The sequence below is a fragment of the Tenrec ecaudatus genome, chromosome 8 (assembly GCF_050624435.1).
Source record: "Tenrec ecaudatus isolate mTenEca1 chromosome 8, mTenEca1.hap1, whole genome shotgun sequence".
In the NCBI taxonomy this organism is placed as follows: domain Eukaryota; kingdom Metazoa; phylum Chordata; class Mammalia; order Afrosoricida; family Tenrecidae; genus Tenrec; species Tenrec ecaudatus.
In genome coordinates this window covers 159815681-159887769 of record NC_134537.1, presented here as the reverse complement: position 1 = coordinate 159887769, position 72089 = coordinate 159815681, and positions in this window count along the sequence as shown.

Here is a 72089-nt window from a genome sequence, read left to right as displayed (position 1 = left end):
GATGTACAATGCACAGGGCGTTCTTTGCAGGGATATGAGCATCTAGTCGGTGTTTGACAGATGCCAGTTACCTTCTCCTGCATATTGGGACCTCTGTTCCTGGGCAGGTCTGTCTTTAACAGTGTAGTTCATTTGTCATCTCGCTCCCCGGATGGAACTCCGGTGGCATAGTGGTTTACAGATTGCACCATTAACTATAGGTCCTCAGGCTGGAATAATTAATCACTCCAAGGGAGAAAGACAAGGCTATCTTATGCAAGGATCTTACATCTCTGAAACACACAGGGGCAATTCTTCTCTGTCCTATGGGGTCACTAAGAGTCAGAATGGACTCATTGGCAGTGGTGGGGGTAAATCTCAAAGAAAAATGCTGTGTTTTTTGCAATTTTGTGTCACGTATATATCAAGTGTTAGAAATGTTGGGTGATTTGATTTTAGAAAAGATTATGTACATTTTAATTGTTTTAAAAATCCCTTCAACAAGAATATTCATGCGTGGTGCATGTCCACCATTGTTAGAGTGATAATGCAATGTTACTCTCCCTCCATCATGACATGTGCCCATAGTGGCTCACCTGTGCCTGTGCACCAGCAGGGCATGATGAACAAACTTGTTGTTGTTGACTCTATTTTGACTCATAGCAACTCTATACAACAGAGTAGAACTTATTGATTAGGTTTCCCGAGTTGTGATCTTTGTGGGAACAGACAGCAGCAGTTTTCCCAGAAAGCAGCAGGTAGACTTGAACCTCGGATCTTTTGTGTAGCAGCTGTGGCTTACCTGATGGTCAGTTTTGGGGTGAATCAAGAATCCAAGAAGCTGGGTGCTGTTAACCAGAACACAACATCTAGATTGGAGGAAGTTTAATGAACAGCCTGTGCTATACAAGTGCAACTGCATTACTTATCTACAATGAAGGGGCATTCAAAACACGTTAATGGATGAAGTTCAAAGATTACAACCTTCAGTATGGATTATACCTCAGTATAAATAAAAATAATAATAAACTGGACTAATAGGCAGCAACGTAGGAGAGGAGAAAATGACTGTATGTGGAATCACCAAAAAATGCTCATGGGAGCACCACTTGAGAAATCAACGCAGATGCCATCGGGCCATTCCTGGACAAAAGTCTGCTTCACCTTGAGTAGTGAAAAAAGAAACAAAAAGAGAGGAACAAAAGGAGCTGTAAACAGCCATATCATTTTCAGAAAATAAAAGGCATCCACAGTGAATAAGGCATATTGTTCCATGAACAATAATAGATACCAAATATAAATATATACAGATATAAATACTAACCAGATTATAACTGGAGCAAGAAAAATGGGAGTGAGGAATAGTAAGACAGGAAAATAAATAATAGACAAGTGTAAGTCAGTGAAAATAGAGAAAGGTTTAAACATATCCAAGTCTATAATAAGTCAGAATCTGAGAAATAATATTAACTCTTGCTCTACTTTGCTACCCTCAATCCAAAAGAAATAGCCTAGACCTAACTAAACAAACAAACATCTCTCAGGAAGCCTGCTTGGACATCCTTGCGTCCCCCCACTCATTCCTAGAGTTGCCTTGTGGCTCTGCACTGAATTATATCCCCCCAAATATGTGTTGTAAAGGATCCCTTGTGGCACTGTGGCTTTGGGGTTAAGTGAAGTTAGCTACTTAAACCTACCAGCCACTTGGAAGGAGAAAGATGAGACTCTCTGTTCCCATAAAGATTCATAATCTAGGAAACCCTATGGAGGTCCCTGTGAGTCAGAATCAACTAGATGGCAGTGGGTTTGGTTTTTGTTTAGTTATATTTACTCATACAATTGTACTTGGGAATGAGAATTCTCTGTTACATTAGTGAAACCAGTAGGGTATATCTTAAGTCAATCACTGGAAATATAAATCAGGTTAGGTAAGAAATGAGCAAGCAAACATGGAGGAGGAGGAGAGCTGCTGGACCACATAAAGATTACCGAAGACTAGATGTTCAAAAGAGACCAGAATGAATTTTCCTCCCAAGCTGATCAATAGGGACAGCTTGCCCCTTGAGCCAGTGTGCCGAATCTGGATTTTTAGGCTCTGACACTATGATGCAATATATTTTTGTTTGGGAAAGCCACCTACTGGTGTTATCGCTGTTATAGAAGCAGCAGTTAACCAAGATGCCTGATTATGACTTTTTCATAGATCTGGTCTTGAAAAATTCTAATCTTTTTTACTTGTTTGTGCATCAAGCATGTTTTGCTTTATTTGGCAGAAAATACCTGGCTTTGTATACTCTATATATCTAGAAAATTTCCCAACATATGGACAGCCAGAAGAACAAACAAATCTGTCTTGGGAGAAGTCCAGCCAGAATGCTCCCTGAGTGGGAGGATGGTGAGACGACTTCGTCTCTATCTTTTGACATGTTATCAGGAGACATGGGTCCCCGAAGAAGGTTGTCATGCTTGGTGAAGTTCAAGGGCAAGAAGCAAAGGAATACTTTCAATGAGATGCGTTGACACAGTGCAACGATGGGCTCAAACTGAATAGCAATTGTGAGGACAGGACAGGGCTGGATAATGCTTCCTTCTGCTGTGCCTAGAATTTCTGTGAATCACAATTGGCTGATGATAACTAGCAGCAACATATGTTTGCTAACTGATAAGTATTTGTTTAGTATATTAATAACTCATTTTTAAATCAGGTATATTGGTTATAAAATGATAGAATTCATGATTCTTTGTCAACCTTGACCATTCGGTTTTCTCCTGAGTATTGATAGCTATCTCTTTTATTTCTAGGAGCCCTGGTGGTGTCGTGATAACAACTTGGGTCCAAAACAGTAAGGTCAGCAGTTTGAAACCACCAGCTGTTGTTTGGGAGAAATACCATGCTTTCTACTCCTTCCATTTTGGAAATCCAGAAGAGCGGTTCTACTCTGGGCTGTAGAGTCTCCATGGATCAGAATCCACTCAATGGCCGTGAGTCGGGTTTGTTTCTCTCTTTTCAATCCACCCACAATCTCCCAAATTTAATTATGAAATTCATGTTGCTGTGACTGACTCAAATTTTTTAAAATCCCAAATGTATGATCCTTTATTCAGTATAGCTTCAATTAAACTTAATTTTAGGCATCAAAGTCTAAGAAAGAAGAGGACCAGAGGTCTCACATTCATAACACCGTTAGGTCCTTTATTTTAATCTCTCACTTAACTGTGTACCAATCAGGACTCCGAAAAGCTATTTCTATCCCAAGGCTCTTCTCAAGGCAGTTTCACAAGTTTAGTTTTTTATTCAGATTATAGAAGATAAGTTATCAAATACTTTAAACACACTGGGTCCCCTAATATGTGCTTTTGATTGTAGTAAGTGTATTTGCCTTCGCTGTTTAATCTGGAAATACTGATCAGTGAAACAGTAACCATAGAGTCGGGGTAATGAAAACACAGTTAGTGTTTGCTGAATGACAATGGACTTGCAAAGGGGTGTGTGTGGGGGGGGGGGAGTATGTCCCATCTTAACTACACGCCTGTGCGTGTCTGTTAAAAAACACCATTTTATCTCCCCAAATGCAAAGAAACCAAACTCACTGCCATCAAGTTGATGCCAACCAATAGCCCAGAAATCTCTTAATCATGTGTCTTAAATCTTCATGACCTTAGATAAGTCAATTTTCCTATTCTTCCTACCTTACTCACCAAAGCTGGAGCTATTGCAAAAAAACATTCACTGGAAACTTCGCTACATGTGAACCTGGTATTTATTTCAAATATGCAGTTCTACTGTCCTTCTGTATTTAAGGAAGGCTGTCTAGCAATTATAAAAACTTGACTCAAGAACGAAGTATTTAGGACAGCAAAACCGTGTCTATTTCAGGCTTTGCAGCTGACGGGCATTCATAGGACACGCAAGACAAACACAGTATTTCATTTCAAGTTCCTAAAAAGGGAAATGACCATGAGCAAAAATGAAAAGGCTTTGTTTCTATGACATGCACACATTTCCAGCTAGCTGGAGTTTGGGCAGCTGAACGAGACCATTAATAAAAGTCTGACATAGCCTGTGACTGAGGACCTGCAAAAGGTTAGCGTATTTCAGGCTTTTACCGAGGCATAAAGAAGTATGCATCTACAGAGTTATTAATGCGCCAGTCAAGCCTGCAATTATTATCCTAATGGCTCTTATCAAAAACAGCAAGGTGTGGATAATTAGAAGATAAGCACAGGGAGATGACTTTTTCCCCTCTTTCTTTCTTTCTTTCTTTCTTTCTTTCTTTCTTTCTTTCTTTCTTTCTTTCTTTCTTTCTTTCCAAAAAGCTTTCCATCAGCATAATGAACAAAGTAGCTGGGCCCCATTCCACAGTGCATTAACCAGAGGATGTGATTGCTAGGCTACTTATTTAATTAGCGTTATTCACCAGAGATGAGTACAAACAAGAATCCTATGTCTCTGCTGTACCTACCCTCTGGTAGAACTTCAGCGGCCACCTTAGTGATCAACTTCAATATGTCATTACTTGGTGACAATTTATATATTATCTCAAAAGAAAATCTAGCTTTCTACCCATCCAAGCATCTATCTATCTGGTGATGGATTCAATGTCCTACACCATTCCAAAGTGAATTTTAGGTGGCTGACAGATTGAAAAAGAATCTAGTAGAGGAAAAGCAAATCAAACAAAAAAATTAAAAACAGAGGTTGGTGGTGGTGGTAAGATGTTGGAACAGTGTGCACAATGCATGCCACACGAATGACTAGAGATGGTCTTCAACTTTGGCTTTTTTCCTCCTTGGTAGGCAAAACAAACCCAAGAACACATGTGTGATTAAGTATATTCTCAACACAAATGCAAACTAGTTGCTAAGGATCGCAAGTTGTTTGGTTTGTTCAGACTTGAGACAGCTTTCTGTTTTCATGAATTCCCTGCGCGATGCCAGAGATGTCACCGTCTTTACCGCCCCACTCCTGAAATCGTAGCAAGTTACGTATGGCCAATAGAGAGGTCAGTGCCATCCACTAATATGAAACTTGGGAAAGGAAAATTGAGGAAAGACCCAAATAATAGCAGTCCCTTAGCACACACTTGATGCTTTCGGTTTTACCAATTACTTCAGAATTTTCTAGCTAATTGCTCAGTTACAGATCTGTGTAAAAATGTCAATTCCTTGGAAAAGAAAACAGAATTTATTTACATGCACATCTGCAGAGACCACACAGTTAGTGTTTCTTGAGTGAGTTAATTTAACATTGAAAATATGGATATTTGTTGTTGGTTTTCTCAGAAAATATCCTCCCTCAGATTAACTAACTCTGTTAAACTGGGTTGACCAGAAAAACAAATTCATTGACACTCATATGTGTGTCAGAGAGAGCTTTGCATCAGAGTAATTGTATATTAAGAAAATATCCCATTCCCATCCAGATCAAGTTCATTAGTCAGATATTAGCTCATATGTCCAATACTAGTCCATAAATTCTTCTTTTTGCTCACGCAGCAAATGCAATGATGCTGAAATGCAGGAAGATCACAGGCCAGTGGGTGAAAAGTCTTGTGGATCAGGTGGTGGTAGAAATATCTCAGTGCTGGCATGAGTCTCCATGTGGCTCCTCCAGCTCTCTGAGTGTCTCTACAGCAGGAAAGGAAAGGCAGCGAGAGAGTGTGTGACCTACCTCCAGGGAGGAAGAGAAGGAGTTCTCAGAATCCTCATGATTAGGCCACACCCACAAGGAGAGAGCTTCAGGCTGTGGCCTGATTGACAGGCAAAACTCCACCCCTTCATTCTTTCATTAAGACCTGAAATTATATAACTGCCATACTAACCATAGAGAGTTGAGAACTTGACCTAAAATAATTGTCACGAAAGCATCGGAGGAGTGTCCATGTTCTTTTTGAGTGTGTTTACAGCACATTTGTTATGTAAGAAATGTCACCTTGTTGGTCACAAGTAAGATGGTTACACTTCTAAGTACACCCTAGTGTCTTCTCTTGTCAGACATCATCACAAGATTCATTTCAGTCTTCATAAATGTATTCTACTGACCTAATGGCCTGTACCCACCTGCAGAACCCCATTGAGAAGTGTAGCTGATACACTGTCAGTGAGAACATATCAGTGAAGAACAAAGCCATTGGAAGCCAGAGTAATGCAGATATTGACAATAATTTACCCGTCTTCATACTCTTCTACACACACTCTGAAGGGGAGCATGGAAGCAGTTAAATCAAGCCTGATGACAAAGACCAGGCAGCCAGCAAAAAGATGGTGCATGCATGATCGTCAAAGAAAAATAGGCTGAGCCACATGAGTGGGTGAAATGAGTGGGTGATCCCAAAGACTCCCTCATCAACTGACTGACGTAATAGCCAACAAAGACAAGCACAGACTGAGATCACAGAACTCCAGATGACGAGCTGGAGAGTTGGCGTGAGTCCAGAGTGGAAGAGAGAATGCACAAGGAAACCACAGAGGCTGTGGGACCTACCAACTCACTTCGTACGTGCTTACTCATCACCGCCATTTGGGGATGTTTTTGTTAGGTGCCATGGCTTGGTTCCGACCCATAGTGACTCTGCATAAGACAGAACACAGCAGTGTCCACCCCTGCACCATCACGTGTGTTCCTGTGTCTGAGTCCAGGTTGAGGCCATTGTGTCAATCCATTTCCTTGAGGTCCAACTTCTCTTTCAATGCTCCTCTACTTGACCAAGCAGGATGTCTTCTCCAGACCAGTCTCTCCTGACAACCTGCCCAAAGTGTGTAAAACAAACCCTTGCCATCCTTGTCCCTAAGGAGCACCTTGGCCACACTTTTTCCAAGAGAGATTCATTTGTCTTTTTAGCAGTCATGGTAGCTTCAATAGTTTTCTCCAGCACCACCGTTCCTGTGAGGCAATTGAAAATGCCATGGCTTTGGTCATGTGCAACTTAGTCCTTTTTAATACTCTAAAGAAATTTTGTGCAGCAGCTTTACCTAATACAACATATCATTTGCTCTCTTGACTGCTGTTTGTCTGCACATTGGTTATGAACGCAAGCAAAGCAAACTCCTTGACAACTTCAACCTTTTCTCCATTTCTCATGATGTTGTCTAGTGGTCCAGTTGTGAGGATTTTGGTCTTCTTGGCATTAAGTCCATACTGAAGGATGCACATATTTTGGTTTAGGGATGGGTAACACCTCAAACAGAGAATAAAGAAAATGATCTGATCTGACAAATCCTTAACCCAATTTCTCAATGTGAAGCCCATAAATCATGAAATTTTGTTGGCCACACACTTGAGAGGGATTAACGGAGACCATGACACTGAGACAGTACTATTGGATCTAGCTTACGACTAAGAAGGCAGGCACTAGAACCAGGAATGACTGCAAGGCTAGCCAGGCAGGGAAAGTATTTAGGATAAATAACAACAGAAAGGGAATCAATTAACTCCTGGCTCATGGTGTGAGAGGAAGACAGAGAGAATCCTCCACCAGCAGCTCAGGAAAGGCAAGCTCCATCATTCACATGAGAGTCTATAACCAGCTTCAATTGGCAGAAAAACTTCCCATAAAAGCCAGAATGCAAAATTACAAGTTAAAGGCAAAAAGTAAAACCCAACGCAAACCAGCTTCTGTACATTGAATGAATGTGTATTGAATTTCACACATCAAGCATCTAGACAAAACACACAACAAAGAAACCCCAAGGATGTGTCCCTTCTAGTGATAATTAGCAGAAGATATAAAGCTAGTGTCTTTGAGTTGGCTCGTGGTGGTGGTCTGCTGTGAAGTTGGGTTGGACCATGAGCTTCCCAGGGCTGAGTCTTTGTGGAAGGGTACTGCTGCATTTTCTCCTGCAGAGTGTCTGGTAGGTGAAGGCCCAAGCTTTCCATTGGCCCTTGGGCGCTAGGCTGATGCATCACCAGAAGGACCCATGAGAAAAGTTTCCCCACACCAACCAGAATACGAAGTTCATTGTCAAAGGGACATTTCAAAATCAGTCTTGAAGGACAGTGCAGTCTGAGATAGGATTATATCTATGCTCCTTCAAGCAAATCCCATCAATACAACTATTATTCAGATTTGTGCAATAATCACAAAAGCTTGTAGTGAAGAAATTGATGAATTTAACCAGGAACTTCAGTTGGAGATTGATCATACATGGAATCAAGATGCATTGATACTATTGCTGATTGGAATGCATGAGTTGGAAACAAAGCAGAAGGAAGAATAGTTGGAAAATAGGACACGGTGACAGAAATGAAGCTGGGGATCACAGGATAGAATTTTGGAAGACCAATGACTTGTTCATAGTTCAAATACTTTTCTATGATAGATAGATATAGATCAGGGTCCAAGCCAAATTCCATACAGCGGACCCTTTTAATGCTTACTGAGGTTTTATAATTCTTTATGACAGCAGTGACCTTAGCAGTTAGCAGTTCAATGCTTACCTAACAGCTTTACTCCGGGTGGGGGTGGGGCAGAGAAATGGTAGGGAAGGGAGAGATAAATAAAATAGAATATTAATAGAATCACCAATACAAATACTTGGTACTCTGAAAAGAATTAACAAAATAGACAAATGACTGGCTTGATTGATTAAAATAACAGAAAACAGAAGAGCCACATAAACAAATAAATGATATTGTTGGCATTAAAACAAAAAACAACCAATGAAGAAGAACTGAAAGAATCTCAGAGCATCCAACCAAGAGTGGAACTGGAAAAAATGGTGAACACCAAAACATCACGTGGCTTCCTTCCCAGCATGCCAGGCACTTGTTGTGAACTTGAAACAGACATCCTGAAATATGTGCTTGAGTTTACGAGGCATAAACTCCTTGTGGATCAGATTAAATTGAGTGACCACAGTAAAATGAAAACTGGAGATGGAAAAAAAGCCTATATCTATAAGTAAAGTTTGAATTTTTTCTAGTCTCAGATTTGTAAATGTTGCAAATGCAAATGTTCTACAGTAAATGGTGATGTTTCTATTGATATTTAGATTATACATTTAAGTTTTACTTTTAAAATGAGAGTAAAAGCAATGTGCTTTGGATTAATGGTAAATGAGAATGAAAAGTTGAAGGTATTGTGTTTCTTAAGTGTGATGCAGATGAAACCAGTGGTTTTACAGCCATAAAAAACCAAAATGTAGATGTTAAAGTTATGGCTTTCTTTTTTTTTTGCCGAAAAAGAATACTGTTTATTAAAGTTGGTACAGGACACTTGATGGCTTTCTTAAAAAAAAAAAAAAAACAGAACAAAAGCCATGGCTGTAGAATCCATCATGATTCATAGCAGTTCTAGAGGACAGAGTAGAGCCACCCCATAGGGTTTCCAAAGGCACCCAGCTTTTGTGGAAGTTGTGGGTGACATCTTTCTCCTGTGGAGCGGACTCGTAGGACTAAGCCACCACCTTTTGATTTTCTTTAAACAAAAAACGCTGTGATTGGGTGTATTTACAGAACAGCCCATCCCTTTTAAATCCAACATTTATAGCTATTTACTTTCAGCTCATTTATTGCCATGCTGATGATGTAACAAGATTTACCTCATTTTCTCCTTGTGTCTAACCCTGCTGACCTTTGCCCTTGGGTAGATGCTGCCCCTTGGACCTCAATTGGTTTATTGTTCTAAATTGTTCCCCCTTGCAGACCTGTCTATTGTTTTGTTGGAAATTGGATCATGGGGATGAATTCAGTTCCAGACCGTAAGGGTCACTGAAGGCCATAGTCTCAGAGGTTCATACATTTATATAACTGATCAGCAGGCCTAATGCTTTCTAGGATTTTGAGTTTTGTCATACACTTTATTCCCACTCTATCCATGACTTTCTAAAATAATCTCTTTTGTAGAAATAGTATGTTTGGAGGGTCAAAAGAGACCTCAAATCTCAAGTACAACTTAAGAAGAGCATGTATGTAGTAGGTACCTAACCTGGTGTCAATTTGGGACATGAGAGGACTACGAGTGAAGGGGTGGAGTCTAGCCTGTCCATGAAGATATAACCAATGAGGCCTCTGTGTGGGCATGGCCTCCTCCTGAGAATTCTGGGAACTCCTGTTTTTTCTCCTTGGAGGTGGGGAGACACTTCTATCTCTCTGCTCACTCCCTGTGAGACATCCCTGAGGAGAAGCCACATGGACCTCCCCTTATGCAGCTAGAACCCTGGACCTGGAGAAGCCTCGTAGAGACCCTTGCCAGCACTGAGATGTTTATAATGCCACCGGATCTTTAAGACTTCCTACTCACTTGTCTGAGATCTTCCTATATTTGGCATCATTGGACGTGTTTTGTGAGTCTGAAGAGGATTTTGTAGATTGGTATCAGACATATGGACTATCGAACTTATGGACTTGACCTGGACTGGGCTGGGATGTTTTCTTAATGTACAATTACCCTTTATGTAAAACTGTCTCCTCTCTCTTATACACATATGAGTTTCCATGGCTTTGTTTCTCTAGTCTACCCAGACCACCACATTATTAAATTTATATTGAGATGAAGACAAGACAAAGGCAAAGACACATCATCCAGATGAGGGAGACCATTAACACCAGTTCATAAAGGAATTTTAGGTTTTACAGTCAGGCAGCTAATCAAATAGGGCACAGAACAAACAAAAGTGTCATGAATTGATGAATGGTAGCAATTACGGGTGGGTCTATAGATGTAGGAATGGAACTATGATTTGGGCATGTACATTATATAGACAAAAGATTTTCCAAGCTTTTCCATGGGTCTGTGTCACTGATGTGACTCACAGGGCATGATTTATGACTACGCAGCCCCCAAGAAGGTGATCTCCATCCGGGATACACTCAGTAAAACTCCTAAAAGAGACAGCCCATGCCTTCCCTGGAGGCAGTGGAAGTAATCCCTTTCCAATGCACTCTACTGGGGCATAGCTGCTCATATCCATGGTCAATGGTCAGAGGAATTCAGTGGAGCCTTAATCCACTTGGAGACTCTTAGAATAGATTGTATGCTTTCACTGTCATTCATAGTCTTCTTCAATCTAGGTGCTCAGAATGTAAGCAGGTCACTGGGCCTCATTTAATACTTTGGGTCTCAGTGTGGTAACAACAGGTGTTCACATGGCCCATTAACCCATTACATTAATTGTTTCTATCTCTTTGATTTTCATCAGTTTTATTTCCTCTGGATAAGGTGAGACCAAACACCTTAGATGACTGCTCATGAGATCACAGCTTAAGACCACAGTTGCTACTCACCAAAGTAGGATGTAGAACATTGGTTTTGTGAGCTAAGTTAGACCAATTGGCCTTGGTGTCCCTAGAGACAATGGCCCTGGGTCCACAGGCCCAGAGACGCATGCCTTCAATTTGTTTGCTTACGTCAAATTTGTTTTGCCCCTATTAAGTTCTATCACATTCACATTTTTGCAGCAAAAGTAAATAACTATTACAAACATCCTGTCAAATCTACATATTTGTGGACCTATTTCCAATTTCCCACCCACACCTTTTCAGCCTGTGTGTCTAACTCATGAGTCTACTTGTAGAATGCAAAGACAATAGACTATGTGGATCATAAAAAGTTATGGATAGCCTTGAGAGAATGAGAATTCCAGAACCCTTCGTTGTGCTCATGTGGACGCTATATATGCATCAAGAGGTAGTTGTACAAACAGAACAAGGGAAGGCTGAATAGTTTTAAATCCAGAAAGCTGTGCTTTAGTGTTATAACCACTCACCGTACTTACTCTATCTGCATACTGAACAAATAATCAGAGAACTTGGATTATATGAAGAAAGATGGAGCATCAGGGTTGGAAGAAGCCTTAACAACAGCCTGCAATATGCAGATGACACAACTTTGCTTTGGCTGAAAGTGAGGAGGAATTGAAGCATTGGTGATGAAAATCAAAGATTGGTGGCCTTCAACATGGATTAAAACTTAATGTAGAGCAACCAAAAATACTAACAACTGAACCAAAGGCAACATCATGAAAAATGCATTAAAAATTGAAGTTGTCGAAGACTAAGTCTGACTTTGATTCACAATCAATGCTAATGGAATCAGTAATCAAGAGATCAAATGGTACACTGCATTGGGCAAATATTCTACACAATACCTCTTTAAAGTCCTGAAAAGCAAGGATTTTACTTTGAGGGCTAAGGTGCACCTGACCCAAGTCACGTGTTTTCAATCAACTCATATGAATGTGAAAGTTGGACATTGTATGAGGAAGACACATTGACACATATGAATGATAGTGCTGGAAAAGAATATTGAAAGTACCATGGACTGACATGAACTACCAAAAAAGCAAAACATCTGTACTGGAAGAAACATAGCCAGAATGCTCCTTAGAGGCAAGGATGGCAAGGCTTTATCTTACATTATTTGCCTCTTATCTTTAACTCCAGCTCGATTCTTAGGGTCTTTCCCAGTCTGTTTTTTTTTTTTGCTTTTTGCCAGTCCCCCTTAATGTATATTGTCTTCTCCTTCCGGCATATTAGAGGTATTTGACTTCCTTTGGATGGTCTGTAGCTAAACCATTCCCTTTCTTACGTGGTTATCAGTGTCTTTGTTGCAAAGTGTTGTCTCTGAACCACCAACTTTTTCTTGGTGAGTGAACACATTAATGTGTTCACTGTACCAGCAGGGGCTCCACATGAGGCTCTTACTTAAAAAGCCCACTAAGCCCATCACTTTTGAGTTCATTCTCACCATGGTGAGTAGGACACTCTGTGGGTTTTCTGAGACAGTCAATCTTTATTGGTATAGATAGCCTCATCTTTCTTACAGAAAGCAACTAGTGTGTTTGAACCACTGACCTTCTAGTTCACAGTCCTAAAGCTTACCTGCCAAAGCCAGGGATACCCAATGCCACCATGGTTCTTTAGGGAACTTTCATAGGTCCTGAAATTTTCCTCCGTTATAGTCTCCTCTGTAAGATGGGAGAACATCTTTAGGCTGACCTCAAAGAGGTGTATTTTTTTATTAATCACAAATAAAGGGAAGTACAAATCATTGAGTCCAGTTTCTAACCAGTGTTCATTGGATGGCATTTCCTTTATTCTGTCCCACAGCGTAAAATAAAAGAGTGAATGACAAAGAGGCCCGAGGAACTTGTAAAATGAAAAACATTTTTGTTGGAGTGATGAAATCATGGGTGATTAATTTTCCTTTTTGTCAAAATTGTCTGTAATGTTGCACAATTTCAACAGAAAAAGAAAATATTAGAAAGTTTTTCAATCCCTGCCTTCAACCCTGCAGTACGCAGTGTAAACACTGAAATGCATCACATGCGTGTATTTGGCCTTGGTCCCTGTTCCTCCTACTTCCGGCACAGGGATGGGAGGGGCACCGAGGGAGCCTGCGCACTTCCTTCTCCGTGATCCTCAGCTCAGCCAACCGATTGCAACACTCCGCAGCCGCCTGCTTTTCCCAAGCCTTTGAGTATCTTGGGAACTGCTGTCCAAGGGCACATTTTCCCCTGTCAAACAGACCTGCAAATTTGCAAGGCACATACAAGGATAAAGAAAGATTCGAGTTACCCAATACTTGTTTTTGCAAAGTCTGTTTAAAAAAAAGAAAAAGAAAAAAATTGCATCATATCCCATCTGACAATTGTGCAACAAAGGGTGGATAAACTACAAGTTAAGTATGTTTGAGCCCCAGGCACCTTTACAGTTTAGATGTTCATTTGTACTCATGTGGAAAATATGCATCTGTTTTCATTGGGGAAGGAGGGGGACAATGTGTAGAGAGCCAATCAAAATGGACCAAAATTCCTTGCGCAAATAAAATATACATAGAATATTTTAGTCTGTTTCTTCTTTAAGAGTTTGGTATATAGGGCTTATATGATGAATACAATGAAGTTAGTCCTCACTATTCGAGATTCTAAACTCCTCATCACACTGCCAATGAACTCGAGGTGGGAACAAAGAGCACCAATCATTACCAAGTCTGGGTTCAATTCTGCCCCTGACTCATTAAGTGACCTTGGACACAGGACATCAACTCTTTGAGGATGATCACACATGCAAAGTTCGAGTACTGACATAGAAGAGTCAAGAGTTAGGAGAGAGTGGGAACTCTCAAGGGAGAGGATGTGAGCGATCCCCTAAACTAGAGACCTGGTATAGTACTGCGTTACAGGTTGGACTGCTCACTGTAAGGTCAGCAGTTCAAAACCACCAGCTACTTTGTGGGGGAAAGATGAGGCTTTTTAATCCTATAAAACTTTACAACCTCGGAAACGCACAGGCCCAGCTCTACTCTGTTCTATAGGGTTGCTATGAGTCGATGACGGTGAGGCTTGCTTTTTGTTTTGTTTTGTTGAGTTTAAGAGATCCCAGAAGCCCATGAGCAAGAACTCATGAGCAAGGCCAGCAGTAAAGGATGTGAGCTCTCTCTCTGAAAAGTTGGCTCACGCTCCCAGAATTGTATAGATATTTCTGTGGTTACTACTTTCCTAACCATGGACATGACATTGTGTACGCCTCCATCTCCCAGTCTCCACAATAAGACAAATATTCCCCAAGGATGCCTTCTAAGGGGCAGGTTGGCTGTTGAAGGGAATGCAACAACACTGAGCAGTTTAAGGCTTAGCGATACAAATGTTGTGAAAGTATTTGTCAACCATAAAGGCTTTTATGAACCTGGAAGCCTATTATCACGTTCACATTTACACACTTAATATAAGAGAAGTGGGCTCTCAATTAGACCGAACGTTCTGTGCGGGTTGACCACTGACTTGGAATTAAAATGACACTATTTTATTCATATAGAAGAGAGAAACTGAGACAATAACCTATCTCAAAGTTTCTGAAGCAATTGCAGTACAATGCACCTGTAAGCTCCGTCAGCCAGCAAGCTCATTCTCTCATCAAACACATCCCTTGTTCGACTTTCAACTGCCTGTAGTGCAAGAAGTGCCCACACATATCCTCAACAGGTAAAAGTCATCATATGAATGACACATTTCCCCAAAGACTGCGGCCGAGAGAGGCCTGTGGTTTCAAAGTATCACCAAGCTGGGACATTTCTTTGTCGGTGAAACTCTTACTCCTCAAGGTAGCTGAAAATTAGATTGACTTATTTTTTAAATGATCATTATGAAATAAATACACTTGAGATAAAGCTTCCATTAAGATAAATTTGACGTGCAAAGACTGAGAGTCTTTAGACATTATTCCAGGAATCGTCATTCACTGAAAGCTAGGTGGTATTTTAACTCCAAGTTAGTTTAGCGATTGAGTTTACAGAAATGATAGAAAAGGGTTATCCTTGGACCTTGATATTTTAACCTGAATACTTCAAATATAGTTGTACTCATAAAGGAAAATTGTGACAAAAGTAGAATAATTATTTCTTTAGGGGGATCATCCCTGTATCTATACAAATGATACCATTCATTGATGCTATTACCTTACTAAGGTACCCTTGACATAATAGGCTACTCATTGAGCTATGAGTCATAAGGTCAACAGTTTGAAACCACCGTTTCTGTTAGAGAGAAAGGTGAGGCTGTCCGCTCCTGTAATTCTTTAAAGTCTTGGAAAGAGGGGAGTCCCACATCATCCTAAATGGCTGTCAGGAATCAGAATCAACTTGATGGCAGTGGACGGTTGTGTGGATTAACTTATGTATCATTACGAGAGAGATGTTTATATGTTTCTCTTATTTACTAATTGAATTATTTATTTATATCAGTAGGGATTCGTTGATATTGATTTTATGCTTCAGGTCACAACCCCATGCTACTTGTAAAATCTTGTTGTTGAAATTGCTCCAGCTTCAATCATTAGATCTTTAAGTTGGCCTCTGTGTGTCTTTGCCCGATCCTATCATTGTTTCCTTGTTTTCAGCAGTTCTTTTGTTTCTGCTTTCACAAGGAACCCACGTGGGTCTTTATGCTTCCTGATTTCCTCCTAGAATCAGGTTTCCATCAAGGAGCTCAATATTATTTGGTTGAAGAATGGCATCAGAAACCAGAATCTGAATCCTACATGCACTTATTGTAGCTCAGATGTTATGGCTTCTAGATCTTCTTAGCTAAAAGAGTAAAAAAAAATGTGTTCATACTAGTCTGTCTGAATTCCTATATTTATAGATATAACTAGTGAAAATTATTTGAGTCGACAGTCAATAAACAGGGGTTCACATTCATGTCTCCAACCTTAACCCTTTACCGTGGATGAGTGTAGCCTGTTCCTTTTGATTGTTAGCAAAATCCAACTGGTTCCCACTATCCACAATTCATTACTAAATTGTTCACATCTCTGTGGAGTGTTTTTTGGAAATATTCATTTGTTCTTTCCTGGGAAATGACTTTACTAACTGCCGTGTGGTACATTTTCTTTTGCCTTTAGTCTCGGCGTCTCCATTTATCTACAAAGTAACTTAGGTGAACATCTTTTTGACCTCTACCATTCAGTGACATCATTTCAAACATTTGAGATATAATTTGATCCCTTCATCAAAGTCTGCATTGCAGCCTCAAATTCCATGACTTCCTAAATGATTATTCTTAATTTATACACATTAGACTTTATTCTTTGAGCTGTTGAATTCTATGGGTATCTATGAGCACACAATGCCATATAATTGCCAATACAACATCACAGATTGATTTCCCTAGCTTAAAATATCCCTGTGCTTCCTCTATTTAACTCTCCTCCCTTCCCAAACTCCTTGAGTCACTGATATTTTTCTATAATCTTTATAGGTCAGTATTTTCCAATATGGAAAATAAATAGAATCAGTAAAAAAAATGTCTCCTGTTCAGCCCAGTTTACTTTACCTAGCAATATTGATTATTCTTTTTATCTATTAATGATATTCCATCCTAGGGATTTATCAAAGTTTATACATTCATTTATTAAAAAATCTTTATTGTTTATATATTATTATGATTGTAAATAAACCTGTTAAAATATTCAGTGTAGACTTTTGCACGGACATGAGTTTTCAAATTCGTTGAGTAAGTGCTTAGGCATGCAGTTTCTGGAATGTATGGTACGCCTCTTTCTAGCTTTCTAGGAAAATTCTGGGATACATTTCCACAATCGTGGAGTAGAGAGCTCTGAACATGTACTTCTACATTGAAGCAATGACAAACCTGGCATGGTCGACTTATCAAATTTCTTTAATGATAATTTAAAAAGGCCTTACAACATCTGAAGAACATCTATTTAAGAAAAGTGAATGACTCGCTATAGGAAACATGTATTGTTCTAACTTACCTTCTTCCTTTTCCCCGCTGGTCAGCCTCTGGTCACAAACTTTGCTAAATTAAGCAACTAAAGAGAAAGGGCACAGATGACGAAAATCAGAGGTGAAAGATGGCTTTATGGACCTTAAGGGAAGAAAACAATATTAAACTAGGAAATTCATAGGAAATAAAGACCTTCGTGCAACAAGTTATCAAATGGGAAAATCCTCAATTACATATACGCTACTGAAGCTTATATATAGAGGAATAGTATATCTGAATAGATTTAGAGCAAGAGTTTGAATGTATTAATAGAATAAAAACTTCTCCGTTAGATTATCTAATTAACATAGAAAAAGCATTCATTATAATTTTTTTCTATTTAGCTAATTTTAGACCTAACTAAATATCAAATGCTGATTTTAAAAAAGATACAAAAATAGAGGAAGTTAAGTGTATCAAAAGTTAAGTGCATTTTAAGATGTATAGAGTTCCTATCCACCTTGAGCTGACGTCTTCTCATGTTATCATTTTGTATAACCTTATTGTGATTATAAAAAGCCAGGAGATTACCTTTGCTACAGCATCTTAACCTATACTACATACTTTAATAAAACTTAACTTGTTCTCTAAAATGTATTTTTTTTCTGTTCTTAGATCATTGCCAGTCCCATTGTTCATATAACTATTTCTCTTTGATTTTTCCCAACTAATGCATGTTCCTGGTTCTCCCCTTGTCTTTCATGATAAAGGATCATATACAAGTTTTAATAAGAAATGAGGAAGGTAGGACACAAAACTGCAAACCCATACCCTTTTTGATATGCTGGCAAACCACACACAGAGATGTTATTGATCTTTATCTTTGGGTAGAAATTATTTTTCAGATACACTTAACTTCCTCTATTTTTATATCTTTTCTAAAATCAGCATTTGATATTTAAAATCAGAAGGAAAAAAACCCAGAAAGTTAAACAACACCTTTTTTGTGTCGGAAAATTTTACTAAGTCAATAGGCACGCTTTCACTTAATGAGACGAAATATTATTTAATTTTATAACCATGCATATGATTCCTTCTTTTCTTTCTGGTAAAAGTTCACTTCTTTTCAGCAACTAGTGAAGAGGTTCCACTAGGAGGGATACCCTGCACTGGATGGAAATGAAAGATTCAACTTCACCCCTAAGTAGACCCATGTTTCTTAAAGTGGGAGAACAGCAACGCCTGCTGATCCTCTCCAGTTTACGACTGACCAGAAGCAGGAGCCACTTCTGTGAGCCCCCCTCCTCCCCACCATTATCAATTTTTCTCGGTCCCTGAGGCACCCCGGCAGTCAAGCCTTTATCTCACTGGCCCCGGGGGCCCATGTTTGATTTCAGATTTTGTGGGCAGCTTGATGCAAATATGCTCAGTAACTAAGATAGAGTTTTCACCATTTCTCTCCTTCCTACTTCACCTAATTGCCTCCCCTGCCACATCAACCACCTCTCCCACAAAGCATACGAGTACACACAACAATACTACCAAAAGAACAGGAATGCCTCCACACAGGGCAATTTTATTTTTTATTTTATTTTCTTTCGCTTTTGTACTTTTGCACACTAATAATAGATTTATTATTTTTTCTAGTTCTCTCCCACTTCCTCTTTCAATATCCTCTTGCAGTGAGACTCTCCTGAGAATACAAACACCACTCAGGTAAAAACAGGCAGGCCTGTAGATTTTTGGCACAATTCACACAAGTTTTGTGTTTTTCCTTCTGAGTGCACAGACCTGCCCACATCAACTGCCAAAGCAACAAACTGTACCACCCACACCCAAGCCACACACTTGTCCCTCTTTCTTTAACCCTGCATATTTTCCCATGATCTTTCTGTTCTCTTTTACCTCATCAAATGTATTTTCATGCTTCTTATGACACCTCTTAAAATACATTTTGCATTATTTGTACAAATCTATTGGCTTAAGCCATTACTGTTACAAATAATGTAATACTAGGCAACATAATAAAAGACCTAAAGAATAAAATGGGAGTAAAAGAAAATCTAATCGGTGAACTCTAAGACAATCACCCTGGCCTTGATATGGGATAGAAACCAACTACAACAAAAAGAATCAGAGGAATCAGAAAAAAAATGCCCAAGAATAATGTAGAACAATGTCAAGAGAAAAAAAACTACACCTCATCAGGATTGGAACACCTTTGAAATAGACCTCAAGAAAACAGCATCATGTACAATAGTCAGACAAGACAAGAGATGTCTAAGAATAAACCTATCCAAAGAAACAAAAGACCTGTATTAAAAAGCAGCAAGATAAAACAAAACTACCAGATTCCAAAAGAGACCTACACAAATGGAAGCATACCCTGTGTTCCTGGATAGGAAGACTCAATATTGTGAAAATATCAATGCTACCTAAAGAAATCCAAAAATACAATGCAATCCCAAATTAATTCTTTAAGAAAATTAAAAAAAAATAATTACCACACTCTGATGAGCAAAGGCCATCTCTAAAAGAAGAACAAAGTAGGAGGTCTTGCACAACCTGACCTCAAAACCTATTATATGACCATAGTGGTCAAAACATCGTGGTACTTGTATATTGAGAGATACATGAACCAATGGAACAGGATAGAAATTCAGAAATAAAACCCACCACCTACAGACAACTGATTTTTTTACAAAAGGACTAAAAAACATTAAATGAGAAAGGGATACCCTCTACAAGAATTGGTGCTATGAAATTTGAATCTAGATGCAGAAGAATCAAACGGGACCAGTACCACTCCCCGTGCACCAAAATGAACTCAAGATTTATTAGAGACCTAAACGTTACCCTAAACTATCAGATCATCACTGTGTTTGTCTGGGCAGACTACAGAAACAAATTCATTGAGACTCATATGTGTATAAGAGAGAGTTTTATATACAGATGCTTACATTAAGAAAGCATCCCAAGCCCATAAGTTCAATATTAGCCCATATGTCCAATACCAATCTACAAAGCCCTCTTCAGAATCATGAAACAGAAGCAGTGGTGTCAAATGCAGGGTGATCACAGGCCAGTGGGTAGACAGTCTTTGGATATAGTGGGGTTATAAGCATCACAGAGTTGGCAGGGGTCTCCAATGGTTCCTCCAATTCCCAGGGCACGGAGTCTATCACCATAGTGCCATGTGTCTTTTCAGTAGGGTGTCACCAAGCAGTGAACAGGCAGAGAGAAGCGTCTTTCCCCTCCAAGGAGGAAAATACAGGATTTCCCAGAATTCTCAAGGGAAGATTATGCCCACACAGAGGCCTCCTTGGCTATAACCCAGTTGACAGACCTAGATTCCACCTCTTCACTCTTAATCCTCTCCAGTCCCAAATTGGCACCAGATTATGTAACTACCACAGCCATTGAGAAAATGGGGACAAACGTAAAGGCACTGTTGCGGGTCATACATTGACGGCCTAATAGAATACAGGAAGCACAGGCAGTGGAAGACAAAATTGATGAGTGGGACCCATCAAAACACCTATATACACCAAAGGGTTTCATGAAAAGAGCAAAATGAAAGCCTGCAGACTTGGTGGGGGGAGGGGGGGATTAGCAAAGTCACAACGGACAAGGGACTAATTATAAAAATATATAGAATTCTTCAATAAGAATTCTTATTAGAATTCTAAGTTCAATAACAATAACAACAACAAAAAACCAAATAACCCAATTAAAAGATGAGTGAAAGACATGAATAGATGGTTCACAAAGATGACACTCAAATGGCTGACAAACACAAGAGGGAATTGTCACAATCATTAGCTGATAGCCCAATTGAAAAGAGAGAAACCAACAAATGCTGGAGGGGGAGAGGAGGGATTGAAAGTCTTATTTACATCTAGTGGGTTTGTAAATGTATGCAACCATTATGGAAAGCTAGAGCCCTGGTGATGAAGAGGGTAAGCATTGGGTTGCAAGCTCATGGTTGGCAGTTCAAAACTACCAGCAGGGAGAAAGATGGGGCTCTATTCCCATAAACAGTTACAGTCTTGGAAACTCAAAGGGGATCACTGAGAATCAGCATTAACTCAGTGGCGTTGAGAGAGCAACTCAGGACAGAAATAGTATACAACCCAGCTACAACTTTGCGGGACATATGCCACAAAGAAATAAGAGATACAACACAAACAAAGGTGTGCTCTCCCAAGATCGTTGGCAGCACCATTCATAATAGCAAGAAGCTGGAAACTGCCCAAATGCCCATCAATGGAACAATGCATAAAGGAACTCTTGTACATGCACACAATGGAATACTATGCATCCCTAAAAAATGGATGAAATTATGAAACACATCATAACATGGATAGACCTGGAAGCCATTATGATGAATGAAGTTAGTCAAAATCAAAAGGACAAATATTGTAGGAGTCCACCGCTGTGGTAGTTCCATAATATGGTGTCAATTTGAGGACTCAGAGAGAAAGGGTGGAGTCTAACCTGTCAATCAGGTAGTAGCTTGATGAGATCATTTGGAGGTGCTAAGGAGATAAATGGCTTGCTGGAGGTGGGACACATGCTCACTCCCTGTGAGAAGACACATGGAGAGAGGCTGATGGAGCCAGACCTCTGGAGTCGGAGAAGCCAGGTAGAGACCCCTGCCAGTGCTGAGATGATCCCAATGCCACGGATGAACACTAAGACCAAGGAGAGCTTCTTCTCTCAGGTCATATAGTCTTCTAATCTGGTCTCCCAAGCAATAAGGTAGATGGCCTCTTATAAATAAAATACTTCTGCACCTAACAGAGAGGCCCTCATTCCAGTGGGGGTCTGTTTTTCGAAATGTGGGACCATTCATTCTCTGCCATACAGCACTGTGCCAAGGTCACCCTCCATAATGTTCCATCTCCTATGATAAAGACACAATTCAGATAGACTCTTGCTCGGTCGATTTTCTCCAGGTGGCATACACATTTTTTTTTCTGTTTCGATGTTTAAGACCGTGAACTCTGCATACTTGGATAACTCTTCCACATTCAGTATATAAAGATATTGGCAAATAATGAAGTCTGAAATATGAACTTTTTCTTTAAAATTTCCTTATCTGTATGAAATTGATAAAAGATGTGTCAATTTGCTTTCATAAAGGTTACAGCCTTGGTATGCCTCTGGAGAAAATCTACTTTGTCCCATAGGATTCCTGTGAATTGGAATCAGCCCAACGCATGGGATGGTTTTTGGGTGGGGGTGTAGGGGGGGGCATTGGTATGATAAGAGCAAGCTCTCCATTCAGAAGCTGTTGGGGCTAAATGAGTGAATACCTAGGGCACAAACCCCACTGTGTGCATTTTCTAAAACCCAGTAGGCACACTGACACTGGATCCCTTGCGATGGGCGTATCCGGAAGAACCTTTGCTTGCAGGGTAATCTCGTTTAGACTTTTCATTGAAACCTACAATTGCAAGGAGCTGCCAGGGCCAGAAATTCTTCTCAGAGTCTTCCTGAAATGCAAACAGTATAAAGGTCACGGCAACCTTCCCCCAGCATATATTTGTATTTGTCTTGTAAACTTTTGAGGAGCATTTTCCAGGAGACAGGGATGTCTCAGGAGACTTCTTACTCAGGCTCCCGTAACTCATTTTCTGTTTGTTTTGGCCTCTGACTCCTGAAAGGCAAAGGGAACTCAGTGAAAAATGTTAAACAAGGCCAGTGATATAAATATATTTAAAAAGCACTAATTTTAAAAAATAGTACTTGAAACCATGGCTACATGGGGATTTCTCAAAGCCATGGGTGCCAGGAAGAGGAGTAGCTTTGGCATTGGCACTCTCCTCCAGGCATCCTGGAACTTTGAGAAGCTATAATAAGGGGTGTTTCTTCCTTGAACCTACTTGCCCTCAAGTTGACCCCAACTCCTGGGGGTCTGACGTGTGTCAGATTAGAAGTGGGCTACACACGGGTTTCTGTGACTGATGTTTTAAGAAATGGATCACTAGAGCTTTCTTCCCAGGAACTTCAAGGTTGACTCTAACTTCCAACCTTTGTGTTAACAGCTGAGATGTGAGGTATTTACAGTACTCCGAGATTATTCTCTGTTAATTTTTTTGATATGCATTTCAGCGTGTGTGAGGTGAGCAAACTGTGGGAAGCTTTATGCACTAAGGTCAAATGAGTGAATGCCTTTGGTATGTCCAGTTCTCTGTATTGCATTCTTCTCCTGCTGTGAGCGGCAGTTGTGTTGGCTGCAATCCACAATGACCCCATCTATAACAGAACAAGCTATTGTCTGATCTTGTTCCCTCTTCATCATTTCTGACATTTTTAAGGCCATCGGTGTGACTACTGTGTGAATCTATCTCAAGAAGTATGCTCTTAGTTTTCAATGGTCATCTATCAAACATGGTGTCTTCCACCTTCCTTGTGCATTCAAGCAAGTGAGCTGAAGTCTCGGCGTCCTCATTTCGAGGAGTAGTCCAGTGACTGTAATTGCTAAGTGCCATGGAGTCAGTTCCTACTCTTAGTGATCCTATGCACCACAGGCCTTACTGGTCTCACACTTCTGCTATGCCTGAGTCCACTGTGGCCACCTCGGTGCCAATCTGTTTCATGTAGGATCTTCCAAATGTTGCTAATCCTCTGCTTTATCAAGCACAACAGACTTCTCAAAGTAACCGATCCCTCCTTATCACTTGTCCAGAGAAAGAGTATGGAGTCTTGACAAGGAGCGTTGTACACAACAAATTTGTACTTCTACACAACAAATTTGCCCATTGTTCTTGCCAAGCCAAATCCACAGCCATCGAGTCAACCTGATCATAGCAACCTTATGCAGATTTTCTGAGCTTGTTTATGTTTACAGGAGCAGACAACCTCATCTTCCTCATGTCATCTGTTATTGACTAGTGTTGGGTTTGAAAAATTAACCTTGTGGTTAGCAGTCCAAGGCTAGCATTACAACCAGGTCTCCTTGTTCTTCTGCTAGTCCATAATGTATTCAATACTGATCACTGATTCCATAATTCAAATGCAACAGTTCTTTTTAAGTCCCCCTTACTTTTGTCCAGTTTTTGCATGCATATGAGACAATGGAAAATACCGTGACTTGGGTCAGGTGCACGTTAGTCCTCAATGAAACATCTTTGATCTTTGCTTTAGACATCTCACTGTTATGGAGCCAATGGTGACTCGGGGTGATGCTCTGTGGGTTTCTGAGCCTGTAACTGTTTACAGGAGTAGAAAGCCCAGTCTTTCTCCCATGGAGCTGTCGATAGTTTCCAACCACCGACCATGTGCATAACAACCCAACACATAACCATTAAGCCACAAAGGCTTCAGTGGAATCATACCTTGTCTGATATAGCCATAGTTCTCCTAAAACTGATTTGTTCATTTTTCCAGAAGTCCATGGCATATTTAATATTCCCCACCAGCAGCACAATTCAAATGCATCATTTTTTCATCTACCTCCCTGTGTTAGGCCAGATTAACCAGAGAAACAAATCCAATGACACATATATGTGAGAAGAGAGCTTTACTTCAAGAAGTAATTATTTGTCAAGAAAGCCTCCCACCAAGTCTAGATCAAGTCCATAAGTCCGGTACTAGTCCCTAAGTTCCTCTTCAGACTCATTCAGCCACACGCAATGATGCAGAATGCAGGAGGATCACAGGCCGGTGGGTACAGAGTCCTGTGTATCTAAGGTGTGTAAAAACACGGCAGGGCTCTGGGGACCCTCAGGATGGCCACCGCAGTCTCAGCAGTCACAGAAGGCAGAGTGTGTGAGCAGCTTCCAGGGCCTTCTTTATAAGATTACACTCACCAGGAGACAGCATCAGGTTGTGACCTGATTGATAGGTTGTATTCTACCCCTTCCCTTTCATACATCTCCAAGTTGACATAAAATTAGCTACTACACTCCAATAATGTTAGAAAATCATTAATAACCAGAGTGATGCAGTTTCATCTCATCACCAGTATACTTTAAAAGGTATTTCCATATAGATAAAGACCATTATTATTATTAATTATTGTGCATTAGACTCCTGTGAGATTTAACATGGGGCTAGATGAGCGCAACCACCACCGCTACAACTGCAGTGCAGAACACTTTCTTTTCAACGAAAAGCTCGCTCACACCCTCTCTTTGTAGTTAGCCGCACCTTTCCTTATCCCTAAATTCTAAAAACTCCCCTTTTACTCGCTTGTTGCATGTTTGTCTTTTCCTTTCATTTGTATTTCCTGTGTCTGGTGAACAACGGGGAGCTTGGCATTTCAGATCATCACTTTTGCATTCAACAACTCAAACAATTTATCAAACTTCTCCATAGCTTGCCCTGCCTGCTCCCTTTTTCTACGCTCTTCTTCTTGTGGAATCTTATCTTCTTATTCATTGAATTTAAAACCTCTCTCCCCTCTAGCTTATTGCTCCCCCTTTCTATTTTCCTCCTAACACTGGTAACCATGAAATCTGTTTCTTTTGGTATGAAAACTATTGCAGTGGTCATAATCATATTTTCTATAAAGTCGTAGAAATGGAATCAAAGTATACAACCTTGTTTTACTTAAAATCTTTGGATTCATCTAAGTTATGGCATGTATGCAATATTGTACATACACAATATTGAAAGTATCATGGACTGAAAACTGGACAAACAAGAGTGTCTCAGAAGAAGTATGACCAAAGTGCTTCTTAGAGGCAAGAATTCCCATGCCCTTGTCCTAAGAAACTACATCCCCATTCCATGACATGAGACTTTATATGTGGTTAAGTTGAACTCATTGATACCCTGCCTTATTTGGGCAGACTCACTGGAGCCCTGAGTTCCTTATAAATAGGAGGTAAGAAGGTTAAAGTTATAAAAAAAAAGAGCTGTAATAACTGAAGCAGATGTTGATGTGATACACTTTAAGATGAATGAAGGAGCCAGGAGCCTAGGGATTCAGAAGCCTGTAAAAGCTCGAAAATCAAGAAAACAGATTTTCCTCTATTGATACCAAAAAGAACACGATCCCGGCAAAACCTTGATTTTAGGTACATAAGACTCAGTGGCCTTTGTGCCTCCAAAGTTATAAGGTTATCATATCTGTTATCTTATGCCACTATTTTGCAGTAACTTTTTAAGCAGCAATAAGAAATTAATACACAATATTTGATTATTTGTTCAGCCTTTAATTTGTTGAAGTATATTTGTGTTGTTTCAAGGTTTTCATGAGTCTGAATAAAACTTCTATAAAAATTGATCTAGTAAATGACTAGTTGCTGTTTGATTCCAACAATGTGGCATTCTGGAAAATGGAAAAACTGTAAAGGCAATAAAAACTTCAGTGGCTGCCAGGACTGGCTGTGGGAAAGGAGGAAGAGAGTAATGATTAATTGAAATTCAGGGCATGTTCAGGGCAGTGGGCCTATAATACTGTAAGGATATCCAAAACAAAAACAAGCTCACTGCCATCAAGTTGGTGCCAATTCATAGCGGCTCTATCGGATGTAGGACAGCGTAGAGCTGCCACTGTGAGTTTCTGTGACTATCACTGCTTATGGGAGTAGAAAGCCTCATCTTTCTCCTGAGGAGCAGCTAGGGGTTTCAAGTTTCTGACCTGTCCCAATGCTTAAACATTAAGCCACCAAAATTTCTATTGCAAGACTGGACATACGGTGTTATATATTTATCATAAAGAGTGAACCTTAATGCAAATGATAGGCTTTAGTTAATAGTAATGCATCAATATTTTAAAGAAATGTATTAATTCAAGAAACTAATAATTGGAAAAACTGTATGGTAGGGAGATATGGGAACCTTATAGTTTGTGGTAAAAAATTGTAAACCTAAAACTGTTCCATAAACTAACTATATTTATATACACACGTCTATCTATATAAACTCACTACCATTGAGTGGATGCTACTAATAGCAACTGTCTAGGATACAGTCAAACTACATTGAGTTTCTGCGACTCTAAGTCTCTTCCACGGACTGGCCCCTTTCAGATCTCAGCCAAACACATAACGACTACATCACCAGGGTTCCTTTTACTATGTTTATATTTGGATATATTTATAATTGGAATCTTGTATGGATTTCAGTTGATATTTATCTAGGGTAAGTGCTAGGAGTGGGATTTATGAGTCATGGATGAGCATATACTTACCTTTGTAACCAACAGCCAAATGATCTTTTAGAGCAGTTTTGCTATTCTGTATTTCTAATGATAATAAAATAGGATTCTTATTACACATTGTACTCACTAGTATTTGGCTGTATTTGTATCTTTTTATTTTTTGACTTTCTATCCTGTTCCATTGACCTATCTGTCTATTCCCCTGCCTTGACTCTCTTTGGCTATCTTGTTTAGTACATATTGCATTTTTAATATCTCGCTATAATTCCTTCAACTTTTTCACCTTTTTAAAAATTGGACTCATTTCTTTGCATTTTCCATATGCATTTGTAGAATCAGACTGTTTATATCAACACAAAACTCTGCCACTTTTCTGATCGGTATTGTGTTAAATGCGCATATCACATTGGGAAGAATTGACATCTTTACTATGTTAATTATTTTCCATGAACGCACCCTATCTCCTCAGTAGTTCAGGTTTTCTCTGGTTTCTTTCAACGACATTTTGTAGTTTTTCAAAATTCAGGACCTGTACAAGTTTTATTAGTGATATCTAGGCAATTTCATTTATTGGAGCTATTTTAAATGTTGTCAGTTTTGACTTTACATATAGAAATACAATTTCTGTGTGTCAGTAGTATATATTCTGTGACCCCAGTAAACAGATTCTTTAGGATTTTCCAAGCAGAAATCATGTATTCATAGAAGACGAGGCATTTTATTTTTTTGTTTTCCCATCTGTATTTCTTGTACTCTTTTTTATCACCGTGAATAAGGAGCTTTGGTGGTGCTGTCGAGTAAGACTTGGACTGCTAACTGCAAGGTCAGTGGTTTAAACCTTCTGGACTCTCTGTACAGGAAAGATGAGGCTGCTTGCTCCCATACATATTTTCCTCCTTGGAAATACTCTATATGGTAGCTATGAATTGGGGGGGGTGTTACAAAGAGGGGTATAGTTACACAGAATAAGCATCCCAGGATGATACTGAACAGGAGTATTGAAAATAAATCTCACTGAGTTTGTCACCACACAGGTAGGAAGCCTTTAAGTCTTCCACCATTAAACATGATGTTAGCTGTAAGATGCTTTTAAATCATACCTAAGTTGTTCCCTTCTGATCCTACAAACACATTTTTTGAGTTTTATAATTTTTGTTTTTTAGTAGTGAATGGATGTTGAGTTTTCTTATTTTTTCCTGCATTAAGTAATATGATCGTATGCGTTATCTGAAGATTGCTGATTATTTTCCCCTCTGTTCAACTTACTCAGTTCCCCTGCTCCCTCTTTGGTCCCACTACTGATTCATAGAGTTGTGCCGCTGTTGCAGTTGAGCATGTCTGCAGTAAAGCCTGCATCCTTTTGACAGTCTCGCTGTGTATAATCCAGGGACGTTGAGGACATGCTTCAACCTATGCAGCCATTCTTGTCCTCCATCCCCGACTTGTTAACATTTTCAAATCGCTGCCCCTTAAGTTCTTATCTGACTGTCTAAGTGCTGTTGTCAATTTGAGTTCATATAGATAATTCTTGAAAATGCACAGTGCTCAGAGTAGGCTTTTGTTATTGGTAAAGCTAAACATGATTTTAAGAAAACTTCAGAGATGATATTGCTTTAATGCTGGAAAAATATTTTAGGACAATTGCTTAAGGAGTTCATCCGGGCTTCAGGGCTCCAACACATCTGTGAGCCAATAATTGAAATTGTGATTAAGATTTTTATATCGCTTATTTGAAGAAAATATTATTTTTCAAGTAGGAATCCTGTCTTAACCCCTGAAAACAAAGTGTACTTGTTTCTTCTTTTTTAATATATTGCAGGACTTCTTTTGCTAATATTTTTGAGAATATTAGTTTCTATAGTTGTGAGGAATATTGGTCTGTCATTTTCTTTTCTTGTACCATCTATATGTATACTTAGCATCAAGATAATACTAGATTAATCACATTAATTAGAAAGTGTTCCATCTTTTTCTACTCACTGGGAGGTATTTTGTGGAATTGATTTTATTTTGTCTTTAAATGATATAATTGATTTTCCATGCCTTTTTTTTCCCATTGTGAATTGGCTGAAGGTTTACAGAGCAGATACGTCTTCCACTGAACAACTCATATACGATTTGTTTCATCTCATTGACTGCAAGTCCCACAATGTAGCATGCCTACCCCTGGACTTCTCGCTTTCCTTCCTCCTCCTAAACCTTCCGAACCTGGGTGATTGGGTAAATGCTTGCCGTGTGGAAACTCATTACCCTTAGTTGGTTCTGACACGAATTTACTCGATTTGACAGAGTTGAACTGCCCCTGGGGGGTGTCCAAGGCTGTAAATTCTTACAGGAGCAGAAATCCTCATCTCTCTCCCATCACTGAGTGACTGGTGGTTTCAATAGCTGAACATGTCCTTAGCAGCCAATCTCACATCCCACTGTACCATCAAGCTAGCTAAAAGGGGGTCTGCCTCCCCATGGAAGAATCAAACTCTGCTCTACCATGCGAGCGGTGGAGACACTCACCACTATATTAAGGATGTTGATCAGTCTAAGGTATTTGCACCTCACTAGTATTATTGTTCCCCATGATATATTTTTTAAATTTTACATTCAACAAACTTAGTTGTTAGCGGAATGTTTCAATTATCAAGTTAATTGAAACTGATGCAGAAAAACAATTTATGATAAAATTGATAGGTTTTTCCTTTAGAAAAATAACTGTTCTTCTAGATTGAAATATATACTTGAGTGTAAGCCAACCTGAATATCAGCCAAGGCACCTAATTTTACCACAAAACTGCATTAAAAATGTGCTAAAAATTTGGCTTATACATGAATATATGGGTAGTTGATGTGTGAAAGGGATTAAAAGTGAAGGGGTGGAATCTAGTCTGACAATTGGGTCACGGCCAATGAGCCTTCTGTGTGTGCATGGCCTTCTCCTGAGGATTCCTGGAGCTCCTGTATGTTTCCTTCTTGGAGAGACTCTCTACTGACAAGACACATGAAGCTATGTTGATGGCAGCAAGTGCTCTGGACCTGGAGAAGCCACATGGAGACCCACGCCAGTGCTGAGGTGCTTACAGTGCCACTGGATCCACAAGACTTTCCACCCACTGGCCTGTGAGAATCCTGCATTCTGCATCATTGCATGTGTTTAGTGAGTCTGAGGAGGTGTTTATAGATTGGTATCAGACATAGGGGCCAACATCTGGCTGAATGACTTGATCTGGACTGTGCTGGGTGTTTTTTCAATATTCAGTTGCTTTTGAATGTAAGGCTCTTTCCTATACACATATGAGTGTCTATGAATTTGTTTCTCTAGTCTACCAAGACTAACACATGATGGTTCCTATTCTTGAATGTTTATAACACATGCCATTCTGTTTTCAATTATTTCCCTGTCAAGTTAGCATAGATCATGTTGTCTCAATCATTCAACACTTTGAATCATCTTTATATCCCCCAGAATGTTCTTTTATTTTTTTATTTTGGATATTGTTTATAAGTATCTTGAGTGTAGAGAAGTTTTATCATGTTGCATTTAATATATCTCCTCATGTAGTCTTTTTCTCTCTCTCTCCTTCCAATTTTTAGACTAAATGATACCATTAGGTCATGTTGAGATTGGTTAGTAACTTATAAAATGATGCTCAAGAGTCCTTAATTATAAAGCAAAGTGGGTGAGGACCATGTGAGACTGTACATAGTATTGAGCAAAAATGACAAAGAAGTCCAGAAACAAACAATCCTACATGGAGTTCATCTTGGTCCAGGACAGTCACAGGTCAAATCCCTTACTAAGGAGTGACCAGGATGACACCCTTCTCAAATATGAATTATTTATCAGAGGTACCTGCTTATGCATAATTTGGAAAGCTTTCTAATTCTTCAGCCTTGTTTTCAGAAAGGCAAGTGAGAAGGGATACATTTACAGTTGCATCCCCGATGTTTAAGGACTGAATTTTCTAGCAATTCAAAAGTGATCCTTCGTTAGGCCATTGCATAGCTTACATCCCGATTAGAAAATAAGTGTATGGTCTTGAGGCAGCCTCTCTACATGAATACCCAAATCGATGAACTCCCAGGCACCTACCAAGCCTAGGTAAAATGCCCCACCCCTTTTTAATAGTACTAGCTCCCTTGAGCAAGAGCACTAACTTTTCCTTAGTTTTTCCACACTGAATGATTTATTTGTCCTTTTGGTTCCTTGTTGCCCAAGCAATAATGGAGCTAACAGAAAGGTGTAGGAGAGGTGAAGCTAGAATCAGCCAAAATGGAATTGGAATGTTATTCTCTTCCTATTGAATTATGTAATCTGGAACAGAATCCTCTCTGAGCTTCATTTCTCTCTGATGGGAATAATGACACTACCTTGTGGTGCTGGAGAAGAATACTGAAAGTAACATGGACTGCTAAAAAAGGTAAACTGATCTTTCCTGGATGAAGTGTGGCCAGAGTACTCCTTAGAGGCAACAATGGCCAGCTTTGTTTTACATACTTCGGACATGTCGTCAGGAGAGAAGGTCATCATGCTTGGTAAAGGGAAATGGGCTTTGGAAAATAGGAAGGCCCTCAACCAGCTGGTCTGACACCAGGGCTGCAACAATGGGTTCAGCCAATGGAACAATTGTGAGGGTGGAGCCGAAACCTGGGGAATTTCATTAGGGTTGGTCCGGACTGGAACCAGCTTGATGACAGCTAACAACAACTATCTTGAAAGGACTTTAAAAGTCTGAATACAATATATTAAAAGCACTTCACATACTGGTCTGCAGATATTGATAATTGATATTTGATTATATGCCATACCTCTTACCATTGAGTCCAATTTGACTCACTAGCATCATCTATAGGGTTTCTGGGCTGTAAATTTTATGCAAACGGAAAATCTCATCTTTCATCTGCAGAGAGCTGATGGTTTTAAAACACCAGTCTTGCAGTTAGCAGTTTATGCTTACTGAAGAGCACCACCAGCACTCCTTATAATTGATGATTGTAATTTAAAAAATAATAGTAGTTACATAACACAGGAAAAGGCACTTCACCTAGCAAAACTCACTGTTAAAAGAATCAATAAATTTAAAATTGTGTCACTAAACTCCAAAATTGTCACTAAACTCCAACAATGATTAGATGCCACTCCCTCATGATTTATTAAAATACTACATACACACCTGCAGTATGATGATGCTAATACAGGTTTAACTTTGGGGCCGTTTCCATTTAATGTAGCTATTATTATTTATGCTTCAAAATGATCATCTAGCCATGTTAATTTCATTTATTCCTACGATTTTGACTGTTACATTTTATCCTACTTTCTGTAAGTTAATTAAGTACTCCTAAATATTCCATTTGATTACATTTTTTTCCATATTTCTATTTATCATCTAGTTATTTTATAGTGGTTGCTGTAGGACAAGTAATGTACATCCTTAATAATGTATTACCATATATACTCATGGAAAAGCCAAGTTTTTCAGCACAAAACTGGGCTTCAGCTCATACACGGGTCAGTGGTACCCCAGCAAGGTGTAACATCTCACTGGGGACCCCCTAGGTAAGGGATGAGTGCCCGTTATCTTGCGGATGATTGCCGTTTCTCTGCTGTTCATTCAAAGCCCCACTGACACTGCAGGGCGTTGAATGTTTGTTTACTCACATCTAACCAATCAGAGCCGTCCTATGACATGTCTCTTTGAAGAAGCCTTTTAAAGACCGTGTGCGAAGGATGTGGCATTAATGGATGTCATCTGGTCAAGCCCGACTAACAAAAGGAGGAAATCTCATGAAGCCTGACATAGAGTTAATTGCAAAGTGGGTTCGAGCTGCATGGGAAGACATTCCAGAAGACATGGTGCGACGTGCCTTCCAGAAATGTAGTATTAGTAATGCTATGGATGGCAGTGAAGACTGCGCTTTGTATGAAAATGACAGCAGTGATGGTGATGACGGCGATCTCAGTGAGGACAGCATCTATGATGACCTCACACCAGCTGAAGCTCTGCATTGGGATACGGATGATGATGAGGAATCCAATTTTGAAGGATTTTAACTCTTTACATTTTAGCTTGGTTGCTGACTGAGCTCAGGGAATAGTACTCTTAAGGTATCATTTTTAATACCTTATTATTTTTGTTGAACCTATTTTCGACTTTCTGTGCTGGTTTACTAATGTTAAATGATTTGTCCTTTTATTTATGTTTTCTATATAAATAAATATTTAAATACATTACCCTACTGATGTCTAAATTTTTAGAAATTTTATTTTCATTTGTTTTGATACCAATAGCTTCTGCATTTTCCACCCTAGGCTTATACTCGAGTCAACCAGTTTTTCTGGTTCCCCAGGTGATAATTAGGTACCTCGGCTTATACTCGGGGCAGTGTATATTCGAGTATATACGATAATTTTTTGCCATCAATATGGTTCCTCTTTATACACTTCATATTTGACATTGCTAATATCCTACATTGTAAATCACAGTTCACACTTAAAATAACATTGCTCCATTTACCCTTTGACCTTTGCACACTTATTATCACGGTTTTTATCTGGTTGCTTTTCAGAAGTATGACTATGCCGTGTTTAAGCCTGTTCCCTTGCTTTATTCTGCTTGAAGGTTTTTGGATTTTTTTTTGAGATTTTATGATCTGTAAGTCATTTGTTTGCTTTGATTATTTTTGTTAGTCACATTTTGGAAACTTTCTTTTGTTATTACTTTAAATATGCTTTATTTCTTTTTCTTCTCATTTTTCTTTGAAGACTCCGATACATAGTTAGATACTTCAGGATGATCCTTGAGGGCCTGCTCCTTTTTCTTCCACTGTTTCTCCAATTGGATGCTTTCTATTAATCAGTCTTTATCTGGCCCTTACTTCTGTCATCATCAAGACTCTTTTAAGACCCATCAGTGAGTTAGATGTTGATATGTTCTGCTATTGTACTTTCACAGCTTAGAAATTTTCTTTTTGTTCTTTTTTAAATAGCTTTGTAAGTGTTTCTGCTGATATATCCGGTCCTTTTATTCATAAAGACTCATTGATTCACTCTGTACAGTTTCTTAAATTCTTTGAATATATTTACGGTAGCTGCCTTGCTTTAAGTGTAACATCTGATTCCTTACTAGTTTGGCTTCTCCTGACAGAAAATTTCTTGAGTCGCCTTTTGCTGTTGTAGGCTGATTATTATAATTATTATCATTTTTAATCAAATAATGGGCATTGTGGGTAACAGGTTATAGACACTGAAAGTTTTAATATCTCTCCTTTAAACAATAAAAAATTAATTTTCTGTATACAAACCTGTATACACCATATTTTATACTTCGTCTGTGACTATGTACTGTAAGAATAACATGTATCCTAGGTTTTGCTAACGATACTACACTCAACACCTTAAGAACTCTATCTTCCATGAAAATTAATAAAATGATATATTTAGTTTAGAGTAGGACATGTGCTAGGGCTTAGTTCTTACTCTTATATTTCCAATCCTGTGGAAGTTTCCGTCTATTAAGTTTCAGATGGTCATGGCCAGGCATGTTCAAACATGACATGGGGATTCCTGCTTTCTTACTGATTTCTTGGGCACATCACTGACAAGCACATTCATCAGATGATTAAGCTCCTCTGAACTCTTGATTTCTAGATCCTCAGCTTAGTCAGAACACTGGTTCAGCTCAGACTTTAATTCTCTTCACTGCTGTTCAGAAATGGTCCCTCATTCTAAAACTGGGTGATTACAGTGTTTGCTTTGCACAGCTTCCTTCTAGAGTTTCATAGTTATTTCAGGGAGGAGAGCTTGTCTTGTGCCATTTTCTCCAGATTGAAGGAAACATGAGCACATAGCCTTAAACCAGTATAGAGGCAAAAATAGTTGTTCAATGATGTGTTCAATTTCTATTACTGCTCTAGCAAACACAGTGATTTAACACACACAGAGAGAAAATATTACCATAGAGTACAGAAAGTCAGAAATCTGGACTAGATTGGTGTGTGGTTAAAATCAAGGTGTTGTCAAAGCTGCTTTCCTCCTAGAGGAGATAAGGGTAAATTCGTTTTCCTTTTGTTTTTCAGCTTCATGAGGTTTTCTTTATTCTTTTGAGACATATCCCTTCCTATGTCTTCAAAGCTATTGCTGTAATATCTTCTGTCCTTTATAAATTCTGCTTCTGGGCTTGTACCTGCCAGCTGCATTCTAAACCTCTTGTATCCCTCTGACCAGGACCCTTGTGATTACAGTAGGTATACCCAGATTACCCGAGATAATTTTCCCATCTCAAAGTTTTTTAACACAACTTCAGCGTTCTTTTTACTATATAAGGTAGCATATCCATAGGTTCTGGGAATTAGAACCTAGACAGATTTGGGGGATTTTTAGTTGTCTTGATTGAATGAATAAGTAGTATTCTCATAGCTCACTGTATTGAATAACACACTAAAATTATCATAATAAAGAAGTTTTTCCCCTATACTCTATTAAAGCAAAATAAAATAATTCTGCATCATAATTACCTATCTTTCTTGTCTATCCTTAGAGGGAATTTTATATTTATATATATATACATACACACACACACACCTGAAAACCTATATTCTTCCTCTCCTTTCAAGAAGTTAGTTTCATAGGGTTTTGTTCCTTGAATCTGAATCTTGATGCCCATTAACACTTTCTTTGGCATTTGTTTCTCGCTCTGTTTTGAACCATTTTCACAAATTCCAAAGGGCTTTCTTCCTCTGGTGTAGGCCACCACTATGCACTGATCAAATGATTTTACTGAAATGAATTCTGACCGTGGCCTTCTACATCCTAAAAACACCAGAAGTTCTCCAAACCTCGTCTTAATTAGGTACACCCAGTCATCCCTCATTATTTGGTTCTGTGTCTTTCTCTGCTTGCATGCTTCATTATTCTCTTCATTGTATTACTTATGAACATCTTTCATTTGTCTGTGCCTTAGTACTGGTTGTCTTCTCTACCTAACCCAGACAGCTTCTAGCTGCCTTACTGTTGTTGTTCTTGTTGTTAAGAACCGTCAATCAGTATGACTGACATCATTCCCGTGTACTACACTTTGAAACACTGCCTGGTGCTATGCCATCCTTATAATTGTTATGTTTAAATCTGTTGTTGCAGTCTTTGTATCAATGTGTCTCATCTAGTGTGTTCTAATTTTTTGTTTTACCAACCACAATGTCCTTCTCTATTGACCAGTCTCTCCTTATGCTAGCTGGCTGGTAAAGTTAAAATTATACATCAAAATTTGAATCAAATATTATTTCCAGCCTGATTTCTCCCTTTGCTTCACCTGTGCTTTGAACACCTTTGCCTTAGGAATTAGCTTAATATAGTGTCTTGGATTTGTTTGTGTTTTTCTTTCAATCTAGAGACGAGAGTCTCCGGGGCAGGACTCTGTCCCAGTTCCACCTGTCATGTGTTCACAGACCTACAGAACGTGCTCAGCAGCTCCAAGTTATGGCGTGATGAAATTAACACGTTTAATTGGACACTCAAGTTGTGTCTTCTTCAGTTTCGCACTTGATGCAGGTGCTAGCTTTCCCATGGTTTCACTTGTGCAAGAGGCACAAATGAGCAAACACTTCATTGCTGTCTAATACTTTTTTTGAAAGGCAATTTCTACGTAACATTTATTATTCAGCGAGTTTTAAAATTTAGGCAGAATCTTGAAACCACTTTAGAACTCATTATTTTCCATTAGTTTTTGTTTTCTTTCTTCCACGAAGCAGGTATGTTCTACATACAACACGATGCAGACTATAGATGTTTGCAGTTCAGATAAAGGACATTATCCTGCATGAAGTTAGGAGGGAGAACGCATATTGTACGAGACCATTAGTATAAAAAGTCAAGAAAATGAGATATGCTTGGACAGTTACTGGGATGGAAGATGAAAGGAGGATCAATCATTTGGCGAGGGTAGAGGCATCGTGACTTGAGGTTGTAAGCAGTTAGGTAATAATGTACAAAAGGGACAGGGTTAGCATCAAGGCAGACTTGAGGCAATAGAGAAGACTGAGGGGGGCACAAGTGTTGAAGGCAGCGAAGAGAAATACCATTACACGCACAGTCCTTCAGTAACAGTGATAACAATAGTCTGCAAGTGGATACACGGGGCCCTGGTGATGCTTGGGTAGGCACAGGGCTACCCACCTCCATGTGGGTGGTTCAAGACGACTCTGAAAGGACCCTTGCGAACCTCATATCCCTTCTCTAGGAGCCACAATCTAATCGATGGCAGTGAGTTTATAAGTGGTGACATGGAAATGGATCAATTATGGAAGTATAAGTGGGACTACCCCACAAATGCATGTACATTTGACAGAGGCTATTTCTACACAAGTACTATTATGTGCTGCAAATATATCCATAAATAGAGCATATGGAGAGCAAAGTATGGAAAACCTCCTGGCCATATCCACACAACTTGAAGGAAAGAGTCCCTGGCTCTGGGGTACAACAGCAAAGTCAACTGACATAACACAGTACACACAGGCAAATCTGTATCCCACTCTGGGAGGCAGCAATGGGATCTCAAAAGCGTGTCATTGACCATCTAAGAGGCAGCTTTTATTCCCTCTCCGTTCATAGAGAAGAGTGAAGCCGAACAAAGTCACATGGAAACAATCAGCCCCAAGCACTAATGGACCACAGGAATCAGTACCCAGGATCTTGGGTTCAGAACTAGATGATGCCTGCTGCTAATAGGGACCACTCTGAAAGGGGGCACAGTGAGAGGCCCTGGGTAGATGGGGAGATGACACGGAACAAACAGAACAAAACTGGCTTACTGATCAGATAGTCTGGTGCAGCCTTCAGATTCTGGCCCTTAGAATTCTTGAGGCCTGGACAATGGCCAGGCTGATTTAACACCAGGGAGGCACCCATTACTTTGGACAATCAGTCATGGGAGACCATAATGGCTCTGACTATGCATAAAGCTCAGAAGGTCTGGAGGGAGAGAAAAGTATGATGAATGAAAACGGAAAACAAGCAGGGCTAGTGGGAAGAATGCTATTACCTTGTGGAGATTGTAGTCAATGTCACAAATTAAAAGACGTGTAAATTATTGAATGAAAAACTCATTTTCTCTCTAAACTTTCACTTAAATCACAATAACAAGTAAAAAGAAAAGTTAAAATCAGTCCCCATATAGCCCTCTATTTTCCCCTTTGCAATCACATTTTACTCCTTTTCTACATTTTTATATTGCTTTTTAAAAGTAGATTTTCTGTACATCAATTTATCGCTAACTATCATACTGCTTAATTTTGTTTACATTTGATCTTTATACAAATGAAAATTTTTATATATTCTATTCTTTGCCCTGAACATTAAAATTTAATGTAAATAGCTATACAGGCAGCTATTTTCTCTAATGTACAACATTTATTTAAAGTAATAGTTTCTGTTATAATTAAAACTATCTTTTTAAAGAAATCATTTTATTGGGGGCTCGTACAATTCTTATCCCAGGCCATGCATCCATCCATTGTGTCCAGCACATTTGTACATTTGTTGCCATCATCAGTCTCAAAACATTTGCTTTCTACTTGAGCCCTTAATATCGGTTGCTCATTTTTCCCTCCCTCCCCACTCCTCCCTCCCTCATGAACCCTTCATAATTCAAAAATTACTATTGTTTTGTCATATCTTATACTGTCTGACGTCTCCCCTGCCCTCTTCTCTGTTGTGCATCCCCAAGGGAGAAGGTTATACATAGGTTCTTGTAATCAGTTCCTCCTTTATACCCCACATTCCTTCCACCCTCCAGGCATCACCCACTCTCACCTCTGGTCCTGAAGGGGTCATCTGTCCTGGATTCCCTGTGTTTCCAGTTGCTCTCTGTACCAATCTGGTCTAGCCAGATTTGTAAGGTAGAATTGGGATCATGATAGTGGGAGAGAGGAAGCATTTAAGAACTAGATGAAAGTCATATGTTTCATTGTAAAACTATCTTTCATTCACTTATAGAGTAAATAATATAATTTTTCTATTTTAGTATAAAAATTTGGTGGATCGGACTGATAGATTTTTGAATTTTATATAACTTTTATATCACTGGATTAAACCAAGCTGTTCATTATGAATTAATCATCATTTATATGTTTATAAATAAAATGCCAACATACTTTAGAATTTCTGCTTCTTGATTGATGAGTACAATTGCTTGCCAATGTCTCTTTCTCTAATTACTTTTGAGTGGTATTAGCATCATGGTAAATAAAATACTAAAATGACTCCTCAGATCTGAATCCCTAGTCCCTGGAACCTCTGGCTATGATGAGATATGACTCTCATGAAAATACTATGTTTTATGACATGGCTGGTGTAGCATATGCAGAATTTCTAGAGCAGTGGTTCTCAATCTTCCTAATGCTGCCACCCTTTCATACAGTTCCTCATGTTGCAGTGGCCCCAACTATAAAATTATTTTCATTGCTACTTCATAGCTGTCATTTTGCTGCTGTTATGAATCATAATGTAAATATCTGATATGCCGGATGTATTTTCATTTATACAAATTGAACATAATTAAAGCATAGTGATTAATCATAAAAATACTATGTAATTATACATTGTGAGCTATTTATTTCGAATGACAAATCATTGAAATTTCGTCTTGAAGTCGGTGTAGCACTAGTAGCTGTCTTCACGGGTACTCTCTGTGGGTGTGTCTTTAGGTGGGCGAAGCGCCTGCTGACGCACAGAGGAGCGGTGTCTGCCTTCCTAGGACCAACAGAAAATGCACTTAGGCGACCCCTGTGCAAGGGTTGTTCGACTCCCAAAGGGGTCACGACCCACAGGTTCAGAACCGCTGATCTAGGGGGAACCTCTAATCTAATTGAATAGACTATTTTAAAAGTAAAGGCTTTCCTCTGCATGGACACAGAGAAGTAAAATGAAACCAAAACAGGAGCAAGATTAAAATGTGGACAGCTGACAGAAAGAAGGGATTGCATGGGAAGGCAGGCCCGTGATCCTTGGCCTAGGGTCCTTGATCAGCATTGAGGTTGACACCCACACAGAGATTCAGATGGGGAACCCACGGCAACTGTTCCACCCTGCCCTTTGGAATCCACTGGATGGCAGGGAGTAGATGGCAGTGAACGAATTAGGATGCCAGTCTTACTGATTCCAGGAATGGAACTGTGACAATCGTGTCTTCCCAGAGCCAAAAACTGACTGACATCATGATAGGAGCCATTTTTACCCTTAGCAGAGAACACAGACATTCGGTGACAGACATCTGATCTACTTAATTGTGATATACATATACATCAGATATATATGTACATGTGATCTTCCTATACATTTTATAGGTATATAGGTGCTGTTCCAACCATTGAGTACACAGCAAAATAACACAAGTACACATGTGCCGGATACAGGAGTCATATATAGTGAGTTTGTGAGTTGCTCAGGTTTTCCATTCTCAAGAAGAGTAGAATATTGTTTCATGATATTTTTGTCTGGAATTTACCTGTGCCTATACCTTGTGAATGAAGACTGTGATAAACATATTTACCAAATTAATCAATTGTTTAGGTTTGTGCCTATCACCTTATTTTATACCATGTATTTGCCTCCCTTTAACCATCGTCTTTTTACCTCTTTTTTCTTACCTTCTTTTTAGTCGATTGAGGTTTTAAATTTCCCTTTTCATCACACCTGTTTCTCTCTACTCATTTATATGCTATTTCATTTTTTGTTATTAGCCTAGATATTTTAACTCTGACATGTAAGAATATCCAAATTTAGTAAACATCAATTAACTTCTAAAAATAGAAGGATTTCAAAGCAAGTGGCAAAAATAATGTTCAGCAATTAAACAAATTCTTACCTTATATTTCCAAACCCCCTTTTCAGTTATTTTCAAGCTAAATGACTATTTTTCATCAATGGACAATGAGCAGAAGAAATGAGATCCCTAAACACCATGTTTCATTTTTTACTCTAGATAATGTGACAGGGCTAAATCTAGTCATTTGTTCTTGCTTCTAGGTACCATTGGGTCAGTTCTGACTTATAGTAGCCTCATGTACAACAGAAGGAAACACTACTATGTCGTCCTGGTCACGTGTCATCCTTCCATTTACTGTTAAGCTTAAGCCCATTGTTTCAGCCATGGGGTCAGTCCATCACACTGAGGTCTTCTTCTTCTTCTTCTTCTTCTTCTTCTTCTTCTTCTTCTTCTTCTTCTTCTTCTTCTTCTTCTTCTTCTTCTTCTTCTTCTTTTTTCTAGCATGTTACCAGGAGAGACAAGTTCCTGAAAAGCCCCTCATGCTTCGTAAGGTAACAGGGCAGAGGAAAAGAGTATGCGCCTTGATGCCATGGGTGACATATCGGCGAGGGCTTCAACCCCGAGAACAGTTGGGAAGATGGCAAGTGACCGGGCAGGGTTTTGTTCTGATGCACATAGCGTGGCGATGAGTAGGAACTGCCTTGAAGGCACCTGATAACAACACTTAATAAAAACAGTTTGTTGATTAAGAGAGCAAATTACTCCTGGGTGATATTCTTTATTTTATAAGTCAACCTATTATTTGACTGATAGATAACTTGCTGAAACACCTTCTATTCTGAGTCCAAAAGGTATGGTAGGTGCTAGTCTCAGCTGTCGAGCAATCAAAGAAAACATTGCTTTGCACAAAACTGTGGCATATGAGCGCTTAAAGATCTTCAAGAACAAAGAAGTCACTTTGAGGACTAAAGTATATCTGAACCTAAGCCATGGTATTGTCCATTTCTCATCTACACGTGACAGCTGAGAAACGAATCAGAAAGACCACAAGAGAATGGAGGCATTTTCATTATGAAATTTGAGCAGAATGTTAAAAGTACCATGAACTACCAGACGATCAGACACGTCGTCTGGAAAGAAATACAGCCAGAATATTCCTTAGAAGCAAGGATGGAGAAACGTTGTCTCACATATGTTAGATAAGCTATCTGAAGATACACCATCCCGGGAACAGGATAGCATGCTCGCTAAATTGGAAGGACATAAGCCACAGCGGAAGAGTGTAAACTAGGTGATGGGCTGACATCGTAGCTGCCACAGCAGGTTCAAACCTGGCACTTGTGAGGCTGGTACAGGATCTGTCGGTGTTTCTGTCTATTGTGCACAAAGTCACCATCAGTCAGTTCAGCCTTGATAGCACCTAACAACAACAATAACATTTATCTGAAAGATAACCTTCAGAAATCACCTCAATTCCAAGTTCAAAGGCTATCTTCTGATGATAGTCTCAGGGTTTCCTCTATTGGCCAAGTGAGTCATGCATTTGTAGGAATTGTAGTGCTGTTCCACATTCCTCTCCAATTCTGTCCAGGAACTCCTATGATGTTCCTGGTAAGAAAGGCTGGTAGAGACATCTGGGCAGAAGTCATTCTTCACATCTCAGATTAGAAGAGCCTGAGGTTCTAGTGGAAAATTAGCTTCCATGAGCCTTTGATTGCCTTCGTTCTCTCTTGTCCCACAGCGCTGTCTCAGTGGTCATTCGCAAGGTCTTAGGACCCCAGATGCTACTCCCCAAACTAATGTGGAGAATATAATCTTCGTGAATTACATTATGCCTTTGACCTAAATTGTTTCCTGAGGCTATAATCTCAAACTCTTTAATCCAATCAGGCAGTTCTGTGGATTGTTTAAATATGTCTAGGAAGACATAGCTGTGTTCCCAATGTGGTGGATAGCCAAATATGTGGATATATATGCAGCCAAATATATATATACATGTATATAAGTACACATATGTGTATAGCTAAAGAAACACCTACACGTGCACAATGCAGATGCATTTACTAGCATATACTTTCCTATGCACATATATGTACCCTTATCTACATATGTAATCACACATATGTTTGTGATGCTTTTTAGTGTTTGTTGCAAAGTTGTATGCTATAATATCTACCAAAATTGTCTCTAATCCCTTGTACTTCTTAAGCTTCTTTATTTACCTTGTTTAAGTTGTGCTGACTTTACCCATATTTATGACTTTTCTCATCATCGAGAGTAGTAAATATATCCAATATTGAAATTAATAACTTTTCTTCCCACCTTAATAACTTTGCATAATATATATTTATACATAATATCTAGCCTTGAACTTTATAATTTTGGGGCCATAAGACATTTTTCTTTCTGTATTGACTCATTTCACTTAACATAAGATTCTCCAAATACATCCATACTGTGTTTCTGAGACTCCTCATTTGTCTTTATCATTGCATAGTATTTTATTACACTTACATACTCCTCTTTGTTTATCCACTCATCTACTGATGGACACCGCACTTTTACCATCTTTTTGCAATTATGAATAATGCTGCAATGAATGTAGATACACGTTTGTCTGTTCATTTTATGGCTCGTGAATCTCTCTGATATATACTGAGAAGGAGTGGGTTGCTTGATCATAAAGTAGTTCTATTTCTAGCTATTTGAGAAAATACCATGCTGTTTTTCATAGTGTTTATACCATGTTACAGTCCCACCAGTGATGTGTAACAATTTCAATACCTCTACAATCTCATCAGTATTTATTATTTTCTGGTTTTTCATAATTGCCAATTTTTAGGTGTGAGACGACATCACAGGTCGATGGGATTTTCATGCAATGATCCCTAGAATCTTTTCATGGTACTTGTTGCCTGTTCAAGTATCCTCCTGGTGAAGTGTCTGCTCACATCTTTTGCCCCCACCCTTTTATTGTTTAGATGGTTTGTCTTTTTACAGTTGAGTTGTTGAAGTGTTCTATTGATTGTTGAAATTATATCTTTGTTCTAAAGGCATTATCCCAGTTTTTTTTCTTCCTTTATGTGGATGCTCTTGATTTTATTTTGATCAAGTATTTGGATGAATATATATATATATATATATATATATATATATATATATATATATATATATAACTTTTAGGAAGTGCTAGTTTTCTAATTTATCTTATGTCATTTGTACTTTAGTTTTGTTTGGTAGCCTATTTATGCACAAAATCAGATTGCTTGGTTTTGTTTCTATGCTATCCCCCAAGCACTTTATAGTTTTAGCTTTACCATTTGGGTCTTGGATACATTTTGAGTAATATATACACATGTGGTAAGATATAGACCCTGTGCCATTTTCCCCCTGCATATGGATATCCTATTTTCCAGACCATTTATTTAAAATATAGATATATGCCGTGTCTTCCCCATTGAATGGACTGGACCCTCTGTGAAAGTACCAAACCGAAAAACCCAAATTCACCGCCATTGAGCCAGTGCTGACTCATAGCAATGCCCCTGTGGGCCTCTGAGACTGTACCTGAGGGAGTAGAGTCCAGTCTCTCTCCCAAGGAGCTGCTGGGAGTTTCAAACAGTTGTTAAATATGAATAGATGCCTTTACCACTGGGTTCTTAATTTGATTCCATGGGTCACTGTAGTCTGTCAATACCAAGCAGTTTTGACGACTGTGATGGTATAATACGTTTTGAGATCTGAAAGTCTGAGGCAGTCTGCCTTGTTCTCCTTTAATATGATTTTTTAGCTATTTGGGGGCTTTTCCTTTTCATATAAAGTTGGAGATTTCGTTTGTCATTTCATTAAAGAATATTATTGGGATTTCGATTAGGTTCATATTATATATCTATAGATTAATTTTGTTAACCTAGGCATCTTCACAAGGTTAAGTCATCCAACACATGAGCATGGACCATAGAGAGCCTTGCACTCTGGATAGTGGGATGAATAGATCATCTTGGAAATACCTTGGATCATCTTACTTGGGGGAGGGGACCACACCACTGATCAATGGCAGGGTGGCAGAGTAAGAAAGGGAAACATACAGTCCACAGAGTGCCTCCACACGTCAGGACCTGGCCAGACCCAATATGGGAACAGGTTGGCCATCAAGAGTCCAGTCAGATAAGGGATTCCTCAGGGACCACTGCTGGTGATTAGTTCTCTACCTATTTTCTGGCTCCCTCTCTGCTCTGTGATCAGCTGAATTCTGTGAAGTTGCTTTTCTGCTCTGTACCTGCAAATGCTCCTTGCTCTTTCTTAAAATAGATACACTGTTTCAGACCCACTTTCAAGGACTTGCCTGCATTAATCTAATTCTTGATTCTTTTATATGCTGGCTATTCTCAATCCCCAGAATGTTGTCTGTACTTCTTTCTCTTAGTGTCTCAGATCTTGGCTATAATGATGTGCCAAATAGATATGCATGACTAAGTCAGTCTTGAGTTGTCCTCTCCAAATCTAGCCTTCTTATCTCTTCACTCATTAAATGGAAGGGGGCCGTGGTGGTTCAGTGATAGCACTCTTTCCTTTTATGTGGGAGTTCCATGATCAGTTCCTGGCCCTTGAACTTCATATGTAGCTACCACCCATCTGTGTGTCATATCCACTGAATAGGTTTCAACGGAGCTTTCAGACTAAGAAGGAAAGTTGGGCAATCTACTTCTGAAAAGCCTCCCATGGAATTCCAATGGACCACAACAATCCTATCTGCTTCCAACTGTGGGGACTGCCCGGGACAACACAGTGTTTTGTTCATTGTGTATGGTAGCCTCCTGAATCAGGGCTGACTTGATGTGTAATGCTGATATTTATGCGTCAGATGGTTACAGTCTTAAGGAAAATTTGTAGGAAATATAGCAGAGCATCTGTGATCCTAAATAGGGTTTCCCAAACTGTAAATCTTTACAGGAACACAGTCTCATCTTCTCCTCCTGAGCAGTTTGTGGGGTTTGAACTACAAGGGCTTATTAACTAGTTGCTGTCTTTATTAACAATTTATGATTCTTGTAATCAAGAAGTTTTTGGTGGAAGAATGGTGTTTTATTCATATTCAAAGTCAATGAAAAACAAAAATGAGTATTTATTCATGCAACATTTATTTATCCAACATTCATTTAGCACTTACTGTGTGTGAAAAACCATGTGCATCGTGACCTTGCCTCTTGAGAACAACAACAACAACAAACAGTTAAAGGGGAGTGATTTTAGATATTTTCTCTGAAGATACAGGGAAGAGTCCTGAACGCAAAGTCATTTTATTCTGAAGGAAGGACTGAATAGCCTTGTAGGCTGATTAGATATGGACACTCAAGGGGGTCAGGCTGACCAGATGTTTCTGAGCGGAGTGTGCTTGGCCACAGACTTCTGTCAACCACGTGAGGAGACGGAAGAGAAAAGGCGATCGTCAATTTCTCTGGAACACGGATGTTCATGTAGTATATCGATGGAATGACACAGTTGTTTATCTTTGGAAAAATGAATTCATATGTAAATTACTAAGTACTTTATAGTTAGTCAAGATGGATGAGGCCTTTAACTAAATGCTCATAATGAAATTAATAAAAAGTTACTATCATCTCTGGCATCGTTTGGCCCATGAATCATCGTTCATCCGAGGACAAGGAGGCTATTTCCTTGTATGCAGAATAGCAGGGAGAGTAAATGATTAACAAAAGGATTTACAAATTGTTCCTTCCATAATTGCTTGCTACAAAGCCTTCTGAATTACGTACTCTTGCTGTGTCCCGTTTTTCTTACTGCTGACGTGTGGATGATAATAGTTATGTCTGTGTTGAGAAATGAATTAAGTGTGAGTTAAAAAGCATTGGGTGTAATGCCGGTTGCGTGTCTCTGAGTGATCCAAAACACAACTCAAGCTCCCTGCCACGAAATCCCTGTCATCACACAACCGCCCTATTGTGTTAGTCGGGGGAGACTAGAGAAACACATTCATGGACACTGCTATGAGTATAAAAAAGAGCTTTATATCCAAGAGCAATCGAATATTGAGTAAGCATCCCAGCCCGCTCCAGATCAAGTCTGATATTGGCCCATATATCTGATACCATTCTATAAATTCCTCTTTAGACTCATGCAACATATGCAATGACGCCAAATGCAGGACAATCACCAGGAGTAGAGAGCCTTTCTCCTTAGGAGCCACTGGTGGTTTTGTCCTGCCAAAATTGTGGCCACAACCCAACTCATAGAGTGCTAAAAATTTAAAATAAAAGCATAAAGTTTACCTTCCGATTTATTCTCCTGTTCTATTCCTTTGAGCCCAAAGCAAAATATAGTGATTGCTGATAAACAGTGGTGGGAAAGGCCGGAGAAAATATGTATGCGATTCTTTTAGACAGTAGAGACAGATGACTCTAGGTGTTATGTGTTCAAGGTGGATTCTGTACCGTCCATAGACTTTGCAGTTTGAGAATCACAAAGACCTTAAGTGATTCAAAAGCAACCTTTCCTGATGAAGGTCCTCTTGCCAAATTCTGAGGTAGCTGAGAAGAAAGTAACGGAATTGTCTTGAGACTTTTGGTCAATGAGCTGCCATAAAATTCACTACACCAATATATTAATCCAACAAGATAAACACAGCAGTGGCCTGAGATCCAACAATATTCCTAGAGGGAAAAGCCGTTTAAGGACATTTCCTCAAGACCTTGGCTCTGTGGACCGGCCTTGCTCTTTCTTCTATTCTGGTTGCTGCTTAACTAACACTTACTCAGCACTTGTGTACCAGACTCTAGGGCATGCTGTGAGCACAGAAATGTAATTCCCGTCCCCTTCGGGAGAAAGACGAATAAAACAGTGGATGGCTATCGATCTGATCATGGCTAAGGCAGTGCAGTTCAGTGGGAATAGAGTTCACTGGAGGAAGAGGGGTGCTCCTGCCAAATTGTATGCATGTGGGTGTAGAGCTGCCAAGAGGGGTCTTCAAAAAGGAGGAGATTTATCTTGAGTGATGAGTAGACATTTCTATGAAAAGAACAGTTGCCCGAGGAAGAGAAACGATGAGAATTGTCCTTGAGAAACAGTGAGGAGTTGGAAGTTTAGTGTCGTGTTGTCTGGTCGTAATTGACCTTAAAAGAAGTTGTGAAGACTTCTAGGGTTTCTCCTGTCATCGCTAGAAAAACGGAGCAAACACATCAGGTTTCTCTGTGTTTTTGGTAAATGAAACCCAGGGATGCTGAGCCTATGGGGAAAGCAAATAGAACAAGGATTTCGGGGAGAGAGTGGTTGGAGAAATAAAAGGGAGATGGTGTCAAGGAGTCCAGGATGGAAACATAGGTTTGGAGACTGATTATGGAAGCAATTGTACAATCCTTTTTGGCATGATTCAACTATGGAATGATGTGACATCGGTATTACTTTCAAATTACAACAAATTAAAAGAAAAAGAAAAAAAGCATAGATTCATGAATGGGTTCGGGGCTCACACTAAATCCTAGCTCCAATTTAAGAACAATTCATTCTCACATCATGGTCCTCAGAAAGGGAGCAGAGAGCGTACTGGTGCTATTGCAAATTGTGAAGAATTTAGATGGTATCCTGCTATCAGATAAAATAGTGACTACATTCTTAAAAGCTTGCCTCCAAACAAGTAGCTATCTAAGTAAGATGCCAACTAAGTCCACGTGGAAGAAGCACACCATCATCCATCACTGAAGGATTGGAATCCATATAATCTGAAATCGAAGAGGGATCGGTATCAGAACCTAACGTGTGAGAATCCGGTGTGCAGAAGGCTATGGATCACAGTGGGAACCCAAGATCCATTTGTGGCAATAAGCTTCCGGAGAACCCCTCCCTACCTAAAATTGAGGGATGGGAGAAAAGTGGTCACTGAACAGAGTGGTTGGGACAGAGGAGTAGGGAACAGCAGAGGCATAAACCCGACCCGAACAGTGAAAACGAAGCCATTAATCCCACCCCATGATGCAGGCACGACCTGATCTCATTTCCAAAATGTTCTGTATTCTTGGTTTATATGTTTTGGTTTGGCTTTTGTTCATTCATAGTGGAGTGTATGTCAGAGGCGTTATGTTAATGGAGGCCATCCTCTTGAAGCTGTGCTATATAGTTTTCTGGTTTTCAGTATGTGAAACTCAGAATTGGTGAACCTAGGAGGACAGCAAGTAGAATAAGGGTTTCAGGGGGAAAGGGGCACGGGGGTTGTGGTGGAGTAAAAAGGAGATGAGGTTAAGGAGTCCACGCAGAAAAAGAATGGGTGAAAACCGTGGTAGCAATTGTACAATTCTACTTGACGTGATTCAAATATGGAATATGTTACATGCATTAAATCCCATCTAATAAAAAATGAGATATCAGCAGGCCATTTGTTCAATTTCTATTTAACAAATTAGTTCACCATTAATTAGTTTCCCATATAGGATGATGAGTTGGTGGACAATACTAAGCATTCTGTGATCAAGAGAAACTCTGATCTCTTTCTTTCTCCAGTTAAGTCTTGATTTTGGTTCTTTTACCTTACTATATTCAATGAAATTCATGTTGTCTTCAGTATCAATTGCATATAGGATTAGAACTTTAAAATATATTATTGAAATGGTTGACTATCAATACAGAACTATGATACTACTAAAAATTTACCTCAAAAATAAGAAAAAAGAAAAAGAAAACCAGAGGGCAGACTAGACCAATCTAGTCCTACCAATAGCAACTAGCTATGTCCTTACTCTGAATCTCCCCTGCCTCCAAAATGACAGGGGTTGACTGCAGTCCACATGGACTGGGACATTACTGATACTCAAGAGGTTATAAAGGATGAACATGGGTAGATCATGGAGTCCTAGCAAAATAAGTTAAGCTCTAACCGGAAATCAATTTACAAAGGAATTTTTCAAACCCCTTTAACCAGGGGTCTACAAGAGTCCATCATTTAAAAAAATAGTCCATGCATACTCTGGCATTTTATACAAATGCAATATTTCATATGCATATATGTCCAATTTAAGAGCCAGGTCATATTTTCCACCACATTTTTAAAGATGCCCATCATGCTAAATAATTAAAATGCATTAGAATCGATACTGGAGATTCATAAATCAATAAAATCTTGGTCTATGAGCCAATTTCCCTATTTGAAAAGTCAAAGTGAAAATCTGAAAGGCAGACAGACTTGAGTTCCCGTCCTATATCTAACCAAACTCTGTTATTAATGAACTGTGTGACTCTAACCAATTACAGTAGAACTTATAGAAGCTGGGATTGTGTAAGGTTTGTGTAAGGATTTTCTGTCTGAGAAAGAAAACTTAAGTATTTCCCCTCTCAAACAGAAAAGTGGAAAAGTGTACGCTGTCAAGGCAGACAATTTGCCTGACTCAGAAATAAGGTGTCACCCTCGGTATTCCAGCTCTCTTGGATTTCACTGTACTCCACCTTTCTCTGTAATGATACTGGCATCTATGTGACTAGTTACCTATCTCGAAGGAACCCTACTGTCGTAATGGTTCAGCACGTGACTGTGTAGTTTGCTTCCTTTGGTGAGTTTCTGCTTTATCCTTTAGAGTCATGATGATTTGGAATCAACTCAGTGGTTCAGTCTCTTGACTTATTTATCCGTGTGTGTGTGTGTGTGTGTGTGTGTGTGTGTATGTGTGTATATATGAAGAAAGTTGCCACTCAATACATTCCAACTCATGGTGACTCTCTGTATTATGTATGGACCTCCAGTGTTCTCAAGGATTTCCGGGGATCAGGCCATCATCTTTCTTCCAACATGCCTCTGGGTGGACCAGCTTTCTAACTTGATGGTTAACAGCCCTGTGTATTAGTCATTTGTACTACTCAGAGACTCTCCTACCTATATAGTTAAGAATTAAATAAAAACAATAGCAATAAGTGTTTAGCACATAGGAGGCAATACAATTTAGCATATTAAGTTACTTTTAATATTATCTTTATTAATATAGCGGTGGTATCCAGAGGACAGGCTTTCTGACTGGAATTTTTTTGGCAACAGTATTAAGAAAAAGCACAGTTTCTGGCTGGAGGCCTCTGTCTTAGTGTGTTGTGGCAATGTTGTTCTTGGCTGTTCCTAGCTGGTGTCTGTCTTTACCTTGAACTGCCCTAAGATTAGAATTTCGTGTAAACAGTGACTTAATGATTCATCTGTATCCTTTCCCAAAGCTGGATCACTTCCCTGCTGTGAACACGGAGTCACCCCCTTCTATTCCTGTCAAGAAGAAGATTGTGGAGCTTGTGTGATTGCTCTCTGTTCAGAGGGTGTGCGCTCCAACCCTGAAGGATGAGCGCAGAGGAGCTGCTGGATTTTTCAGGTCACCATGCTCTCCCCCACCATCTGGTTCCAGCAGCTCTGTGCAGAAGCCTGCGTGCACTCCACGTCTGCTTTAAAGAAAAGGCCAAGGGACCAGAGTAAAGCCCTTCAGAGGAAGCAGGATAGGATGCTGCCAGGAAAGTTTTAGGCAGCACATTAATGAACTAACAGAAAAGGAAAGGCTTTCTAGACTGACTCAAGATAGAATCAAGTAGATCATTCTGTGAATTGACTCATGTGGAGGTGTGTCTATGTTTAGACTGGCCCTCGGCCACTATCGAATCACTGGTCCCTCTCCACAGTAAGTGGCATCTCCCTCTTGAAAAGTCTTATCTGAATCCCCAGACAAAAACAGATATTTCCATCCCTGTCTCAACTTTCTTTCCATTGTATATGATTTAAATAGTTTCTTCAGTGGAGGTTCTGTGCCTTACTAGATACTTTATCTTCAAAGTTTACAATTGGTCTGAGCTCCTAATGTGGTTAGCTTCTGTCAAGACTCCCAGGTTCTTGCTGACTCCTTGCAAAACTAGATCTGACCACTTTGCTCCAAAGTGTTTTTGCTGGCTCATTTTCAGATGTAGATCTCCAGGACTTTCTTCCTAGTCTGCATTAGTCTGGAAGCTTTACTGAAACCCATTCATCTATCTCATTGCCATTGAGTCAAGTCTGACTCATCGTGACCTACTGTGGCTCCCTGAGACGGTAACTGTCTACAAGAGTAGAAAGCCCAGTCTTTCCTCTTCAGAGCTGCTGGTGGTTTTCAACTGCCAACCAGGCAAATCACAGCCCAACACATACCCACTAGACCACCAGGGTTCCATGAAAGTCATTTATGGCAACACTTAAGGCTCTACTGACTGATGGTGGGGACTGAATATGCAGTGCAGTGGCCCGGAACTGAATACAGATCTATTTCATAGAGCTGAGAATTCCGTCACCAAAGTACCACTGCTAGCAAACCCTGTCATGACAATGGTAGCAATGGATTGGGTAGGGAAGAAAAATAAGAAAAAAATCAGGACAGAAAAAGGGGAGCAAGTGAACAAGGAGGGGTGGGGCAAAGGAAGACAAACACGCGTTCTCTTTCACTTTCATGTGTGACAAATAAAGCGTTCGACTTCTCTTAGTCTGCAAGGTTAAGTTGGGGATAAAATGAAGTGGATTTATGAAAATGAAAATAGATGGGGTTAAAGTAATTATGAAACAGCCCCCAATTAAGAAATACATTTTGTCATCCCTTGAATTGTATCAATCCCTAGAGTGTTCCTTGGGGCCGGCGGCCTAGTAGGCTCCGACTCCCAGCAGAAGCTCCCATGCAGGCTTAGCATCAACAGGCTGGCTTTGCCAGCAACCTTGGCAGAGCTGCCAGGAGGTCTTCTCATGGACGGCACGGTCCGTCACTGCCTGTGCTGATAGAGATTCTCTTCCATGTCTCATGTGGACCCCTACAGGACCCCCTCTAGAACATCAGCCTCTCTCCCCTCCCAGCAACCCTCCACGGACCCCATCATCATCCAGATCAAGTCTAACCCCCTGGCATGCCCTTCCTGATCATCTGGCCCTGACTCTGTGAGTCTGTCCATCTGTGTGTCCTACCTTCCTCACACAAATCTCGTGTTCCCCAAAACCATGCCTCTCTGCCTTGGCCTTGGTTGGGCTTTGGTCAGGACAGCTTCTCTGCTCCCTGATTCAGCCTTGCACTAGGGAAACCTTAGTTTCTTTAAGACGTACTCCAAACCTTTCTTACAAACCTTCCGGTTTCCTTTTGAACAAAATGGCTCTCTTCATCTGAGATGAAGCAGACCTTCTACATATAACTATCTCTGCTCTTATCTCCTTGTTTTGCAATGACGTTCAGCTCTGTCTGTTTCCTCCGGTAGCCAGTGCAGGACATAAGGATGAAACCAAGACCAAGATTCTTGGTGGGATTCCAGGATCTATGTCAAGTATTTGAGTGAATAAATGAATACACCTGGTTTTCCACCTTCTGGAAATAGTGAGTTACTTCATAGCACCTCAGAGGTGTTTGCTTCCCTAGAGGATAAGGGAGTTTTCCAACCAGGCTTTGTCATCTTGTCGCCAGTGTGGGCTCATATTTTCATGATGATACTTCTCTTCCCATGTTTTAGCCTCCTGGCCCTTTCCCACTGTAAGAGGAGCTCTCTTGGGGCCAGGTCGCATCCCTCTGGACCCCCATCCCAGAGTCCTAGCATGAGCGGTTCAGAAGTAGCGTTTTCATGTTCCACCCGGGGCCCAGGGTTTGATTCTCAGCAAACGTGCTTCGGGTGCGAGGACCACCATCTGTCCTGGAGGCTTGCACATCCCCCTGATTCAGATCAGCACACCAGACTAGGAATCGCTGGAAAGAAAGGCCTGGAGATCTATTTCTGAAAAGCAGTCAATAAAACGTCTATGGCTCACAACAGTCCATAAGCGGGGATGATTCAAGACTGGGCATCATTCTGCTCCATTGTCTGCCGCCTTGTTGGGCAGCTAGCAACAGCCACACATCCCAGTTCCCAGCATGGTGCCAGGGCCAGACTCATATGTTCTGAGCTGAGGCTGAGTTTCCTCCTTCTAAATGGACAACACAGACAGCTGAGCTGGAATTACAAGTGGTGCCTTTGTCCAGCCAGGAGAGTGCTCCTTGCCCTCCTTCACTCAGGCAGGCCATGGGATGACACGGTAAATGCTCACGCCCCTCAGGCTTCCTCTGCTCCCTGCTCGGAGCAAGTGCCCCCGCCCTCTGCTTTCCCTTCCCTGCATTTCTAGTCTAGCTTTCATTTTCTTCGTCCTGCTTTTAATGCAATCATCGCAATAAATTAACCTTTCGTATTTCCATTTCCTCCTTTCCTGTTACAGAATCCTGACATATTTCCTTAAGGAAATACTTTCAAAATCATAATTGAAACACAGCCATTCATAATCGGAACGGGAGGAGGAATGTAATAGATTTAGCCCTCATTTCTGGTGGCAGACACGTTAATTACATTTTCTATTTCCTCTCATTACCATCGAGCATGGCTCCCACCGGCCAGCCTGCTCTGTCCTTCCTTGCTCCCTGAAAACCCGCCCTCCACTTCCTCGCATTCACAGCAGACTGATGGCCGCCGTGACAACGAGAAACCGACCATGGCCCTCCGGCTTTGACTCCTTCAGAGGTCCAGCCCGGGCAAGACCGCTGTTTCTGGAAGGGGACCACAGACCCGGCATTCCGGGACTTTACCTGCGGTTACGCAGGGTAGTTCCCTGAATACACGTTACTTCCTATTGCTTCTAGGTCTTTCAGTATGCCACCCTCTCCCGGGCAGGCCTCGTGACTGGGAGTTAGTCAGGTGAACTTTCTTTTGAGGAGTAGTATTTCAGGAAGCTCCTGTCGGGGGCTCACCTTGGGAATGTGCTTTCTTGATAAGGCCAAGTCTTCCGTTTTGATAGCATTGGTTTTTCGTCAGAGCCTTGGTGTTCTTGTCCATAAACTCTTTGCAGCTAAACCTAAGGTTGGTGATTTGAAAGCGTCCTGTAATTCTGGGGAGAAGGATCCATAGGTGGGCTTCTGTAAAGACGGATAGTTTTGGAAAGCTTACTGGGGCATGGCTACTCTATCCTATGGGGTCGCCACGAGCCAGAATCCACTCAATAGCAATTTTCTCAATTTGGTTTGGGTTTGTTTGGCCTTGCAGAGCTCCCTTTTGTCTGTGAAAAATATTGAAAACAAACTAGTTGTTATTGAGTTATGTCTTCCACACTGTGATCCTCAGTGTGTCTGTTCTCCATAAGGTCTGACTTCAATGTCTGATTTCCAGGAAGTGGACTTCCAGGGCTTTCTTCTGAGGCACCTCTCAGTGACCTTGCACTGCCAACCTATTGGTTAGCAGCCTATCACCTTAACCTTTTATCCGACCCAGGAACTCTGCTTCTGCTTAGGAAGGCAGATGCAGAGACTTTTTCTCTGTCCTCCCATAGGCCCTGGTTAACTCTATCATCATGCTGTCCAACACATTGGTTCCACGTTGGGCTGCTAGTTGCAGGTCAACAGTTCAAAACCACCAGCAGCGCTGAGGGAGAAAGACGAGGCTTTCTACCCTCTCAGAGAGTTACGGTTTTGAAAATTGACAAGGACGGTTCTCCCAGTCTTAGAGGGTATTCATAAGTCTGAATCGACTTGATAGCAGTGGGTTTGTGTGCTTTTGTTGTTGCTATGGTTTTTGATTAATCATGCTATGATATCATATTAATAGTTTTTTAATTTCTATTTCCTCATCCCTGCCCTGCCCCTCCCAGCAATGCACAAGCAATCACAGTAACTACAACTACTTTGAGGACATGGTGTTAATTTATTTCTGAATTATAAGCTTGGGTCAAAAGAAACCAGACAATATTTGGATAATGTAGATTGACTAACAACTCTCCTATTGTGTTTATAAGTAAAAGGAAACAAATGTGTCCGGAAGCAGCCATTATTTGTAGTAGCTAAGTTATACTGAGCTTACATAAGGAGATATGTATATTATTAAGAATTTCTATAATGATTGGAGGCAAGTTTATAATTTAAGACAACAGTAAAGAAACACATAGACACAACCTGTTTTATTTTAGGGGCTGTGGGGTGGGCATTTGCTCCTGAGCAGGAGAAGGATGAAGAGTTTTCTCTGGGTTCTTGCCTCCTTCGAGTCTTGGGCAGGGAAGACAGTTAATAGGCTTAGATACTAACAGGAAGATTAAAGGATTGAGTCCACCCAAAGGTGCCTAAAAAAATAAGCTTAATTGTCTGTTGCAGAAAACACAGTCCTTGAAAATCCTATCAAGTGTAACTCTACTACGCTGACATATATGCTGCTGCCATGAGTTGGAGCCACTTCCACCATAACTGGTTATTGGGTTTTGTTTTCTTCCCACATGCGGTGAACTCTGGAGCAAGACAACTTCTTGCCAGGAGCAGCAGCAGCAAGAGTTGTAGTCTAAGACAAAGAGACGATGTGCTCTGCTCCCCGTATACATGTATCTAATTATTCTCCCATTGTAACCCAAGCAGAAAAGTGAATAAGATATCTATAATAATTTTAAAAATATTATTATACTTTGTCAATTAATCTGTTCTCGCACATTAAAACAAAACCATAAAAGCAAATTTACTGCCATTGAGTAGATTCTGATTCGTAGTGTCTGATTTTTAATGACCCTTTAGGACAGGGTAGAGCTGCCCATGTGGGTTACTGAGATGGGAACTCGAAAAGTCTCCCTGCACTGACCAGCCTGATAGCACCGGGGCTCCTGGTCCCTCCCCCTGGATACTCCTCTGATATCTGCCTGGCAGGTGCCAGGCCTACAGCTTTGGAACCACTGACTGATTGGAAACAACTTCTCAACGATGCAGGAATATAAAACCAATAAGTAACAATGGACTACCTTCTTTAAAAGAAGCCCTGGTGGCGGAGTGGTTACCAGGAGGACTGCGATCTGCAAGGTTGGCAGTTTACAAGCAGCAGCCCCGCAGTGGGAGAGTGATGGGGCTTTCGATTCCCATAAAGATTTACAGTCACGGAAACACAGGGCAGCTCTACCCTGTTCTATGGAGTCATTGTGTGTCTGCACTACACGGAGAGCAGCGAGTTAGGATTGGTCTCTCTTAAAACCAATGGAATGTCCATCATAGGGTTTTTTTCATTCAATGTGAGTTTTTATAGTGCTTCATCAAAATAGTGATCTTGACGCCTGACATTTTGGGGGTATACTGAAATTTTTGTTCCCAAGATGAATGTTTTACTTTGCTCATGTTGATGCCAGTCCTCCCTGAAGCAATGGCAAGGACTTCACCTGAGAGTTCCTCTCCCTTCTGGGCTACTTCTCCTGGAAATACTCCCAAGCTGGAGGCGGAAGCGCACGTCTAACCGCTCAATGTCTTAAGAGGTCCAATTGATGAGGTAACAACATACAGACTTTGGCCAAAGTGCGGGTGCAAGCTGAAGCATACCCGAAACACACTGTGTATCTCAGAGGAGACTTGGGGCAGCATGAATAATGAAATTGGACCTTAAAAGAGAAATAGATATTTACTAAGTAAAGATGAGGATTTCAGGCAGAGACAATTGCATTCCTCAAAGACTTTTGTAGGCAGATTCTGTTGAGTCAGCTCCAATGTATGGAGACCGCATGTAACAGAAGGACATGTTTTCCGGCCTCCAGCCATCGTTGGGTTGTGGTCTCTCCCTTATAGGGTTACCGACTACTGCGGGTGACTTGCATGCTGAGGGGCTTCTCCTCCATGCTTTGTCACACAGTATTGTCTTGTGAACCGTGGGCTTCTCACCGGCTAATTTTCAGAAGTGGATTGCCCAGCCTTTCTTCCTAAGCAGCTTTAGTTTGGATGTTCTGCAGAAACCTTGAGATATTGTTGGCAGGGCTTCCACCATCGCTGCAATAGGCAAGTCCCCGCAGTATGACACATTGACAGATGGGTGGTGGGAACCAGTGCAATACACATCGGGGAAGGTTTACATAGGAGCAAATAGTTTGTACACGTCCAATTATATGGAGAGTCACACAGGTCAAAAATGCTCAGGTTGATAGACAGGCTAACTCTCTCTGAACAAAGAGGTGGCAGTCCACGTGTTTTAATGGACTCAATGCCACAGAACTAGTCCAGGTGAGAGTAGGCCAGCTCAGGAGAAGAGAAAGCTCCCCTGTTTACATGCTCTTGTACAATGTCAACTGCAGGTCCCATGTGGCCCCATTCTTTGCTATGCTGATTCACACTTCTGGGAGTCCTGGGGATTGTCAGAGCTGCCTACCAGACCTGTAAACTACAGAAGGAAAGGCATGTTCTGCTGCTCAGGATGATAATAAAAGGATTATGACTGCCTGATAAATGGACAATGTAAGCCCTTTCTGGGGAAACCTGCAGTGCACTCTGAGTAAGACGTTCTAAAGAGATCAGCACTTTCTGTCTCATGCTCCCTTACCTGAACACCCGTTGAGGGAAGGCGTAGGGGTCTAGGGTAAGAACTGCCCTGTGTGATTCTGAGACTGTATCTGTTGATGGGAGAAAAAAGCCCCCACACATAATCATGAGGCCACCGGGACTCCTGTGTAGGAAGGAGTCATAGGCCTCATAAGCATAGAGCTTATTAGACTTTTCATAATCTTATTTTCCTTTGATTCTTGCCTGATCCTCCAGCAGAGCTTAAGGAAAAAATGCACCAGAGATTTTTTCGGCATCAATTCTACTGTGTGCTAAAAGGTTGCTATGGGCTGGAATCAACTCAATGACAGTGAGTTGCTATCTATTAACATCATTTCCTAGGACCAGGCAGAAAGAATTGAAAGGCTCATGATCACTTCCCTCATGAGGTTGATATTTTGTTGGAGAAAAGACATTGAATAAGGAATTACAATTGTGGTATCTATTTAGAAGAGGAAAATCAATTTCCATCGAAGACTACAGGAGGGGAATCTAACAGAAAACTGGAGTCACAAAAGAAATAACAGAGGAATCGGTATTTAACCTGAACCTCAGAGATGATAATAGGATTGGGAGATTTCCTCCTAGCCTCGGATTTTGATGTGTGCATTCATCAGACTGAGCAATAGCCAATTTGGAAAATAAAGTTGTGCCAATAATTAAGCTTATTTTTGGACACTTGTTAACAATGCCTTGATAAAATCTAGGTTACACATGTGTAATAGACTTGAACTCCAATGGGAATTTCCTGTCCCTGAATCTAAATCTTTAGGTCCCAATACTCAGTTTTGCCTGAGATATGGATCAGAAGACCAAAAAGAAAGAATTCTGATTTGTCAGTGTGATATAATATCAAGCATACCTTAGGAGGTAGCCACTATACCCAGAGAGAATTGTTTAGCACAGAGACAGTGCCAGCTAGTAACACGTGGCTTCATAAAAAAACAAGATTTTACCTGTCAGAGTCATAACATAACCCACTGGAGGGAAATGGAAGCTGCTAATATATCTAAAAGCATAACCCCAAAGGGAAGATGGGGAACTATTTTCATCTAAGAGCTTAAATTGTTAGTGAAAAAAAACAATAAAAAAGCTTCACTCTGTGCTTCTCAAGATTCCCTTTTCACACCCAAATGACATACACACATGACTGCTTGAGAAAGTAGTTATGGGTAGTCTGAAAATATAGACAAGATGTAAGTCTGGTGAACCTTGTGATTTTGGTTTAAGAGTTTATACAGAAGCAAATGAAGATTTTTAAATAACCTGGATTTCTATTCCAGAAGTCTGGGAAAGAGATGACAGTGGCTCGGTCCAGTTTGTTCTTGTTGTTAGGAACCATCAGTCAGATTCAAGTCACAGAGTCCCTCTGTGCAACAGAACAAAATGCAAGCAGGTTCAGGACCATCCTCACAAGCATTACTGTGTTTGAGCCCACTGTGGAAGCCATTGTATCCATGCATCTCAGTAAGGGTCTTCCTCCTTTTTCAGTGACCCTCACTTTACCAAGCATGAAGTCCTCTTACAGGATGTGGTTCCTCGTGATGCCATGTCTAGAAAATATATGAGGAAAGCTTGTCCTCGTGTCTAAGGAGCATCCTGGCTGTATTTGTTCTTTTGTTCTGCTGGCAATCCATGGTATATTTAATCCAAGGCATCAACTCTTCTTTGGTCTTTGGTCTTCTCTACTTGGTGCCTAGTTTTCACATGCTTCTTAGACAATTGAAAATATCAACACACGAGTCAAGTCCATCTTCATTTTCAAAGTAACATGTTTGCTTTTGTAAGAGCTCCTTTGCAGTTGATTTGTCCAATAGAGTATGCCATTTTGGTTTTCTGAACCATTCATAGGCATTGATTGCTGATCCAGGTACATCTTGAAGAACTTTGAGAGTGTCTCCATTTATTGCGATGGTGCTGGATGATCCATTTGTTAGATTTTTTTTCTTGCTTTCTTTGAGTTGAGGTGTAATCTATACTGAAGTCTGAAATCATCAGCCATCATCATTAAGGGCTCCACACCCTCTTCACTTTCAGTGAAACAGGGAAAAGGAGAAAGTGCTGAGAAGTCTTTAGGACGTGATTGCAAGGGAAATGGGCTGAGTAAGACAGAGGAGTCATTGAATGCTCTCACGTGTCTATCTTGAGCAATGGGCTTGACCATGAAGTAACATGACTCAGGAACTTCTTTGGGAAAAGTATGAGATAAGTAGAAATCACGCTGGGGATAATTAACTTGAGTCACCCAAGTGTAGTTGCCCTAACATCTTGAATATATGGGTATAGGTTTCAGAAGAGAACACTGGACAAGGACTGGAGATTTGAGAGCTGTCCAGATGTACAGGGTAAATAAATCTAGGGCTTGCGAGGTGTCCCGAGAAGCAGGATTCTCAGTATTAAACAGAGAGAGTTCTAAGCAAACCAGGATGAATTGGTCATCCCACTCATGAGCAAATATGACAGAGAGTGAAACACAAACGAGACCAGACAAGAGGCATTCTCAATAGTTATTCTCAAAAATAGATCAGTAAACAGGGAGTTTTCCTGACAGTCAACACAGTAACAGTCAATAGGACATGACTATTGTGATCCGTCTGTCTTCTCTCACTGTGTATTTACTTACCACTCGATAGAGGTTTGCCATGGTCTAGAGGTACTGTTCACATTTTCATTCAAGCATTTGTGTTTATCCATAGTTCAAATCTGCACTACTTCCTGCTCTTTCTCATTTCCCCTTCACTATTCCACCCCTCTTCTGTCTCATGGGATTATTTTCCACTCTTATTTTTCCACCTAGCATTCATAGCACAGCTTACTTCTGCCTCACTCCAAGTTCTTATATATGTTTTATCACTTACTCATAGTTATCCACTTAACCAGCACATATTAAGATCCTACTTTTCAGATCTCATGCATGATCTTTTAGATGTAGACATGAATCGGAAACTTTGTTATCGTTGTTATCTAGTGCTACTATCACAGATGACATGAGTATGTGGCTTTAGCAAGCAGCATGTATTTTCTCACAGTTCTGAGAGTAGATGTCTGCATTCTGGATGCCAGTTGTAGGAGGAAACTCTCTGTCCCTTCTGAGGGGCAGTCTGTCTTTCATTTGCTTCAACTTCTTGGCTCCTTGGTAATCTTGTGATTGGCATCTCTCTTCCCCCATCTCGGCACGCTCACTTGTTTGTTTAATCTCTTTTCTATCCCAAGGTACACCCTACACTAGTAATACCTCACCAATTGTGTTAGTCTGGGTTGACTATAGAAACAAATCTAAGGAGACACGCATATATATGTATGAAAAAGAGCTTTACATACAAGGGAAATTGTATATTAAGAAGACATCCCAGTCCAGTCCAGATCAAGTCCATAGGTCCAATATTAGCCCATTTGTCTGATACCAATCTATAAATTCCTTTCCAGACTCACACAACACATACAATTATGACAAGTACAGGATGATCACAGGCCTGTGGGTGGAAAGTCTTGTGGACCCAGTGGTGTTGGAAAAAGCACTGGCATGGGTTTCCATGTGGCTCCTCCAGCTCCAAGGTTCTGGCTGCATCAGTGTAGTTCCATCTGATTTGTCACAGGAATATCTCAAAGGGACACAAAGCAGAGAATGCGGGTGCCCTACCACCAGCAACTATTTATCTCCATAGCACCTCCAAATGAGGTCATCAAGCTGCAACCTGATTGACAGGCTAAACTCCACACCATCACTCTTAAGTATTAAGTTGGCACCAGATCAGGTAACTACCACACTAATATAACAAAGGAAATCTATTCCCAAATGGGATTATAACCAGAGGATTAAAGGTTAAGGTTTACAATACATATGTTGGGGATACACAATTCAATTGATTACACAGAGATACATTATCCTTAAGATGACACATCTAAATCTTACCTCTCTTCTTTGATTTCAAAAGTACTTAGGTTCTTTGTGGGTTCGCTTTCCATCTGTCTAAAAGCAGCAGGGCATTTTGGAAAGAACATTGAACTCAGCAATCAATGAACCTAATTCCCCTCCCAGATCCATTGCCTGCTCTCATTTAATAGCCTGACGTTGAGCCCTCCATTTCTCATTCACGAGATAACCTCATTGAGTTTCAATAAGGATATAAGAAATAGTTGATATAAAATACACTTTCTTCACTGTGATTTTCCCCTCCCTCTCTTTCTGCTCAAGGTCAGAAAGCATGAGTCATCTTCACATCCATGCAGCAAACTCTCATTAACCTGTTTCTGGTATCGATTGGACCATCAGATTAATGATAAAAAAAAAAGGGAAGAATCCCAGGGTGTGAGGGATAGAATGAGAGGGGCAAGAAGCATTAAAATAAAATTCAAACAGATTTAATGGGAAGCTTCTGTTTTCTTTCCATATATGCAGCAGTTCGGGAATAGTCTTTAGATGCAGGCAACAAAGTGAAAGAGAAGGAACAGTAGTAATCTGCGCCTGCGCGACCCCTAATGTCCACAGGACGCGCCTTGTTCTACAAGCACAAGGAGCAAGTGTGCCTTTTACTCTTAGCCTGGAATTTATCATTCCAAAAAATTGGATCTTCTCATAAGCTCGAAGAACATTTATCTGACCAACTGCCATTGAGTTGACCGTAACTCCTAAGGACTGCTTAGGAGTTTTTACGGGACTCTAACTTTCTTCCAATGTCCGGAGGAGGAAGCTAACGTCCTGGGAGAGGACTTAATATGCCAAAGTATATAGTCTGAGTGACAGTAAGAACAGAAAATAGACATCCCTGCTCCTCAAGGTGGGCTCTACTGATGTTCCTGCTGCCCCTTCCTCCTGCCTCAGACACCCCTGCTCCGCCACCTTGCAGTCAGTGCTGGTCATGATTCATCGATTGGCAGCATTCTTATTTTTTTTATCTAGAGTCACTTTAACTGTGATAAACAAGGTTATTTTTAAAAAGGTCTAAATATAAATGTTTCATTTATTCCAGTGATCCATCGGAGTACTTTTTGTCTCAGTGAGGACAAAGTGTACCTCATGTCATAGGGCAGCAGTTCTCAACCTGTGAGCTGCGCCCCCTTTTGGGGTTTGAACAACCTTTCATAGGGGTCGCCTGATTCATAACAGTAGAAAAATTACAGTTATGAATCAGCAACGAAAATAAGTTTATGGTTGGGGGGGTCACCACAACATGAGGAACTGTATTAAAGGGTCACGACCTTAGGAAGGTTGAGAATCATTGTTGCAGGGAATATGTGACATGAGTGAAACTGGGCGATTTTAATAATCATTGTCTAGAGATAATTTATTCCTGCAGCTTTTTCTACTAATTTTTTTTAGTCATGTGTGTACACTTGCAAATAATGGGACAAGTTTTACCCCTAAAAAAAGTAAAAGAAACTGGGAAAGACAATTTGAGAAGTTGAGAAGACAGTGTCCTTTTAGATATCAGGTGTTAAGGAACCCACATGCCTGAAGGCCCAACTCCGTTGGTGAAGGCCGGTTCACTGGCGCAGGCCTGAGGTCTCCGCTGTTACGCAGGAAAGGGTGAGAGCGCTCCCCACCCTTCCCCTTCCTGTCACTCTACTGGCTGAAGGGGCAAGAGAAGGTCAGGACAGCTCATATCGAAAGCCAGGGGGAGCCCAGGACTTTTTGAACCAAGTCATCTGATGGAGGGTTTGCTTCTTGAGCCTCAGGGCCGGGGAAGGAAATCAGCTATGCATTAAAACCAAATTAAATAAATAAAGTCAGAAGACGGGAACCCATTTCCCTGGAGGTGGTTTTGACTCATGGCACTCCAGATGGGTCAGAGGAGAGTTGAAGTCGAAGGGTCTTGAAGACTGGTTTCTTTGAGGTAGATCATTAGGTCTCACTTCCTACATGGGCTCAACCCACTGAACTTTTTTTTGTCTGCGGCAAAGAATGGCTGCCATCTGTACTACCTGCAGACCTAGAAACGAATCCGTTTGTCAGACCTGCACCTCGCAGCCATTAAAAGTGAGATGGAGAGACAAAGTGGCTGCAACAATGAGCTCACACATAGTGAAAATTGTGAGGATGGGCGGGTAGTATTTCTTTCTGTAGCTCACAGAGCCTCTATGACTCTGGAACAGACCTAACAATTCCCAGAAACTGCTATTTAAAAAAAAAATCAATCTCCCTACAAGCATACATACATGGACAGCATCTGCACAATATACGGGGATTCAAGCCCACTGAATACAAATGTGCTTGGCATGTGTACAGCTCCTGACAGCTTACCCAGAGCTTTCATGTTAAATGGGTCCTCACTTAAGAAGTTGGCAGGTACATAGGGCTCAGGACACAGGTGAAGCATCCTTATACATCACGTGATTGTTCCAAGGTCACGTGGTGAATTAAAGGCAGTGAGAGTACTTGGGAGTTTCTTCCCTCCACCACACTAATATTGCCTGTGTATGTATGTGAGAATGGGTTTTACCAACTTTTCCGTGGTCAGAGATTCTCATCATCTCTGAAGGTAAAGAAACAGTACCAGGAAGGAACAAAGGCTACTTCTTGGAGGGGCATACTACACAGACGTGTCTGAGCACGTTCTAAGAAGAGTCACTGCTATGGCAGAGTTCTACTAAGTGACAAGCCTGTGCAGCCCTCGGTTCCTCTGAGGACCTTGCCACATTCTGAGCTTTTGTAAATCTACATTTCACACCAAATGAAAATTCAGAATGTGAATTAGGACATCGCTATAAATCTCCCACATCCTCTCCCTGAAGAAGAATGTGTAAACTCCGGACATTGGGGAAAGACTCAGCTGATGGCGATGAATGCATGCGGGTCTATTCAAAATCACGCAGGAGACATGTCAGCAGGCTTAAGTGAATCTAAGGATATTCTGAAGGAGGCAATTGGGATTCAATGTTGAAAGTAGAAAACTTTAAATTGAAAGGGGATCAGGGAATTGGTGACACTGCTATGCTGATGGAGAGCTAGAGGTTGAACAAGATATGCTGATGGAGAGCTAGAGGTTGAATGAGAGGAAGTAATTGGCAAGCTCAGTGCCATACATAGAAAAATATAGCATTAGATAAAAGCACGTTCCCATGACTCACAGCCCAGCTATGTTTCCATCAACTCTGTACACAAGTAGATGGTGCAGAAATCTGCTCATGTAACATTTTCCCCTTTCACCCAAGGCCACCAGGCCTTTCTTCTCCCCTTGCCCTTGCTAAACTGCTACTTTCTATTTGAAACAACTGGTAATAACTCAGAAACCACAAGTCCACCCTAATTATACCTAGAGATGTCAAAGGAAGCATCTAAAAATCTAAGGAAAAGGAGCAGATGAACTGAATTTAACATATCCCAATGATGCTCTCTACGCTGATTTCATGTAAGGGTGAAACAGAACTCGACAGTATGGCAGCCATGATTCGCCTTTGATTGGACAATCACCCACTAAATTCTCAACACCCCCAGCAGGGCCCTGCTGTCAAATCTTTAGGATTGGGTAACACTTTCCTGTCTGGAAAGAGAACTGCTGTTCTTTCTATTATCAGTCATGTGTTTTTCCCAAAACTGTGTGTTAATTACCTTATGAAAATTTAAGGGCTTTATCATTAAAATTGCCGTCTCTAGTCATTTGTTCTCAGTTCCAGGAAACTCACTGTAAAAGTGCTGGAAGGATGTCTCCACCCAGATGCCCTTCTAGTCAGCACTGTACCCGCATCACGAGATGAAGTAGACTAACATTCTCCCTCAAAGCAGATCCACCCACGAGTGTCCCAATTCAAGAGCAAGAGTGACCACTTACTCAACTATGCAATGTAAAAAGACATGATTCAGAATTAGCTTGCTTGTGAGTGAACAGACTTTGTAATGTATGTTAATCTGGGTAGACTAGAGAAACAAATCCATAGACACACCTGTGAATAAGAAAGAGTTTTATTTACAAGAGCAATTGAATATTGAGAAATCATCCCAGGTCAATCCAGATAAAATCCATAAGTCCAATATTAGCCCATATGTCCAATACCAATCTATAAAGTCTTCTTCAGACTCACAAAACACATGCAATGATGTTGAATACAGGATGATCACAGGCCAGTGGGTGGGAAGTCTTGTGGATCCAGTGGTGTTGTAAGCATCTCAGCACTGGCAGGAGTCTCCACGTGGCTTCTCCAGCTCAGGGCACTAGCATAGTTCCATGTGTCATCTCAGTAAAGCATCTCCCAGGGAGTGAGCAGAGACTGAGTGTGTCTCCCACCTCCAAGGAAGAATACAGGAGTTCCCAGAATCCGCAGGAGAAGGCCATGCCCACACAGAGGCCTCATTAGCTATATTCTTATTGACAGGCTAGACCCCACCCAGACACTCTTAATCCTCAAATTGATGTCAGATTATGTAACTACCACATAGTGGAACATTCAGGGCTGGAATTCTGGTTCTAACAGCTAATAACCTGGAACACTACTTCAACCAGCTAAACTGAAATTTTTCATCTTTGGAATTAAAATAGTAATATTTATGTATTATTTCTTGTGAAAACTAAGCAGACTATCTTAAATAAAGTACTTAGCACAGTATACTCAATACCAAGTACTCAGTAAGCAATTGCAATGATCGTTGTCTCTCTGGAGAAGAATATTGACAGTACCATGGATTGCTAAAAGGACAAACATCCATCTTGGAAGAAGTAGGGTGAGAATTATTCTTAAAGGCAAGGATGACAAGACTTCGTCTTACGTACCTCGGACATAGTGTCAATAGAAACCAGTCTCTGAGGAAGGATAGCATGCTTGGTCAAGTGTAGGGACAGGAGACAAGAGAAGGCCCTCGATGAGATGGAGTGACACAGTGACTACAACAATGGGCTCAGGCACAGGAACAATTGTAAAGATGGTGCAAGACCAGACTGGCACTGTTTTTTGATGTTGCACATAGGGTCGGTATGAGCTGGAATCAACACAGTGGCACCAAACAATAACAACACCATAGTATGCCATAGGCACTTAACTATTTGATCTCTAAAAGAATAAATGTATCTGAATTGTACTGTCTGTGATTACTAAGGTTTTTTGTCAACTTGACTGGCCAGAGTTTTCAGTAATTAGGTAGCTTAAACATAGTAATCACCCATGATGAGATCTACTCCAGGATTTTGACTAAGTAGACACTGTGGGAAACCTTGCTTGTTTTTTCTGGGTCTTGATCCTTCATCTAACATGTTGACCTCCAGTTCTTTGGACTTGAAACTGTGACCTGCTCTATTGCTTGCCGATCTCAGGAGTAATGAGCAACATACCATCTTACTTGTCAAATTTCATATTTATTCACCTCTGCATCCACAAGCCTGACCTGATTGCCAACCTTGCATTAATTTGCATTCATAGTCAGAAGCCTGTCATCTTCCTACCCTTCTTGAATTCGATAGCCCCCAAGCTACTGGAGTCAGGAGAAATCTCCAGTCTAATTCTGATCCATGTACTTGGAGTTTCTCTGCTTCTACCACTGTATGAACCATTTCCTTGCTATAAATCTCTCTCTCTCCCCTTTTATACTTACATATATACACAACTATATATATATCTAAACAAATATATGCATATATTCGTATACATGTAGGCATATAAATATATGTGTATGTACATGTATGTATGTATATATAGCTATATACACATACATACATATATGTTTTTAAATATATGAGTTACGTGTTGGGCTGCTAACTACAAGGTCAGTAGTTTGAAACCACCAGGCACTCATCAAGTTCACACAATTGTAGAAGCTGGGAAATACACACACACACACACACACACACACACACAAACATATGGATGCATAGATATATGTGTATTCATACCCATACATACAGTAGCAATCCCTGAACTTGGTAATTTTATGTAATGCTATATTTAACTCTTCCAAAACACCGATGGTCAATATTATTTGTATCATGTAAGTGAGAAAACGAAGGCTGCATTGGTGGACCTTACATGCTAGGCTGCTCAGCACACGTTTAGTAGTTCAAAGCCATTAGCCGTTCCATGGGAGAAAGATGAGACTTTCATCTGCTGTAGAGATTTATAGCCTCAGAAAGCTAACGGGGCAATTCCAGTCTGCCCTTTAGAGGCACCATGTCTGAATCAACTCGATGACAATGAGTTTCGTTCCTATGTTTAAGTCGAAATGTATTGCTACGAGGGTTCCATTCACTACGTATGTGGGTTTATTCAAAACAGAATATTTCTAAATAGGTCTATGTGATCAGTGGATAGGCACAGATAAGTTCTCTTAATGAGACGCTGTCTTCATCTAGTTCAGATGCCTTCAAAGAAGCTGGCCAGTTACAGCAGTAGCTTCCAAAGGGATCTGACAGGCCAGTTAAATTCAAGGCACAGAGGTCAGCTCAAGAGGTTGTAGCAATTGCTTGGGGAATCTCAAAGAGGCATAAGATCGATAGATTTTCTCAAAGGACATATGGTGATCAAGAGGGCTCATCATGAAATTTAAGAAAACTGAAACTGCACTGATGAGAAAAAGCCAGAGAAGTTTCACCAAGATGCCGCGCCCCGCCCCGTCCTCCCACCGCCCGCCTCCGAGGGCCACACCACTCATAACAGCAACGCGCTTGCGCCCTTCCCAAGAGAGCTTCTTTGAGAAACTCGATCGCATCCACCTTACAGCTCTGTTCTTGCTCCTTCGGGTCTGTCTGTTCCCCAAACACAAAGAACATTGAGAAGAAACACAATTTGCGTCTTTTGAGGTTACCAAAACAACTACTGTATTTGATTTAGTGTGGTTAGAGAGTGAAGGATTCTTTAGGGGGGGGGGAGGTTAGAGAGATGGAAATGCTGTTTTCAGAAGCGTATAGGCCAAGGTGGAGAAAATGGCGAGAAACAATAAGTTCACATTTTTATGTGTTTTTTAATAACATTTAAAAAATTTCCTAGCAATACTTGGTTGTTTACTCTCATGTATTGTGTGGCTTTGAACCATGGAGTGATATATATGTGGGTGTGTTCTAATGAGGTTTCCAGAGGCGAATGTTGATGTTCACCTTTCTTTTGAAATCTAAGTGTATTCAGGGAAGTTATGATGACATTCCTTAGTCATATCTATGTGATGTGTGTGTGTGTGTGTGTGTGTGCGTGCGCACGCGCACTCTAACAATCTTCTGGAGCATTCCCAAGCTATCCCTTTTAAGTGTTCAACAATTCATGCATATCAGTGTTAGCATTTCCATATACAGAGAATGGTGCTGAGTTACAGAGGCGATAATGTTTCCAATCACACTATGGCTTTTAGAGTCAGGTATCAAACCCAAGCCTGACTGACTCCAGAGCCCTGATTCTTTTTCAAAACACCACACAGCCTTCCACGGGTTTCCTGAAATAGCTGTAGACGCTCCATGACTCACAATCCTCATAGCCCCCAAATCATCTAAAAAAAATTCAGACTGAAAAAACATTCCCAAACTTGAAGACAGCAGTAAGCCACCCTGCCCTCTCACCCCATGATGGCCAACTCTCCTCTACAGCTGCCGATCACTCAAATTCTCTCAAAAACAAAGAGCTGGCTACTCTTAGGAATGACCAGTAAGGTAGATACACCAAAGGGTTCATTTTCTTCAATCCCTAACTCTATGAATGATAGCTCTGAAGTCCAAAACCAACGATAACAGATTGAGTAGCATATGCTTATATAATTGAAAAGAAGCAATTCTAAAAGCAATTTCACCAGAAAGGTTGAGGAGAAAGTTTGTACAAAGAAAGCAATTCCCCTGGAGTGTGAAAGCCATTGAAGTGTTCAATGGCTAATTGAAGGCTTGGAGGTTCCAGTCTACCTAGAGGTGCATAAAAAAAAAAGCCTGACAGTTTACTTCCAAAGAATAAGTCCATGAAAGCATTGTGGACCAACAGTCGACTCTGATCCACATGGGATTGCCAGGAATCAGGTCACCTTGATGGTACTTGGTTTTATCAAGTGTGCAGGCTCCATGGATACAAGACCTTTCATCAGTCATTTCAATGGCATGGCAAACTAAAAGGATGGTCGCATTCTAATGGGACAGTGAGTGCCACTTTTTGTAGGGCTCTTGGTACTCTTCCTTAATCACTTCATAATTATCTATGTTTAAGAATGTCTGACCCTGACTGCAGGCCAGTAGATGTATGAGAATGGCTCACCTATCTGGGAGTGCCAGTGATTTCTACAGAGGAAACACTCCTCAGAAGCCACCAAAGTGATGCTTCATGTCCCTGCATGTCCCCCTGGGAGCTCCTGGTCGACAGATGCCTCTGGCCAGTAACACCACCAAGCAGTCGCTGTCCTCCGGGTACACTGCTCATGACCTTGTGCTTAGCAGATGTATTGGTTTTACATTTAAAGGTCACATGAGCCTAGAAGGAAACCATGAGTCTGACCTAGGAGGATTGCATGCTGTCAACCTCAGCGAGCAGTCAGTAAATGCATGAGCCAGGTCAGGTACTTCTAGGAGCCATGAGTCATGTTTTGATGGTCCCAAAATAAGACTTGGGGAGAGTAAAAGAGTTTCAGACTTCAGAGATAGAGTTCACACCCACAATATTCTACCTTTTGAGATTTTTACTCATTCTGTATTCTAGTATTATTTTTGTCTTGCAGCTTGTCCTCAAAGAACACAGGTTTTATCTGGCTACAATTCAGACAATTCTACTAAAGCTGAAATTAAAATCCTTACCATGATAGATAGCAATGAATGACACATTCAGCTTAAACCATTAGGTCATCCTAGATTGTTGGAAAACGAGGCACTTTGCTTAATGAAACTTCAGTGGGAGAGTAAGGGGTAGTTTGAATTTCTACCACCCCCTCTTTTGTTGTTAATGTGTTTAAAATTACATAGCTACACAATTCCCATTCTCTTGGTGTTAGCTATCTTCTCAGCAAAATGTGAGTTCTTTAACTCATTTCTAACAAGAGTATCTATTCATCCAAAGTTCTGTCTTATCTAACTTTTAGAAATTGTTACATTTTTCATACTAGTAATGTGTCAATCATACATTCTTTAACTATTATTTTAGTGGCTATCCTGGATATAATAAGTGTGCATCTTGACATAGCTGCACAATTTTACTTTTACTACTTTCTTAGCACTGAAAGAACTTTAGAACACGCTGACACAGTTATGCCACACAAGGGGTGCTGTGAGTCAGAACTGGCTTGATAGCGGTGACTTTGAGCCTCTACAATTATGATTATTAGGCCATTTCATGCTATGCTATGGAACACGTCAGCTATTGTTTTGTTGTTTTCAATTCAGCATTCATTCTTTAATTTTTCACATGAATTTTTATATTTCCATTGAGAATCATGTTCTTTTCATCCCATAAAAATTCCTAATTTTTATTTTGAAAAAAAATTATCTTTATCCAATATTTGGTTTTATTTTGTATTTTTATTCTAGTGTCATTCGTGTACTTTCTGTTTATCCCCTTTCACTAATTTTGCATTCTGTGAATTTTGTCTGCTGTCAAATCTACCCATTGAAGTCTTAAAGCATTTTTCCAGTCCATTTCCATTAAAATGGCCATTTACCAATCTCCTTGTGATCTCAGCACGTGCTGAAATTCTCTCTCATTTGATTTACTTTGCCGTATTTTTTTACTTCTTCCTTAACGATATTTTCAGGTGTTTTATTTGTCTCCAGAACAGATCACGATTTTTACAGGAATTTGTACACAATTGATACCCTCTCCTTCACAGCAGTCTCCACAGCAGGATGGTCTCACTGGTCTCACTCCTGCCCTGTGTTTTCCGTTCCCATT